Genomic DNA, 72,089 nt, shown 5'->3' with positions numbered 1-72,089 from the left:
TGGCAAACAGCAAAGGACACGCTCTACTTGCCCACTCAAAGAAGGAGGACTTTGTAGTGGCTGGCCCAACTCAACCAACACACTATCCAGGCTCTGTACTGCATAAACCGGACGTTCTGGACACAGTCGTCATGAAGAATCTCTCCCAGTCTATGGAGCTGGAAACCTTAACTGCACTGACGTCCGACCACAACCCAGTGTTGATCACAGTTGGCGACGTGCTTGAAGACCAGCAACAGGGCACCAGACACAACTACAAGAAGGCAGACTGGAGCCTATAAAAGAGAAGCCTGGAGGAGACACTGGCCCCTGGCCCCCTACGCTGCATTGAAGACATTGACCAGGCGGTTCACCACTTCACAGCTGCAGTCCACACTGCCATCGAGCGCAGCGTTCTCGAGCAGAAACTCCAACGCTGCTCTATCTACGACCTCCCGAAGGGCATCAAGCAGTCGATTGCTGACAAGAACAGAGCCCGGAGAGAGTGGCAAAGGAATCGCACCCCCGACCTGCTGAAGAAATACGAGCTGACAAGACAGCTGAAGATGAAAATAAGCCAGCACAGAGGTGAAAAGTGGGAAGCAGCTACGGCTAACTTAAAGGACTTGGACAACTCTCTCTGGAGAATGAACCGACGCTTGACTGGGAAGAAGGAACCAAACCCACCGATACAAGGGAAGACTCACCTGGCATGCAGCAACAGGGACAAGGCTGAGGTCTTTGCTGACACGTTGGAGGCATCCTTCAGGCCTAACCAGGCTAGCAAACTGGCAGCAGAAGTTGAGCAAGAGGTCGCTAAGCACCACCGGGAGCACCCACCAGAAACCGAAGCTGCAAACATTGAGGAATGCTCCACAGGCGAGTTATCGGTCCTGGTAAAGACACTAAAAAACGGCAAGGCACCAGGAAAGGACAGAATAGTCAACCAAGCCATCAAGATGCTCCCAGATGCCGCAGTGGATCACCTTGCTGAGATATTCAACACCTGTATGCAGCACCAGTATTTCCCTAATGCCTGGAAAGAAGCAAGAGTCATCGTATTCCCCAAGGCTGGGAAACCACTATGAGATCCTGCAAATTACCGCCCTATAAGTCTGCTATCTGGCCTATCAAAGCTCTTCGAAACAGTTATCCTTGCCCGTCTTGTGGACTTTGCGACAAGCGAAAACCTCCTCGCCAAAGAACAGTTTGGGTTCCGGAAAGACCACTCGACCAATCACCAACTCCTCAGAGTTGTGGACATCATCAGCCATGGATTCAACATCAACAAGTCCACTGGAGTAGTCTTTCTGGATGTAGCCAAAGCATTCAACCGAGTATGGCATGAGGGGCTGCTTTGCAAACTTATCAAGCTCAAGTTTCCAAGCTACCTGATTAAACTGCTGTCTAGCTACTTGTCGAAACGGACCTTCCATGTGGCAGTACGAGACGAATGCTCAACGCCACGCCCAATCCTTGCTGGAGTGCTACAGGGATCAATCCTAGGACCATTCCTCTTTAACATATTCACAAACAACATCCCCACGGGCCTAAAGAAGACTGATCTGGCTCTTTACGCCGACGATGCTGCAGTCATCTCCCAATCCTTCAGTGGCTAAGAACCTTGAGTCATCACTCAGCAGACTCTCTGAGTGGTACAGCGACTGGCAGATCACCCTGAACACTAGCAAAACCACAGAAACACTATTCACCAGGAAGCTGAACAGAAAACACCCAGCGATCCTCCTCAACGGGGACGAGATCAAATGGGAAAACAGCAGCTCCTACCTGGGGGTGACTCTGGACTCTAAACTCACATGGAGAAACCACATAGAGAAGACCTGCCAGAAAGCAGCAACAAAACTGTCTGCATTATACCCACTCCTGAAGACCAAGTCGATGCCCTTGCAGAGCAAGGTGCGAGTAATCACCGCAATAATTCGACCAACCATGACGTACGCTTCACCAGTTTGGAGTGGCTGCCGCCCGCAGCATCGGAAAGACCTGCAGAGACTACAGAGCAGGGCCTTACGGATTGCAGCAGGTGCTCCAATCTTCACAAGAACAGCAGACCTCCACAGAGACCTAGGCGTTGAGATGTTGGACGACCATCTCCGCACACTCAACAGGACATTCTACAAAGGACTGGATCAAAAAGATAACCCACTGATCAGGAAATTTGCAGACATTTCTACAAACCCATTTGACCGCTACCCGAGGCCCATCAAAGCGCTAAACTTGTGAAACTGAAACAGCAACACAGCATCCCAAAACTCATCACGGCCTGAGGGCAAATCGCCCCGGCAGGTACCCAAAACTCATCACTGTCAGAAGGCAACCGCCGCGGCAGCCATCAAAATCTCATCACCACCAGAAGACACTTGGCAGACGAATACAAGACTCTGCGATTAAAACGTGCTGACATTTCCGCAAACCAAATTGACCGCAACCCGCGGCCTATCACAGCGCTGACCTTGTGATCCAACCTCAACTGTGACAAAGCGTCACACATCAATAAGACAACCAAAACAGCGACTAAAAATACTCAAAATGAATGTGGAGTAATGAGGCTATCGCCTCGGTATCCGAAAACTCACCACTGTCAGATGGTATCTGACAGGCGAAAACAAGACACACGGAACCTCTGTGCACTCAGAGGAGCCGACGCCTGGTGGGGGCAGTAAGCGCTATATAAACCCCCCTAAGCCACCTCTCTGCACTGCCAGTGCCTGTGCACAGAGAGGAGTCAGCGCCTGGTGGGGGCAGTAAGCGCTATATAAACGCCCATAACCCACTCCTCTGCACTGTCAGTGCCTGTGTACTGAGAGGACTTAGTGCCTGGTGGGGCAGTAAGCGCTATATAAACCCCCCCATAACCCACCTCTGTGCACTCGATTTGTGATTCTGCGATGACCATGATCGGACGTTCCTTGTTGTGCTGCGTGAGACGATGACCCGACGTTCCTGGGAGGCCATTTTGATTCAGTGCCAGCGCCGAGATGACCAGACCTTACTGCATCGGCGGATCGGATCTTCCTGCATCGGAGGTGCCTCCGGTGGTGATCCCTGCATCAGCGACGCTCGTGGTTTCTTCCCAGCAGCAGAGAAGGCCTGAGGACTGACCCCAATGATCCCTGCCAAGCAGCCAGCCAGCAAGTCGACCTGGTAAGCGCCATTTTCTATCCTTTGTGATAGATGGGCCCTGCTTCCCTGCTTTACTTACCTTTTATGCCGATTTTTGCGTGATTGCTAGCTTAAACTTGCTCTGTTTCATTTTATAATCTGATTACAATGTATTATTGATGCGCTCTGCCTGATTGACTTTACATTCAGATTGCATTTTATCATTTATGCGCTCTGCTTGATTGATTTTACATCCAGATTGCAATTTATCATTTATGCGCTCTGCTTGATTGATTTTACATCCAGATTGCAATTTATCATCTATGCGCTCTGCTTGATTGATTTTTATTCAGAGTGTATTTTATCATTTATGCGCTCTGTTTGACTAATTAATTTTGCACTGAGATTCATCATTTACGCGCCCTGCTTGATTGCTTGATTCTTTTGCGCTCTGATTTTCGGGGGGAGACTCGCGCTTCGCTACGCCCTCTCTCCCACTCCTCTAAGGTGCTGGGCCTGCACCTCCCTGGCTTGACCGGGGCCAGGCTGCGCACCGCAGTGGAGAGGGACTGAGAGTCTATACCCTGTGCGGCTGAACCCCAAAGCTCGGCCTTCGCCCTCTGGCTCGCCCGGCCACCCAAGGCGCTCCACTGCACCCCCACCAAGCAGCACCAACCATGGAGTCAGACGTCACGGCTCAATCCGTCAACACCAAAGAAGACGACATGGAATGGAAGACCACGGCAAAGAGAGGACGTGAGTCGTGCCCGAACTCACCAGAAAAAGCAGCAAAGCTTCCCCGCGCACCCCCCGCAAACAACGTGATTCCAACCTCAAACCGCTACCTGGTTCTCCAAAGCACCCAGGACAATGACACCCACCCCCAGGACAACACGGCATCTGAACCCGGGACCTCTTCAGGTCCCACAAAGCGACTACGGATCCCTCCCATCATCCTGAAGAACTTAGCCACCCACAAGGACCTCGTGGAGCTACTGGAGGAACACTGCACCGCCCCCTTCACAATCAAGCCCTGGCAGGACCACGCCAAGATCATGCTCACCACACCGGAGGACTACAGGAGCGTGACCACCATGCTCACAGAACAGAAAATGGAGTACCACACCTTTTTACTGATCGCTGCAAAAGCTCAGCGCTTTGTAATATGCGGGCTACCAGCAAACGCATCCCTTGGGCACATCACTCAGGTCTTATCGGAACTTGGACTTCCAGTCAAAAATATAACGCAGATCGTCTCTCCAGGGGACAAGAACAAGAAGTTTCCCCTCTTTGTGGTAACCCTGTCGGCAAGCCAGGATGGGAAGCCAGCAGACCTCTCAGCAGTCACACGGCTCTGCAGTTGCACCGTCACCACAGAAGCACCTAGAGGAAAACGAGGACCGGTCATGTGCTACAACTGCCAGCGCTTGGGGCACACCTCTGCTTTCTGCCACCAGAAGCCAAAGTGCGTATGCTGTGGAGGCGAGCACACCTCTAACCAATGCACTAGGAACCGTGAAACCGAACCAGCAATATGTGCTAACTGCACAGGACCCCACCCAGCAAGCTATCGCGGCTGTCCCTACCTGCAGAAGGCAAAGAAGGATGGACCGCGCAAACCACCCCAACCACAAAAGACTTCCCCACACTCAACTGCAACAGACCAGGGACAAAGGATGAATTACAAACCCGCGTTGGCACACAGGATCCCAACTGGCAATTCTACCAACAGCCAAAGCGACGCACGTGTGGATGGAAGAACATATGCAGAAGTAAGAGGACCCAAACAGGACAGCCCACCACCACCACCAACAACACCACCACCAACTGCCCCAGCACCATCCTGTGAAATAGGCTCAGCCATCAACTGGCAGGAACTCATCACGAAGATTGCGAAAACAGTCGCAGACCTAACCATCCACCCTTTGGTGACAATGGTGGCGAATATCATCGTCGGACTTTCCCACGGTGAAGAAAACACCCGCAATGGCATCACAATCTAAAGGAAACTCCCTCTTCTTGATGTGGAATGCGAATAGCATTCAGAAGAAAACTGCAGAACTCCTGCACCTGATGGAAACCATGGATGAGAGTATAGCGCTTATCTCCGAGACCCAGCTCCAAGGAAGCCAGAAGCTCAACTTAGCAAACCACAGGGTGTACCGCACAGACCGCACCACCGGAGCCAAGGGCGGAGGAACAGCGGTGATTGTCAGCACAAAAGTGAAGCACCACGAGATCTCACTACCACCAGTGGGGAGTATTGAAGCAACTGGCATACAGATCCAGACATCTGCAGGCCCCCTACGGCTGATTGCCGCCTACTCACCCCCAGGCAAGCTAAGCCCAAAGGACTTGGATGCTTTATTGGACCCCCGCATCCCAACATTAATTGGCGGAGACCTAAATGCCAAGCACCAGTGCTGGAACTCTCGCATGGCAAACAGCAAAGGACACGCTCTACTTGCCCACTCAAAGAAGGAGGACTTTGTAGTGGCTGGCCCAACTCAACCAACACACTATCCAGGCTCTGTACTGCATAAACCGGACGTTCTGGACACAGTCGTCATGAAGAATCTCTCCCAGTCTATGGAGCTGGAAACCTTAACTGCACTGACGTCCGACCACAACCCAGTGTTGATCACAGTTGGCGACGTGCTTGAAGACCAGCAACAGGGCACCAGACACAACTACAAGAAGGCAGACTGGAGCCTATAAAAGAGAAGCCTGGAGGAGACACTGGCCCCAGGCCCCCTACGCTGCATTGAAGACATTGACCAGGCGGTTCACCACTTCACAGCTGCAGTCCACACTGCCATCGAGCGCAGCGTACTCGAGCAGAAACTCCAACGCTGCTCTATCTACGACCTCCCGAAGGGCATCAAGCAGTCGATTGCTGACAAGAACAGAGCCCGGAGAGAGTGGCAAAGGAATCGCACCCCCGACCTGCTGAAGAAATACGAGCTGACAAGACAGCTGAAGATGCAAATAAGCCAGCACAGAGGTGAAAAGTGGGAAGCAGCTACAGCTAACTTAAAGGACTTGGACAACTCTCTCTGGAGAATGAACCGACGCTTGACTGGGAAGAAGGAACCAAACCCACCGATACAAGGGAAGACTCACCTGGCATGCAGCAACAGGGACAAGGCTGAGGTCTTTGCTGACACGTTGGAGGCATCCTTCAGGCCTAACCAGGCTAGCAAACTGGCAGCAGAAGTTGAGCAAGAGGTCGCTAAGCACCACCGGGAGCACCCACCAGAAACCGAGCTCCAAACATTGAGGAATGCTCCACAGGCGAGTTATCGGTCCTGGTAAAGACACTAAAAAACGGCAAGGCACCAGGAAAGGACAGAATAGTCAACCAAGCCATCAAGATGCTCCCAGATGCCGCAGTGGATCACCTTGCTGAGATATTCAACACCTGTATGCAGCACCAGTATTTCCCTAATGCCTGGAAAGAAGCAAGAGTCATCGTATTCCCCAAGGCTGGGAAACCACTACGAGATCCTGCAAATTACCGCCCTATAAGTCTGCTATCTGGCCTATCAAAGCCCTTCGAAACAGTTATCCTTGCCCGTCTTGTGGACTTTGCGACAAGCGAAAACCTCCTCGCCAAAGAACAGTTTGGGTTCCGGAAAGACCACTCGACCAATCACCAACTCCTCAGAGTTGTGGACATCATCAGCCATGGATTCAACATCAACAAGTCCACTGGAGTAGTCTTTCTGGATGTAGCCAAAGCATTCAACCGAGTATGGCATGAGGGGCTGCTTTGCAAACTTATCAAGCTCAAGTTTCCAAGCTATCTGATTAAACTGCTGTCTAGCTACTTGTCGAAACGGACCTTCCATGTGGCAGTACGAGACGAATGCTCAACGCCACTCCCAATCCTTGCTGGAGTGCTACAGGGATCAATCCTAGGACCATTCCTCTTTAACATATTCACAAACAACATCCCCACGGGCCTAAAGAAGACTGATCTGGCTCTTTACGCCGACGATGCTGCAGTCATCTCCCAATCCTTCAGTGAACAGGAAGTGGCTAAGAACCTTGAGTCATCACTCAGCAGACTCTCTGAGTGGTACAGCGACTGGCAGATCACCCTGAACACTAGCAAAACCACAGAAACATTATTCACCAGGAAGCTGAACAGAAAACACCCAGCGATCCTCCTCAACGGGGACGAGATCAAATGGGAAAACAGCAGCTCCTACCTGGGGGTGACTCTGGACTCTAAACTCACATGGAGAAACCACATAGAGAAGACCTGCCAGAAAGCAGCAACAAAACTGTCTGCATTATACCCACTCCTGAAGACCAAGTCGATGCCCTTGCAGAGCAAGGTGCGAGTAATCACCGCAATAATTCGACCAACCATGACGTACGCTTCACCAGTTTGGAGTGGCTGCCGCCCGCAGCATCTGAAAGACCTGCAGAGACTACAGAGCAGGGCCTTACGGATTGCAGCAGGTGCTCCAATCTTCACAAGAACAGCAGACCTCCAGAGACCTAGGCGTTGAGATGTTGGACGACCATCTCCGCACACTCAACAGGACATTCTACAAAGGACTGGATCAAAAAGATAACCCACTGATCAGGAAACTTGCAGACATTTCTACAAACCCATTTGACCGCTACCCGAGGCCCATCGAAGCGCTAAACTTGTGAAACTGAAACAGCAACACAGCATCCCAAAACTCATCACGGCCTGAGGGCAAATCGCCCCGGCAGGTACCCAAAACTCATCACTGTCAGAAGGCAACCGCCGCGGCAGCCATCAAAATCTCATCACCACCAGAAGACACTTGGCAGACGAATACAAGACTCTGCGATTAAAACGTGCTGACATTTCCGCAAACCAAATTGACCGCAACCCGCGGCCTATCACAGCGCTGACCTTGTGATCCAACCTCAACTGTGACAAAGCGTCACACATCAATAAGACAACCAAAACAGCGACTAAAAATACTCAAAATGAATGTGGAGTAATGAGGCTATCGCCTCGGTATCCGAAAACTCACCACTGTCAGATGGTATCTGACAGGCGAAAACAAGACACACGGAACCTCTGTGCACTCAGAGGAGCCGACGCCTGGTGGGGGCAGTAAGCGCTATATAAACCCCCCTAAGCCACCTCTCTGCACTGCCAGTGCCTGTGCACAGAGAGGAGTCAGCGCCTGGTGGGGGCAGTAAGCGCTATATAAACGCCCATAACCCACTCCTCTGCACTGTCAGTGCCTGTGTACTGAGAGGACTTAGTGCCTGGTGGGGCAGTAAGCGCTATATAAACCCCCCCATAACCCACCTCTGTGCACTCGATTTGTGATTCTGCGATGACCATGATCGGACGTTCCTTGTTGTGCTGCGTGAGACGATGACCCGACGTTCCTGGGAGGCCATTTTGATTCAGTGCCAGCGCCGAGATGACCAGACCTTACTGCATCGGCGGATCGGATCTTCCTGCATCGGAGGTGCCTCCGGTGGTGATCCCTGCATCAGCGACGCTCGTGGTTTCTTCCCAGCAGCAGAGAAGGCCTGAGGACTGACCCCAATGATCCCTGCCAAGCAGCCAGCCAGCAAGTCGACCTGGTAAGCGCCATTTTCTATCCTTTGTGATAGATGGGCCCTGCTTCCCTGCTTTACTTACCTTTTATGCCGATTTTTGCGTGATTGCTAGCTTAAACTTGCTCTGTTTCATTTTATAATCTGATTACAATGTATTATTGATGCGCTCTGCCTGATTGACTTTACATTCAGATTGCATTTTATCATTTATGCGCTCTGCTTGATTGATTTTACATCCAGATTGCAATTTATCATTTATGCGCTCTGCTTGATTGATTTTACATCCAGATTGCAATTTATCATCTATGCGCTCTGCTTGATTGATTTTTATTCAGAGTGTATTTTATCATTTATGCGCTCTGTTTGACTAATTAATTTTGCACTGAGATTCATCATTTACGCGCCCTGCTTGATTGCTTGATTCTTTTGCGCTCTGATTTTCGGGGGGAGACTCGCGCTTCGCTACGCCCTCTCTCCCACTCCTCTAAGGTGCTGGGCCTGCACCTCCCTGGCTTGACCGGGGCCAGGCTGCGCACCGCAGTGGAGAGGGACTGAGAGTCCATACCCTGTGCGGCTGAACCCCAAAGCTCGGCCTTCGCCCTCTGGCTCGCCCGGCCACCCAAGGCGCTCCACTGCACCCCCACCAAGCAGCACCAACCATGGAGTCAGACGTCACGGCTCAATCCGTCAACACCAAAGAAGACGACATGGAATGGAAGACCACGGCAAAGAGAGGACGTGAGTCGTGCCCGAACTCACCAGAAAAAGCAGCAAAGCTTCCCCGCGCACCCCCCGCAAACAACGTGATTCCAACCTCAAACCGCTACCTGGTTCTCCAAAGCACCCAGGACAATGACACCCACCCCCAGGACAACACGGCATCTGAACCCGGGACCTCTTCAGGTCCCACAAAGCGACTACGGATCCCTCCCATCATCCTGAAGAACTTAGCCACCCACAAGGACCTCGTGGAGCTACTGGAGGAACACTGCACCGCCCCCTTCACAATCAAGCCCTGGCAGGACCACGCCAAGATCATGCTCACCACACCGGAGGACTACAGGAGCGTGACCACCATGCTCACAGAACAGAAAATGGAGTACCACACCTTTTCACTGATCGCTGCAAAAGCTCAGCGCTTTGTAATATGCGGGCTACCAGCAAACGCATCCCTTGGGCACATCACTCAGGTCTTATCGGAACTTGGACTTCCAGTCAAAAATATAACGCAGATCGTCTCTCCAGGGGACAAGAACAAGAAGTTTCCCCTCTTTGTGGTAACCCTGTCGGCAAGCCAGGATGGGAAGCCAGCAGACCTCTCAGCAGTCACACGGCTCTGCAGTTGCACCGTCACCACAGAAGCACCTAGAGGAAAACGAGGACCGGTCATGTGCTACAACTGCCAGCGCTTGGGGCACACCTCTGCTTTCTGCCACCAGAAGCCAAAGTGCGTATGCTGTGGAGGCGAGCACACCTCTAACCAATGCACTAGGAACCGTGAAACCGAACCAGCAATATGTGCTAACTGCACAGGACCCCACCCAGCAAGCTATCGCGGCTGTCCCTACCTGCAGAAGGCAAAGAAGGATGGACCGCGCAAACCACCCCAACCACAAAAGACTTCCCCACACTCAACTGCAACAGACCAGGGACAAAGGATGAATTACAAACCCGCGTTGGCACACAGGATCCCAACTGGCAATTCTACCAACAGCCAAAGCGACGCACGTGTGGATGGAAGAACATATGCAGAAGTAAGAGGACCCAAACAGGACAGCCCACCACCACCACCAACAACACCACCACCAACTGCCCCAGCACCATCCTGTGAAATAGGCTCAGCCATCAACTGGCAGGAACTCATCACGAAGATTGCGAAAACAGTCGCAGACCTAACCATCCACCCTTTGGTGACAATGGTGGCGAATATCATCGCCGGACTTTCCCACGGTGAAGAAAACACCCGCAATGGCATCACAATCTAAAGGAAACTCCCTCTTCTTGATGTGGAATGCGAATAGCATTCAGAAGAAAACTGCAGAACTCCTGCACCTGATGGAAACCATGGATGAGAGTATAGCGCTTATCTCCGAGACCCATCTCCAAGGAAGCCAGAAGCTCAACTTAGCAAACCACAGGGTGTACCGCACAGACCGCACCACCGGAGCCAAGGGCGGAGGAACAGCGGTGATTGTCAGCACAAAAGTGAAGCACCACGAGATCTCACTACCACCAGTGGGGAGTATTGAAGCAACTGGCATACAGATCCAGACATCTGCAGGCCCCCTACGGCTGATTGCCGCCTACTCACCCCCAGGCAAGCTAAGCCCAAAGGACTTGGATGCTTTATTGGACCCCCGCATCCCAACATTAATTGGCGGAGACCTAAATGCCAAGCACCAGTGCTGGAACTCTCGCGTGGCAAACAGCAAAGGACACGCTCTACTTGCCCACTCAAAGAAGGAGGACTTTGTAGTGGCTGGCCCAACTCAACCAACACACTATCCAGGCTCTGTACTGCATAAACCGGACGTTCTGGACACAGTCGTCATGAAGAATCTCTCCCAGTCCATGGAGCTGGAAACCTTAACTGCACTGACGTCCGACCACAACCCAGTGTTGATCACAGTTGGCGACGTGCTTGAAGACCAGCAACAGGGCACCAGACACAACTACAAGAAGGCAGACTGGAGCCTATAAAAGAGAAGCCTGGAGGAGACACTGGCCCCTGGCCCCCTACGCTGCATTGAAGACATTGACCAGGCGGTCCACCACTTCACAGCTGCAGTCCACACTGCCATCGAGCGCAGCGTTCTTGAGCAGAAACTCCAACGCTGCTCTTTCTACGACCTCCCGAAGGGCATCAAGCAGTCGATTGCTGACAAGAACAGAGCCCGGAGAGAGTGGCAAAGAAATCGCACCCCCGACCTGCTGAAGAAATACGAGCTGACAAGACAGCTGAAGTGGTGAAAAGTGGGAAGCAGCTACGGCTAACTTAAAGGACTTGGACAACTCTCTCTGGAGAATGAACCGACGCTTGACTGGGAAGAAGGAACCAAACCCACCGATACAAGGGAAGACTCACCTGGCATGCAGCAACAGGGACAAGGCTGAGGTCTTTGCTGACACGTTGGAGGCATCCTTCAGGCCTAACCAGGCTAGCAAACTGGCAGCAGAAGTTGAGCAAGAGGTCGCTAAGCACCACCGGGAGCACCCACCAGAAACCGAAGCTGCAAACATTGAGGAATGCTCCACAGGCGAGTTATCGGTCCTGGTAAAGACACTAAAAAACGGCAAGGCACCAGGAAAGGACAGAATAGTCAACCAAGCCATCAAGATGCTCCCAGATGCCGCAGTGGATCACCTTGCTGAGATATTCAACACCTGTATGCAGCACCAGTATTTCCCTAATGCCTGGAAAGAAGCAAGAGTCATCGTATTCCCCAAGGCTGGGAAACCACTACGAGATCCTGCAAATTACCGCCCTATAAGTCTGCTATCTGGCCTATCAAAGCCCTTCGAAACAGTTATCCTTGCCCGTCTTGTGGACTTTGCGACAAGCGAAAACCTCCTCGCCAAAGAACAGTTTGGGTTCCGGAAAGACCACTCGACCAATCACCAACTCCTCAGAGTTGTGGACATCATCAGCCATGGATTCAACATCAACAAGTCCACTGGAGTAGTCTTTCTGGATGTAGCCAAAGCATTCGACCGAGTATGGCATGAGGGACTGCTTTGCAAACTTATCAAGCTCAAGTTTCCAAGCTACCTGATTAAACTGCTGTCTAGCTACTTGTCGAAACGGACCTTCCACGTGGCAGTACGAGACGAATGCTCAACGCCACACCCAATCCTTGCTGGAGGGCCTCAGGGATCAATTCTAGGACCATTCCTCTTTAACATATTCACAAACGACATCCCCAAGGACCTAAAGAAGACTGATCTGGCTCTTTACGCAGATGATTCTGCAGACATCTCCCAATCCTTCAGCGAACAGGAAGTGGCTAAGAACCTTGAGTCATCACTCAGCAGACTCTCTGAATGGTACAGCGACTGGCAGATCACCCTCAACACTAGCAAAACCACAGCAACATTATTCACCAGGAAGCTGAACAGAAAACACCCAACGGGGACGAGATCAAATGGGAAGAAAACACCCGCAATGGCAGCACAATCTAAAGGAAACTCCCTCTTCTTGATGTGGAATGCGAATAGCATTCAGAAGAAAACTGCAGAACTCCTGCACCTGATGGAAACCATGGATGAGAGTATAGCGCTTATCTCCGAGACCCATCTCCAAGGAAGCCAGAAGCTCAACTTAGCAAACCACAGGGTGTACCGCACAGACCGCACCACCGGAGCCAAAGGCGGAGGAACAGCGGTGATTGTCAGCACAAAAGTGAAGCACCACGAGATCTCACTACCACCAGTGGGGAGTATTGAAGCAACTGGCATACAGATCCAGACATCTGCAGGCCCCCTACGGCTGATTGCCGCCTACTCACCCCCAGGCAAGCTAAGCCCAAAGGACTTGGATGCTTTATTGGACCCCCGCATCCCAACATTAATTGGCGGAGACCTAAATGCCAAGCACCAGTGCTGGAACTCTCGCGTGGCAAACAGCAAAGGACACGCTCTACTTGCCCACTCAAAGAAGGAGGACTTTGTAGTGGCTGGCCCAACTCAACCAACACACTATCCAGGCTCTGTACTGCATAAACCGGACGTTCTGGACACAGTCGTCATGAAGAATCTCTCCCAGTCCATGGAGCTGGAAACCTTAACTGCACTGACGTCCGACCACAACCCAGTGTTGATCACAGTTGGCGACGTGCTTGAAGACCAGCAACAGGGCACCAGACACAACTACAAGAAGGCAGACTGGAGCCTATAAAAGAGAAGCCTGGAGGAGACACTGGCCCCTGGCCCCCTACGCTGCATTGAAGACATTGACCAGGCGGTTCACCACTTCACAGCTGCAGTCCACACTGCCATCGAGCGCAGCGTTCTTGAGCAGAAACTCCAACGCTGCTCTTTCTACGACCTCCCGAAGGGCATCAAGCAGTCGATTGCTGACAAGAACAGAGCCCGGAGAGAGTGGCAAAGGAATCGCACCCCCGACCTGCTGAAGAAATACGAGCTGACAAGACAGCTGAAGTGGTGAAAAGTGGGAAGCAGCTACGGCTAACTTAAAGGACTTGGACAACTCTCTCTGGAGAATGAACCGACGCTTGACTGGGAAGAAGGAACCAAACCCACCGATACAAGGGAAGACTCACCTGGCATGCAGCAACAGGGACAAGGCTGAGGTCTTTGCTGACACGTTGGAGGCATCCTTCAGGCCTAACCAGGCTAGCAAACTGGCAGCAGAAGTTGAGCAAGAGGTCGCTAAGCACCACCGGGAGCACCCACCAGAAACCGAAGCTGCAAACATTGAGGAATGCTCCACAGGCGAGTTATCGGTCCTGGTAAAGACACTAAAAAACGGCAAGGCACCAGGAAAGGACAGAATAGTCAACCAAGCCATCAAGATGCTCCCAGATGCCGCAGTGGATCACCTTGCTGAGATATTCAACACCTGTATGCAGCACCAGTATTTCCCTAATGCCTGGAAAGAAGCAAGAGTCATCGTATTCCCCAAGGCTGGGAAACCACTACGAGATCCTGCAAATTACCGCCCTATAAGTCTGCTATCTGGCCTATCAAAGCCCTTCGAAACAGTTATCCTTGCCCGTCTTGTGGACTTTGCGACAAGCGAAAACCTCCTCGCCAAAGAACAGTTTGGGTTCCGGAAAGACCACTCGACCAATCACCAACTCCTCAGAGTTGTGGACATCATCAGCCATGGATTCAACATCAACAAGTCCACTGGAGTAGTCTTTCTGGATGTAGCCAAAGCATTCGACCGAGTATGGCATGAGGGACTGCTTTGCAAACTTATCAAGCTCAAGTTTCCAAGCTACCTGATTAAACTGCTGTCTAGCTACTTGTCGAAACGGACCTTCCACGTGGCAGTACGAGACGAATGCTCAACGCCACACCCAATCCTTGCTGGAGGGCCTCAGGGATCAATTCTAGGACCATTCCTCTTTAACATATTCACAAACGACATCCCCAAGGACCTAAAGAAGACTGATCTGGCTCTTTACGCAGATGATTCTGCAGACATCTCCCAATCCTTCAGCGAACAGGAAGTGGCTAAGAACCTTGAGTCATCACTCAGCAGACTCTCTGAATGGTACAGCGACTGGCAGATCACCCTCAACACTAGCAAAACCACAGCAACATTATTCACCAGGAAGCTGAACAGAAAACACCCAACGGGGACGAGATCAAATGGGAAAACAGCAGCTCCTACCTGGGGGTGACTCTGGACTCTAAACTCACATGGAGAAACCACATAGAGAAGACCTGCCAGAAAGCAGCAACAAAACTGTCTGCATTATACCCACTCCTGAAGACCAAGTCGATGCCCTTGCAGAGCAAGGTGCGAGTAATCACCGCAATAATTTGACCAACCATGACGTACGCTTCACCAGTTTGGAGTGGCTGCCGCCCGCAGCATCGGAAAGACCTGCAGAGACTACAGAGCAGGGCCTTACGGATTGCAGCAGGTGCTCCAATCTTCACAAGAACAGCAGACCTCCACAGAGACCTAGGCGTTGAGATGTTGGACGACCATCTCCGCAAACTCAACAGGACATTCTACAAAGGACGGGATCAAAAAGATAACCCACTGATCAGGAAACTTGCAGACATTTCTACAAACCCATTTGACCGCTAACCGAGGCCCATCGAAGCGCTAAACTTGTGAAACTGAAACAGCAACACAGCATCCCAAAACTCATCACTGCCTGAGGGCAAATCGCCCCGGCAGGTACCCAAAACTCATCACTGTCAGAAGGCAACCGCCGCGGCAGCCATCAAAATCTCATCACCACCAGAAGACACTTGGCAGACGAATACAAGACTCTGCGATTAAAACTTGCTGACATTTCCGCAAACCAAATTGACCGCAACCCGCGGCCTATCACAGCGCTGACCTTGTGATCCAACCTCAACTGTGACAAAGCGTCCCACATCAATAAGACAACCAAAACAGCGACTAAAAATACTCAAAATGAATGTGGAGTAATGAGGATATCGCCTCGGTATCTAAAAACTCACCACTGTCAGATGGTATCTGACAGGCGAAAACAAGACACACGGAACCTCTGTGCACTCAGAGGAGCCGACGCCTGGTGGGGGCAGTAAGCGCTATATAAACCCCCCTAACCCACCTTTCTGCACTGCCAGTGCCTGTGCACAGAGAGGAGTCAGCGCCTGGTGGGGGCAGTAAGCGCTATATAAACCCCCATAACCCATCTCTCTGCGGTGCCAGTGCCTGGGCACAGAGAGGAGTCAGTGCCTGGTGGGGACAGTAAGCGCTATGTAAACCCCATAACCCACCTCTCTGCGCTGCCAGTGCCTGTGCACAGAGAGGAGTCAGTGCCTGGTGGGGGCAGTAAGCGATATATAAACTCCCATAACCCACCTCTCTGCAGCTGCTCCTCTCCCAGCTTCAGGTATTTCTTCAGGTACTCTATGCACCTCCCCTCCAGGTAGTCCTTATCTCGCTGGGCGTTGATCCGCTCCGAGTTTCACCGGTGCTGTGTGATCCTGGCCGCATCCATGGCTGCCATATAGGTCTGTCTGTCCTTGTCGAAGCTGAGGAAGTCGTGTCCATCGAAGGCAAATTGTAGGAACCCCCTGACGGACCCGTCCACCCGGAGCTCACAGCAGTACATGGACTGGACCATGTTGAGACCCGAGGGAGGGGGAGAGGAGAGTGAGGGACTGAGGAGAGGTCTGACACCTGTAGGCAGAGGCTGAAGGAAGACACAGCCCCCCCTCACGCGCACCCTCAGAACCCCCGCCCCTTCCCACAGCCTATCATCCACTGGAACATGTGGAGACCTGAGAGGGAGGAGCAGGAGGGGCTGAGGGAGGAGCAGACACCTCCAGGCACAGACAGTGAGAGGAGCCCCCTCTGGAGGGTGGGGGGGCAGACAGACTGTGCCTGAGGGGGAGCAGCAGAGAGTGAAGTTAAGGTCCGGAGACCAGAAGCAAATGAAATGAGAGCGGGGGGGGGAGGCAGAGAGACGGTCCGATGTCTCCAGGTAGAGGGGGGGGGGGGAGCCATAACCCCCTCCGCTTCACCCGGAGCAGCCAAACACCACTGGGGCCTGAGGGGGAGGGGCAGTGTGAAGGGGACGAGGGTGTGGCAACTCAAGCCAGAGAGTGAGGGGAGCCCCCACATCCCATTCAACCATCCATAGAGGGGTGAGGGGCTGAGGAGGGGGGCAGTGTGAGGGGGCGAGGATGTGGCACCTCAAGCCAGAGATTCAGGGGACCCCGCACCCTCCGTTGAACCATCCATAGAGGGGTGAGGGGCTGGGGGGGAGGCAGTGTGAGGGGGCGAGGGTGTGGCACCTCAATCCAGAGTCAGGGGAGACGCCGCACCCTCCGTTGAACCATCCATAGAGGGGTGGGGGGCTGAGGGGCAGTGTGAGGGGGCGAGGGTGTGGCACCTCAAGTCAGAGAGTGAGAGAAGCCCCCGCGCCCCCATTGAACCATCCATAGAGGGGTGAGGGGTTGGGGGGCAGTGTGAGGGGGCGAGGGTGAGGCACCTCAAGCCAGAGAGTCAGGGGAGCCCCCGCCCGCACCCTCCATTGAACCATCCATAGAGGGGTGGGGGGGCTGAGAAGGGGAGGGGTGAGGGGCTGAGGGGGGGTCAGTGTGAGGGGGCGAGGGTGAGGCACCTCAAGCCAGAGAGTCAGGGGAGCCCCCCCGCCCCCTCCATCAAACCACCCATAGAGGGGGGAGGGGCTGAGGAGGGGGGAGGGGCGAGGAGGGGCATGGGTTCCAGGCAGACGGTGACTGTAGACAAGAATCCCCCCCACCAATGAGGCTGGGGCGGCGGGGGGCACGGGCAAAGTGAGATCTGAAGGAGGCAACACAGATTCTGTCAGAGTAGGAGCGAGGAACAGTGAGGTCCTTGGATGCCTCCCACCCCCAGTAGGAGCGAGGAACAGTGAGGCCCTTGGATGCCGATGCCCCCCCACATAAAAACCAACCACAGCTTCTGTGCTTGAAAATGTCTACAGGACGGCGCCTGTCACCCCCTTCCTGGTCACTCACCCCCAAACACTGCCCCCCCCCCCTCTGACCTCTCACCCCCTCTTCCTAGGTCTCCACCTCCCAAACACTTCCCCCCCTCTGACCTCTCACCCCCTCTTCCTGGATCGCCACCCCTTCAAGTAAAGCTCAATGCAGAGCCATACATCACGTGCAGGTCAGCCCCCCTCCCCTGTATCCTTCCTCCAACCCCCCCTGAACTCCCACATGTTCGTCACCATCCCGCCGCCACCCCCAGTAGTTACCCTCCCCCAGTGTCACTCACCTGTCTGGTTGACTCGGTCCATCACGTTCCTCACACTGGTTCTTTAACAACTGCTCGTTCCCTTGGGTTCTCTCCGTCTCCCTCTCCCAGTACTGGGGGTCCTCGGCGGTGATCCTCTCCATTCTGGGGGCCCGGGGCTCCTCTCTGTGGCTCTCACTGGTGTAACCCACGATGGGGACGTCATCCATGTACCCGACCTCGGAGAACTGGGGGACCCCGGGGAGGGGCCACGAGAGGGAGGAGAAGAAGTACCGGAGGGAGTGCGAGCCTGGTGGGGGAGAGAGGGACAGGGGTCTGAGAAGAGAGTGCGCCCCCCCACATGAAATACCTTCCCTCTGCCCCCCCACACAACACTAACGCCCCCACACTCCGCCCCCCTCTACAGTGCATGTGACTCTTACAAATAAACTGGGGGGGCCGAGGGGGAGGAGAAGTAACACAGGAGAGAGCCTGAAGGGGGCGAGAGTGGGTCTGGCAAGGGGGGGGGGTCTACGACGCAGCAACAAAAGATTAGCCCCCCCTTCATTCGTGATCCCAGAAACACTGAGTCTCTGGTGGGGAGGGGGGGAGAAAACACTCACTGAGCTGCATTGGATAGCGCCCCCCCCCCCATCGTGTCTCTGCCCTGCCCCCCTCGCCTTCTTTAACGGGGGGGGGGGGTGTTAGCTCTCGACGATTGGACAGTTTGAGGCGGTGATGACACTGTGGGGTATATATTTACATAACCACGCCCCTTCAACCACATAACAACGCCCCTTCAATGATAGAACCACACCCCTTCAACAATAGAACCACACCCCTTCAACGATACAACCATGCCCATTCAATGATAGAACCGCGCCCCTTCAATGATAGGACCACGCCCATTCAATTATAACCACACCCCTTCAACCATACAACCACGCCCCTTCAACGGGGATGGTGGGGGCCATGGATGTATCATACAATGCCCCACCCCCATCTGCTCGAGCAGGGGAAGGGGCAGAAACACTAAGAGAGCATCATACGAAAACCACTCTGTTATTGACCCTGCAAGAATTAAAGGCTGAGTGTGCCCTGCAGTGCTTTTACCCCAATGACTGCAGGTGAAACAGCTCAACGCACAGAGCTGCGATCAGAAAATAATATTCCGGGACCCCATAACAAAGGATCCCGGTGTGTAGGGGGGCAAGGGGCGGAATCATGAGTGGTGGAGTCATGAAAAACAGTCTGGCAATCAACAGTTATGTTTTTAAAACTCAGCCACAAAAAAGGTAACCAGGGTAAATATGACACTAGATCTGCTCTTGTTTACTAAACTGATCACAAAGAGGCTGCGTTTTAAAATATCTCCTGGGGTTCGAGCACCTGCTGCAGAGATGTGTGTGCCCAACAACTTTTAGGGCATAATAGTACAAGCAAGATAACTAGGGCGGTTAATGCACTTGCTGCAGAGATCTGTGTGTACCCAGCAACTTGTAGGGGATAATAATAAAGACAAGATAACTCTTGCGGTTAATGCACCTGCTGCAGAGATCTGTGGATAACCAGCAATCTTTAGGGCATAATAGTACTAGCAAGATAACTCTGGTGGTTATTGCACTTGCTGCAGAGATCTGTGTACCCAGCAACTTGTAGGGGATAATAATAAAGACAAGATAACTCTTGTGGTTAATGCACCTGCTGCAGAGATCTGTGGATAACCAGCAATCTTTAGGGCATAATAGTACTAGCAAGATAACTCTGGCGGTTAATGCACTTGCCGCAAAGATCTGTGGATACCCAGCAACGTTTAGGGCGTTAATAGTACTAGCAAGATAACTCTGGGGGTCAATGCACTTGCTTCAGAGATCTGTGTGCCTAGCAACGTTTAGGGGATAATAATAAAGGCAAGATTACTCTTGCGGTTAATGCACTTGCTGCAGAGATCTGTGGATAACCGGGCAAGATGGCGGCTGGTCAGCCGGCCGAGTGAGCTGGGGTCGGAGCACTTTCCTGGACGACTCCTCCCGTCTCTTATGTTTTGCTGAGGCCCACCGGAACCCTGACGGAATGATCTGGCGTTTGTTGCTGCTGCTTCAGAAGGACTTTCAACAGTCATATCGTGTGACCCGGGCAGGTCTTCTTAGTGTTGCGGTGCTTTTCGAGCATCCCCCTCGCATCAGTTCTGGAATGGCGCTGAAGACGCCAGGACTCGCGAACCCCTGGGAGGCATTAGCGGTCCTACAAGGGATGGCAAAGATGTTTCACCAGCGGACGGTGGGCAGAGCGGCTCGATGCCTGAAACAGCGCTGAATCGAGGGAAGCAGACGGTTCATTCCCTTTTCAAAGCACAGACATTGAAAAGCAGGAAAACGGGGAATATGCAGTCTGAAGAGGCCGAGCCTGACAGAAAGGAAAATGTATCTGTCTCTTCCACCAGGGGCCCAGATACCGTAATGGCTGTTCCCAGTTCAGGTAGGAGTCTCTTGTGCGAGCGGTGATGCGATGTTGAACGATGGAACTGAGCAATTGACTGCTTCTGTGTGCATTGACAAAAATCTTGGCACTACCGGAGTAACAACTCCAGGAAAGGAAAGTGAAGTTAGCGAGTCTAATGAGTAAGCTAACGCACCTGGTAGGTGCATTATGGGAATCGCAGTCCCCTCGATGGCCAGACAGGGGGATGGAAAAAAGGATGGTAACAGTAACCCTCGCAGTGAGACTGGTACTAATGGATGTAATCTACAAGGGGCTTATCAAGCTGAGAGCATTTCAGAACCTGGCAAAGAATATGAAGTGGGCGATAAGTTTTATTCCATGTCTGATCCATCCTCCTCATCTGAAGATGGAAGCCTGAGCAAAGACTAGGTTGACGAAGACAGTGATAATGCAGGCTGGCATGATGAGGGGGGGTAACCTGGAAGATAAGTCCTCTTCTAGGACAGGAACTGTGCGGAAAATTAAAGATCAGTGGAACCCTGATGAACCTTTGCGAAGTAAGGTACAGGATCCCATAGGTGCAATGGCATGGGATTATTCTTTTACGGACCAAATCGGTAATGATTTACCGACTGAGAATAGTGATGCCGCAGCTATTTCGAGCTCAAGTCAGGATATCCCAAAAGAGGTCACTCTGGATGCTATCGACCAGATTATTATGGTCCACCAGGCAGAAACCAGGGCGGAAAGCTCTCGTACCCAAGGGGCCTGTCGCCAGCTGCAAAATTCTATCAGAAGGGTAGCTAAGGCCTGCTCAGATATAGCAGCTAGGACAGGAGAGGCTGAGGAGAGAATCTCTAAGCTTGAAGATGACTTAGCTGTGCAAAAGGGTATTACGGAAACAATTAGAGGGCAGAAGGACGACATAGCCTGGAAACTTTCTGATTTAGAAAACCGGATGAGAAGGAACAATCTCCGAATTCTTGGCATACCAGAGGGCTCAGAAGGCGCGGACACCAGTCAGTTCATCATAGAACTATTTACAGAGGCGTTTCCTGAACTAAAACACTGGGAGTGGAAGGTTGAAATACAGCGAGCCCACCATTTTCCTTTTAGGTAGCGCCAGCAATCAAGACAGGCTAGTGTGCAACCTTGTGCTATCTTGATTTCACTCAATAATTTTTTAGCCCGAGAAGCAGTGTTCGATTTGGCCAGACCCAACAGGAAAAGAATTTGGAAGGGTTGCGAATTTTTCGTAAAACCAGATTTTTGCCAGGCTACGGTTGAGCGAAGGTGGCAGCTACGCTTGCTGATGCCTCTGTTCCAGGCAAAAGGGGCACAAGTGTTTCTGCTCAACCCAGCTAAGTTAAAAGTACTGCATCAGGGGCAGATGACATTTTTTGTAACCGAGATTCAGGCAAAATAATTCCTGCACTCAATTCAGGAGGCTAAATAGGGAGTGATACATCTCTCCTGAGTGATGCAATAATTTCTGAGTTTACTGTCTTTGTGCTGGTCTTGAGTTTAGCCGTATTTTTGACCTTGGTTGATCACAATAATATATTATGATTGTCTTTCTTTTTTTGGTGTTTAAGGGAGGGTAAGTCCCAGGGGGGCTCCCAGCTCCTCATCACTAGGGACCTATGGTCCTTTTGCCGTGTGTAGTGGGTGGAGGGAGGGGGAGGGTGGGGTTCCTGGGAGTAGAGATGGAGAGGGGGGAAGGGGTTCGGGGAGGGAGCGGATTGGAGGGGTAGGGGGGTGGGGGGTGAGTGATGATTTTTTGGTGTCAGAGATGAGAACAAACTACAGTTGAAGGAAGCCATGTTTTTTAATTTAACTGTTTTTTTATATGATTTATAAGAATGTCGAAATTGTCAGAATTTGTATTGAGGGCTCTTTTGGAGAACTGATAAGTAATATATGTCATGGTGTCCAACAGCTTTTTATAAAGGTACTGGGTCTTCTTGAAGGGATTTTTGTAAAGAATAATGGCTAGCATTTGCATAGCTACTATAAATATTTGTGGTCTCAATGATGGAAGCAAAAGAAGAAGGGTGCAAGAAGACCTCAAATTTCTACGAGCAAACTTGGTCTGTCTGCAAGAGACGCATATAGCCTGCAAAGACTTTAAAATACTTGATACCATAGGGCTTAAAGTGATTGCACATACGACTCAGGATTGTAGGACCAAGGGAGTTGCCGTGTGGCGTAGCGATGAAATTATTACCTGTGAGAAAAAGATTGTTGATAAGCTTGGAAGGTGGATAATCATGGAAATTAAGCATGGGACTGGGATATTTACTCTATGTTCAGTATATGCCCTTGTTTTAGATGATCCTTCAACTTTGGCCTATTTATCTACGGAGCTCCCCTCTTGGCCCTCTCCCTATTTGGTGTGTGGGGATCTAAATGTGAATGGGTCTAGGGCATAGGTCTTCAACCTATGGGGCGCGACCCCCAGGTGGGGCGTGGAGTCATTGGCAGGGGGACGCGCATTCAAATGCCTCACTGCTGCCTCGAATCCAAAACGTTTTCGTTTTGTTTTGGATTCGAAATAATTACATCCCAGGAGCCTCTCTGATTGGAGGACAGGGCAAAATAAGCCAATCATAATGTGGCTACGTCATCAATGCCTGTCCTCCAATCAGAGAGACTGCAGATGAACACCAGGAAATGCCCGCGAACTTTGTCCAGCACCTTCGTAATGCAGGCTGTATTTCCACGGAGTTCTGCGCCGTCACTGCTGCCTTTCACTGGATCCAGTTATCTTCCTTGTCCGTTGCTGCTTTCACCTCGTGTTCCAACTCATCTTCGTGGCTCATTGCTGCCTCTGCATTAGGATCTCCTTCCCGGCTGGTTTCCATGGCAACCGAAGCTTCCAGGAATAATTAGGTAAGCCCCCTCCTCATACCCCATGCCCTGGCTTTTCAGCTGCAGACATACACTGAAACTATCTTACATGCAAGGAAAGACACACACACAGATTCTTATCTGTTTCCTTGATTGAGGTGGGTGGATGGGACAGGAAAAAGGCTCCGTTCATTTTTATGACTGTGGAATGGTGTTTATTTTTGGTGTACTTTCTGTTTTTGTAGCAGCAGTTACATATTCATATTGTTGACATTTAAATGTTTATTTTCCGTGTTCTTTCCGCTTTTATTCTTGTAGCAGCAGATTAATATGATGCCTCTGGTAAACTACAGTTGCCACACTTTCCCAAAACAAGCTATGGTTATTTGTTCATGTGTAAAGCATCCATGATTGCAACTTACTTGATGTAGTGATTTTTGTAGTACAAAAAACGTTATCACGTGGTGGAATCATTTAAAACGGGTCTGGGAGAGTTCATCTGAGGACATCCCTTTTTGTCAAAAAGTTCTAAATAGTAAATATTCACAAAATCGCAATATATGAGACTGGTGGCCACAATAGCGTCTCATGTCTTTTTATTACATGTAGCAGTGTTTTTTAAGTATGCAAAATAACGTATATTAAATTCTATAGGAGGTGCAATGAAATATTAGTGCAAATGTTGCAGTGACAAGAGAATTCTTAAGGCACAGGAAAAGGAAGCAGTCCTTGAAATTAACTCCGCAATTTGGAACGAACCTTGTGATAACACTCTTAAAACAGTGCGTGATGCAAATTGCAGAAACCTGCGGCCAATGGCTGATCTATAATATCCTTGCATATCTTCATAAATGTAAACAAGAGATCACAAATGCATGTCCCTGATGTCAAGGCTATGTAGACTGGATTCACATTCAATGTACGTTCCCAGTTCTAATCTATTAGCAGCAGGTTCTTATATATACAGGACCAACTGCCTACGTTTCGATCTAACACCTGATGCAGTCACAATATTCATAGGCTTTTCCACCCACTTATAGATTCCACCTAAAGGAGGGCATTGGCTGTGGTTTATAACTACGCTAATCACTAGATTGGTGAATATGGGCTCATGGAAACCTAAATAGCCGTCTGAATTTCAGCTGTGGTTAGAAACAGATCATTATGTCCTGCAAAGAAATGTATTTTAAAGATATTGGTGCTATACACATTAGAAAAATTATAACATTTGTAATTACAAAATTATGTTTTTATCATGTGTTTTGCAAAGGAACAAGATTCCAAAATATGGAGTAATTAAATTGTGCAGTTCAAATGTATTAAAGATTAAATAAATGACAAGCAATGGAAGTAATATTTGCGGTAATACAGCAAAACATAAGAATATGCCAGAACATTTAGTCAACCATGTAGATACAACTACAGTTTCAATGCATAAGTATCTTCTCATGAGTAAAATCAAAGCATTAGTCAGCAAACGTGGCCAAGCACTAACTCTCAAAATGTCCATTTAGTTAATTTTTAACTTTTTCATACCTCTTCTGCTATTCTGATCCCTCCCCCCCAAACAAGCCTTTCTAAACCCTTCCCTCTGACTCTTCCCCCTACATCTCCCTTTTACTCATCCCAAGCCTCCTACTACTGCTATGAGCTCCAAAACATCTCTCCACTATCCTTCTCAATCCAAATAACATAATACCATATCCACCACTCCAAATTACTTTCCTTCTTCACTATACTAATTCACCACTAATCCTTTATGAGTTCTGGAGAAGCGTGCTACTTACTGAAAAAGCGCTTTGACGCTTCTTCAGGGGTAATTAGCGCTATATAAATGCAATTACAATACAATACCTTTGACACACTGCAGCAGTGAATGTTTTGTGGGTCTTCAGTTCATATAGAACACAGCCTGTCATTTTGTTTGCAATGAGATTTTGTGTCCTAAACTAAGCACATGTGACTCAACGCTGAATGGTTACTCCGCATATATGCTGTTGTCATTGTGGTATTGAATACCAATGTGTGCCAAAACTGTTCTCTCGTGGCATCATTTTCCATGACTGGTCTATAAGTTTGTCAGCAATAAAACGTCATAAATCACCCAGGTACCGGGGAGGGGGGAAGGAGGAGACAATGGCATGCGATAAACAGCTGTCTGTCTCATGTCAAGGCCAGGCTCTCACAGAATCGCCGTGTGTGCTAATTTGGAGGCTACTCAGCTCCTCGCCGACTGCCTGTGTGATCTTGAATGATCTAGTTTACCTGTCTGTTAGATTGCCGGCCTCTGGGTACAATGAACTTCACCCACAAAAAAGAAACCACGTGTGTCTTTTGTCTTCCATCTCTAGACGAGTGTGTTTTGCGACCTTTCACAACCTCTCTTCTGACCCTCACCCTGCGAAGGCCTTTCCAAGACGAGGGCTCAGATGAGCTAGTCTGACCGTGCAACATGTTGTCCTCCACCTGCACCAAATGCATGGGAACACGTGTTCACAATGGGTGCCATTCTCCTTCCAGACACTAAGGCTCACCATTGTACTGAATGTCTGGCCTGCATAGAAGGGCACTTCTAGGGGCACGGACATGAACAAACCTTTGATTTGCTAAACACTGTTTAATACTATTTCCCCACCGTAAAATGATTGCTGTGGTAATTGGGGGCGCTTTTGGTTGTCGATGATGAGGAGTACCAAGTTCTAGAATTTTTTGTCGGAGGGGGTCCTTACGCCTAACATTTTTGGACAGGGGGGTCTCGGCATCAAAAAGTTTGAAGACCTCTGGTCTAGGGGGACGGATAGGGTAGCAAGTACAAACCGTAAGCCGCGAGTGTGCAAGACATTCAAAGATTTATTAAGAGATGTAGGCCTGGTTGATGCATGGCCTAATCTGAGGGCCACCAATCCGGGGTTTACCTATTACTCAGCTCCCCATCAAAAACTGGCCAGGCTGGATTATTTTTTGGTCTCACCGTCCCTTCTAAAGGAAGCTAGAATAGAAATATATCCTAGGATAATGTCTGACAACAACCCGGTAGTATATGAATTTTCTTCAGTTGAGAGGGTGTTTCTTGTTGACCAAGAGTATGTAAACCATATGAGAGGGTGGATATGAGAATCTTATAGATTTAATAAAGACAGTGCATCCCCAGGAACGGTATGGGATGCGTTTAAAGCCTCAGTGAGAGGGGAGACCTTGAGGTTTAGTATTAATAAACAAAAGAAAAGTACTTATCAAATTAAAGGCTACTATCAGAAATTAGCTTGTTTAGAGACTGAATTAATCTCCGGTGTGAATAATGGCAGTGACCCATCTATAATTTCAGATTCAATTATGGTGACTAAAGCTGCCCTAAATGATTTTTATGTAGGCAAACTGGCTGGCAAGTATCTTGTTAAAAAGCAACAGTGCTATGAATATAGCGAGGCAGTAGGTCGACTGCTGGCAGTTAGGTCCAGACAATAGATTTCGGCTGGCTATATTAAACAAATTAAGAATATGCAGGGTGACATATTGTCTGATGATGGTGAGATTAGAGAAGCCTTTAAAGCAGTGGCGGCTGGTGACCTTTGAAAGTGGTGGGGCGTAAAAGTTAGTGATGAGTGGGATTCTCCCCCTGAGAAAAGAATGGGTAAATTATGCATTTTCACGCATATTTGAGAAAGCAAGAAGGTTAATTAAGCAATTATGAAAGTGTGGTGAAGCACAGGGAAGCATTGGAGAGGAAGGGTGCATTGAATAAATACCACCAAGAGGCACGGGTATGGCTCTGAGTATCTTATATAATAGATACCAGGCTGCATCAAACATCACACTTGCTTGTGACGTGTTTCATGACAAGCTACAGCTCTGCCTGTGGCCTCATCCTATGCATTGTCAGAATCATTCTCTGGCGCTCCTTGCAGACAGACATGCATCCTACAGTTCCAGGGACATTAATATGTGTCGTAATCACACTCACAGAGCCGAAGTGGGACAGCCACAGAAGGGAATCCTAAGCATGGGAGCTACAGTTCGTATCATTTTCAGAGTGTAACACAGTAATAGCATTACCAATGGCCTGTGTTCTCAGGCATTAATTATTAATCAACACATAATTAGCCTTAATGACGTCCATGCTGAGTTCATGTGCTTGGAGGTGGCATTATATAATCTGTACGGATGGGATTTGTTTGCGCACTTTACCGGCCTTTGACGTGTGAAGCACGGCAGGACTTCACCAGGCACCTGCACAACGCATAGATTGAAAAAAGGCCGTTCGACCGTAGTACAGTTTACCAGTTTGTGAAATTTTTTTGGAAGCAGTGTTACAGATAATTTAACAAAAGTAGGCACTAATTTGAATGAATGCAAAACGTTTGTTCAATTTTCTCAGTTGCACACAACTTCATGAAAAGCTGATTATTTCATTAAAAAAATTTAATGTGTACATTTGAGCTATTGGGAAGGTGGGCATGTGACCAAACAGATGGTCCGGAGTCAACGTAGTACACAGGAACTGCCAGTTGTGTGTGCCTGGAAGACAGGAGGAACGGGAACTGTGTTCGTTTACAGGGGGTGGGTAGCAGAGTAGTGTGAAGGAACAGGGGACTATGTAGGTGTTGTTGTGCAGCTTCGGCTTATAGCACAGTAGGTGAGAGCACAGATATGTGTGAGGCCGCATGTCACTTTCTGACAGCTAACAAAGGCCATTTGTGCATTCTTAGCTGTGTGTTCCAGGAAGGTTGAAAGTGCTCTGCAGGAGAACAGGTAAGTGTGTGGGGGTGTTTGTTGAGTGAGCAGCAGGGATTGTAATGTAGGGACCGGGAGCAGGGAAGGACAATGTGGAAGAAACACTAAGGGAAAACATGGCGAGAACTGGCACTGAAAGGGCAATTTTTTCATGTAATTCCACGAAAACATGGAAAACCCGGTAACCCCCCAGGGAACACTGAGGCCTCCTCTGTCAGTAATTCCTGGTCGACTTACCAGGTGACCTTTTGTGCCACTCCTGAGAGAGTGTTTTTGAAAATACAAATAATAGTTTTGCTGCCTTTCCAACATCACTGGGTGTAAGTGGTTTCAATAATTGCTGGTCATCGTGTTTCATTGACTTGTTGCAGGTGTGCCAAACAGCTACTCAGAAATAGTACCTAGTAATCCCTTTGCTTGTAGAAGGTGTGCCAACATTGCAGCCGATGCAACAGCAGGATAAATTATTCACACAGCTTGCTAAGTATGACAAAGCATTTATTTTACAAACCGCCGCATCCATTATGACAAAGCATCTTTCTGTGCATTAGGAAGTATAAAGAGTTCATGTAATGTTCATGAAATGTTTCTCCAGACTGTAAACAATATCGTTTTGTTTATGACATGATTATGAACATTACTAAATTGGCTTTCTTGATTTTTTTTATGATTACAAGACGGTTTCGAACTACTAGCAGGTATAAATGTCTACATAACTGATGTTGGAACAAAAAAAAACGAAAAAATGTATACAAACATAATAAAAACAATTCATAATCTTTTCTTATGACAAAAATAATTATTTTAAACATTTTATATTTGACTGCGTGCCTAAAAAAGACAACAGTTATTAATAATACAATACCGATGTGGTATTTAAGGGCTTGTATAGTACGACACATGCACGTTGAAAAACCAGTGTTTAACGTGCACTCGTCTGAAATGTACTCTGGTTGAAAAGACTAACGGTAGAGCAGACAAGATTTTCAGCACCCGATTTACAGGTAGGTAACCCGTGGCGCTAGTAACTCAAAGGTCACCCTTCTAATGGAGTTTGTCCAGGCACGGCCGGCATGTCTGGAGAGGGTAGGGGGGGGAAAGTTAATCAATAATAAAAAGAACTTACCAGCCATCTTCTCCGGTCCCGCGTCACATCACGTCTGCTGCTCTGACTGCAACGTGGAAGTAACTTCTCCCCGCTCTTTTCTTTTGCCAATGAGGAGACTGGGGGGCCGGGCGGTGGGCTGAACCTTTACTTTCCTGTTATTTGATAGGGCATGGGGCGACTTTGTGCAAAACGCGTCACCGCCCGAGTAGGAGCCTACCTTCAAACTCCTGCTCTACACAGGGCATGCGCAGCAAACCTAATGGATTGTGAATGTGAGTGAGGGGCTTTGCTCCTCTGTCACATGCGCAGACCATCTTTTTAACTCCTGCTCGTCTCTGCCTGCGTGCGCTGTGCGTGACATGCGCACAGCGCACTTTCACCAGTAATGAAGCGCACAGGCGGCCCGGAAATGTAAACTGACGAATTGTAAGCTGTCAATTCGTCTGGTTTACATTCCATCCTGTTCACTGGCTGATTCTTATGTGGGGCGCTGCCCCAACGCCCCTAATGGACCAGCCGCCACTGCTTTAAAGAATATTATGGGGTACTTTACACTGCAGCAGCTCCATCTGTCGTAAAGGAGATTACTTATGATCCTGACTTTTTACCTAAGGTGAAGCTATCACAAGAGGAGGCCCATTTTTTGGGTAGTGAAATATCTCAGAAAGAGCTTCAGAAGGCATTGTATGATCTCCCGTCGGCCAAAGCCACAGGTACGGATGCTATACCGCTGGAGTTTTATAAAACCTTCTTTAACGAGATTGCTCGAGAGATCCTGGCTCTGTTAAAAGTAGTTAAGGGGGGGCTATTCCTCCGACTTCATGGGGGACGGCAAACATTATCATTTTTTTAAAGAAAGGGAAGGATCCTTTGAATATGGGGTCTTATAGACCAATAACATTACTAAATAGCGATGCTAAATTATATTCAAAGATCCTTGCTTCACATTTAAATAAGGTTATGCAGCATTTAGTATCAGAATGGCAGCATGGATTTATCCAGGGCAGGGGGACTGAAGATCATATTAGGCGGCTCATTTCTTTATTCGATGCTGGAGACGTATTAAGATTACCCATGGCGGTGGCCTTTTTAGATGCCGAAAAGGCGTTTGACGGTGTGTCTTGGAGCTATCTGTGGAGATGTCTGGAAGCTAATAATTTAGGTGTGGGGTTCATCAAGGCGATACAGGCTCTGTATTATAAACCTACAGCACAGGTTCAGATTATGGGTGGCATATCACAGCCCTTTGTGATTACAAGAGGCACAAGACAGGGGTGTCCATCTTCCCCCTTGCTGTATGTGTTATATATGAACCCCTTTCTAGGTGTCTCAAAGCCTCAATGAACATCTCCCCTTTTAGTTTATATGGTAGAGACACAAAACTATTGGCATATGCCGATGATATGGCTGTTATTACCTCTGACTTAGGGAATACTCTGATTGAGGTTGAGACACTGGCTAAGCAATTTGGGTAGTTTTCTGGTTATCGGCTTAATACAGAAAAGACTCAGATATTGGTCAATAAGCATGTGTCTTCTATTGATAGTAGGATTGTGGAAGAGGCTGTATATCTGGGCATACGAGTAAGAGTTAAGATTGAGGATGTTGTGGAGGCAAATCTTACTCCTATAATAGGACAAATTAAGAGGGATATGGGCCACTGGGACAATCTAAAGTTATCTATAATTGGCAGATGCAACTTGATCAAAATGGTGATCCTGCCCAAACTGTTATATATTTTCCGTACAATACCTTTGGAAATACATAATGCATGGTTTGGGCAGATTGAAAGGGAGATAGTCAGATTCATATGGTCTTATAAACGGACACACCGATCAAATATTTTTCTAACTCTTGCTAGGGAAAGGGGCAGCCTCAGCCTACCTAATCTCAGCTTGTATCATCTAGCAGCATCTCTAAAATATTATCGGCCGCTGTTTGGTATTATGGAAAATAGGGCTACTAACTCTAATTACGTGCCCTCTATATTCGAGAATTTGATAGGCCCATGTGCCAATGGCTCTTTGCTAAAGATATTTGAGCCTAATTATTTTAAAAAGACTTGTTTTAAGACCCTTATTGCAGCCTATCGAAATTGGGCCCGGATTAGAAAGAAAATAGGACTCGGCAGGTTTAGCAGGTATACTCCCCGGTAACTTTGGCAGATGAATACTTACACAGGTGGGGGAGAGCAGATGTTTTTAGGATAGGGGATCTAATGGCTGGGGAATACATGGCTTCCTTTGATATAATTATGGCCAGATTTAATATTAATCGTAGGGACTTTTTTAAGTTTCTACAGATAAGGGACTTTCTCCTTAAGAAAACTGGTGGGACATCAAGTTTTTCAGTGATCCCATTGTTGGAAGCTCTTACGAGTATATGTCCCCCCTCAATTTCATCGGTGTATAGCATACTTCTTGAGGGGGTAGAGGATGACATTGAAAAGTACTCTATAAAATGGCAGGATAGGCTGGGTGTCGCAGTGTCGTGCTTTATTTATTTATTTATTTTATAATTTTATAAGGGGTATCTCTGCGCTTGCAACAGACCTACAGCCTCGGCAAACTCATTAAAAAAGATACGTTTTCAGGAGTTTTCTAAACTGAAAGAGGGTCATATCAGCACGGAGATATTGTGGAAGATTGTTCCAGAAGATCGGGGCCAGGTAAGAAAAGGCTTTGCCACCGGTACGCGACTTCTTGATTCTGGGAATAGAAAGTAGACTTTTAGATCCAGATCTAAGAGAGCGTAGAGGAGTATAGATATTAAATTTCCTAGCAAGATAGGATGGACTAAGCCTATTTAAGGCCTTAAAGACCATGCATCCTATCTTGAATTCCACTCTTTTTCTCACTGGAAGCCAGTGAAGCTTCGTTAACAGAGAGGCATGGAAGGAGTCCTGGGCGGTAATCCCATCACTAGATGGGCCGCCGTATTCTGTATAACCTGCAGTTTGCCTAGGGAGACTTCATGAGTCGAGAGAAGCAAAGCATTGCAATAATCGATTCTGCTCATAATCAGGGCCTGTATCAAAGTTTTCCTGGTCACAGTGGGAAGCAAGGGAAAATCTGCCTGACGCCACCCCCTACCCCCTTTCGCTGGAGAAGTGAGGACGGCATGGAAGCACCTGTGCACCATCACCAGGTGAGGGACCCACAGCAGGATCATCTGAAACACCGCCACCGGGAGACAAACTAAATTCTTCCCTGGCCCTCCCCCAGGAGGAGCCGTAGGGAACCTATGGTAACTTCAGGAGCACGCCCCCGATTGAGGGACTGCACCTGTGTACCAAATGCAGCAGACCCACCTGACTTTAGCCAGACCCACAGCTGCAACCGCTCAGGTGGACGAAGCACACTCAGAACTCCAAAAGCTCCACTCCTGCTGGTGCGGGTAAGACTGATTTTGGGCTATTGGCTCTGGGGAACTTGCTGCTGCTGTGAAGCTGGAACACCCTTGACTGTAATTTAGAGTCAATGTGAACTCTTGAGACTCAGACTACTAGCAGGACATATCCGGGATGTTGCAGTTGGGAATGAGTAATGACCACTTCCCCAGAGCGAGGAGGAAGTGGGACAGGGAACGCCAAAGGAACACTAGAGACCCGACCTCAGGAGGGGCTGTGTAGTTGTTTTTTTTCTTTGTGTTGATAAGGGTAGAAATAAAAACTTTTTCATAAAAGTGAGCATTTGGTTGGGCAATAATTTACTGCTGCTGTGCGCTTGTTTTGAGTGTGGGGAATAGGGACACATCAAGAGGTTTTGTAAAAAGAAGAAAGAGAACCTGAAGGAAGTACCCATAGATATCAGTTACATACCCCAGTCTGTTCTGTGTGCCCAAAAGACAGAACCTATATATTATGTGAGTTTAAGACTCAATGGTAAATTGGTAAAAACACAGGGTGTAGACAGTCGGTGGTTAAAAGTGAATTAGTCTACCCTTTCTAAAGGTGATTTTTTTTAAACGACAAGAGGCTGTTGGCCTTTTCAACACCAATTGTAGTGTTGGATATGGGGCAGGTCCTTTCTTCTTATTTAACCTTACTTTATCTTCAAGGAATAAGCACTAACAGAATGTTAAATGAGACATAGTGTTTTTGAGATGTGTCCTTACTGGCAGGGGTCTTCGAAAATCTCATGATTGTCCCGCCAGACTCTAGACTTATTGGATGGACCCCACTGTCTTTGAGAAGTAATACTATTCTCCATACGACATTTAATGAATGGACCTAAATATTCCTTCTTTCATATGAGGTATACTTCATATCCTCCTTGTGCCCTGAAGAAGTCCATATGTATGTGGAGGAAACAGGTTGGCTGATTTTTTTGATAAGCAATAATGATGCAACAATAAAGAGAAGAAGCTCAACTATTAACGTAATACTGTGGATATATTTGGAATCTGAATTGTATTTAATTGTATTTGTACAAGTGGTGCACTGCTGCTTGCTTTGTTTATCTTCCTAAATCATGCCCAATAAAAGTGTGGGGGTACGCTGTGTGCATGAAGACACTAAAGTATACCCCGTTGCACACTTAACTCTTACCAATGATACAGGACAAGAAAGTACAGTTGAGGCTGGGATCCTCCCTTGTCTTCCCGAGGAACTCATGCTAGGTACAGACAATCCTTATTTCCTTGACTTACTCTTTAGAAATCTCAGAAACAGGAAACATGCTCAGGCCCCAAGTACAAAGGAAATTATACCTGTACATAACACTCTCACTCCCCAAACACTGGGCACTAGACAAATGTTTCAGACTGGCTCAATTGAAAGATAAAACACTTCAAAATGAGTGACAAAGCACCAAAAATTCACAGAATTCCTCCAACTCTGTCTATCCTAGCTTCATAATACAGAGTGGGCAAGTAAGGCAATATTCCTCACTTGTTAGTTCCTTTTGATTTTAGATAACAGGTTTTGTTCTTTGCTCACTCACACCTTGTAGAAAGGACTAGCCAATCCAATCTACAGAACTTCTTTTAGCCTGGCATATATGCTCGAACCAAGCAGTATTGCCAAGAATGTGCCAATTGGAAACGTAAAAATCCATATCAGCCTCGTAAAGCACATCTACAACCCTTACCTATCATAGGGAATCCCTTTGAGAGCGTAGGGATCGATCTAATAGGACACTTACCCCGCTGCACAAAAGGGTTTCAATACGTATTAGTCATAGTTAACCATGCTACACGTTATCCTGAGACCATCCCCTTAAAGGTCCCTACAAAGGTCTTTGCACAACACCTCATCGAAATGTTCGCACGCATGAGATTTCCACAAGAAATCCTAACAAACCAAGGCACTCCTTTTGTATCCAAAATGAAGAAACAAGTATGTAAACGACTAGATATAACAAGCATTGGCATGGCCAATAGGTCACGCTTTTGGTATCTTATTAAGTATTTAGTTTTGCAGCACAATATCCTTGGTGCCACACCATCAACTGTTTCATGGCTAAGCACTTCTAAGGTCCCAAAGGCGAGGGCTATTGGCTATGCCAATGTTTGTTGCTGAGTGATACAGGGTTTTTGCTCGTTATTGTGTGTAGAAAGGGGTAGAGGGGTAGAAGAGGGCTAGAAGAGGCATAGATGTGCAGAAGATGGGAAGAAGAGGGTTAGCGGGATAGAAGAGGGGTATCAGAGGGGTAGAAGGTGTTTGAAGAGGGATCGAGGTGTATAATAGGGCTACAGGGGTAGTAGAGGTGTAGAGGCATACTAGAGGGGTACTAGAGGGCTACAGTGGTATAATGTTTGAATAGGTCTAGAGGGCTACAAGAGGGGATAGAAGAGGGTTAGAGGGGTAGAAGAGTGGTAGAATGGTAGAAGAGTGTGCGAGGGTTAGAAGAGTAGAGTGTTACTAGAGGTGTAGAAAATGGATAGAAGAGGGCAAATAAAGTGCTAGAGGGGTTAGAAGAGGGCTAAAGGATGTACAAGTGTAGAAGAGGTGTATAAGGTTAGAATAGGGATAGAGGGTTTGAGGGTTAGAGTTGTCAAAGAGTGGTAGAGGGTGAGAAGAGGTTTAGAAGGGGTTATAAACGGAGTTAGAGTGGTAAAAGGGTACTAGATGTGTAGAATAGTTGTAACTGATGTTTTGAAGAGGGCTAGTAGAGGTGTAGAAGAGTGTTTGGAGAGGTCTAGAGGTGTAAAAGAGGGTAGAGGCTTTGAATATGTGCAGCTGTGTTTTGAAGGGTGTAGAAGCGTTGAAGAGTAGTCAAGTGGTAGAAATGTGTTTGAGGTGTAGATTAGTGTTGTGTTAGAAGCGGTGTAGAAGGTTAGAAGAGGGTATTAGGGGTAGACGAGTAGAATGTTAGAAGATGGATAGATCTTGGCTAGAAGTTGATAAGATAGATAAAGGTGTCTAGGATTAGAAGACTTAGAGAGGTGTTGAAGGGGGAGCAAATTGTGCCATAGAGGGGTAGAATGGTAGTAGATGTTTAGAAGAGGGGTTGTAGGCTAGAATAGGGGTAGAAGATGTCTAAAAGTGTAGAACACTGGTAGTAGTGTAGTAAAGGGGTAGTAACGGTGCTAAAGAGTGTCAGCGGGGTAGTAGAGTGGTAGAAGAGTAGAGTGTTAGTACATGTTTTTGGCAGTAGAACGTTAGAAGAGGAATCTAAGTGTCGAAGAGGGTTAGATGGATTGAAAAAGAGTCAGTGTGAATGAGTTAATTAGCGCTAGAGTGAGTCCGTCTGACAGAGCCAGTTAGCAAGTGTGTGAGTCATTGAGAGTGAGCCAATGTGTGAGGCAGTGCGAGTGAGTCAAGTAGTGCTAGTTTGAGGCAGTGAGAGTAAGTCAAATAGCGATAGAGTGACTCAGTGAGAGTGAGCCAATTAGGTAAGTCCGTGTGAGTTAGTCAATGAGAATGAGCCAGTGCAAGTGTGTCAATTAGTGAGGCAGCGAGTGAGTGAGAGTGAGTCAATTAGTGTGAGAGTGTGTCTGTGAGTGAGTCCTTCAGTGAGAGGGTGCGGGTCCTTGCGGGAGTTAGCCTGTGGGAAGGAGCCTGTGTAACGAACCTGTTGGGAGGTAGCCTATGCGATGGCGCCTGTGCGAGGGACCCTGTGAGCGATTTATAGGCAAAGCGGCTAGTGGTCGAACTACAATAGTCTGCCTAGCGAGAAGTGGTGGTAAAATGTGTACCTAAACCAAAGTGTGTATCGACAAAGGAAAGCGTCAAATGCAGATAGTGTTTTACATGTGTAATACACGAACCACATGTTGATAAGTGTAGAGCGTGTTACCGAGAGAGTAACCAAATCAAAGCAAGTGAATTCCTCTCCGTGCATTAAAACTCGTCCTCGTGCTCGTGTGTTCGAAATCCCCCTGTCCAAAGAGTACACAAAAGGATAGATTTGTAAGTGCTGTGAGATGTCGAGCGGAAAACGAGAATGTCCGAGGAAATAAGGTAGTGTAGTGTGCTATGTGTAAAGTCTGCGCCGCTATAGTTTTCAAAAACAGCACCCAAATCCCTTTTAGATTGTGCAGCAGTAATAATGTTCATATCTGTCGTTGCCATTTTTTTTTGGGGCTAAAAGCCATAATGTTTGGGCAAGAATGTGAAATGCTGAAATAGGCGTCCCAGTCTGAGGCTTAAATGTGAGTCCGCTAACAATACTGTCCAACCTTGCCCCCTCGAAAAAGTCCATACTTGTTAAGGTTCTGAATGTTTGGAGTTAAATGTAAACTCACTCTGCTCAGACGGCAAACCTCAATTAAGGAGGAATCTGATGTTGTGGGTTGTGCTCTCCTGGCGCCTGTGGCCTGTTTCTCGGTAACACGTTGAAACGCAAACCCATTGATCATGTCGGATGTCTCTGTTTGCCTTGTGCCCCACTGGCACCTCTTGTCTGGTCCCTCTGTAACGCTAGAGAATCTTGCATTGTCCAAAAAGGGCTCCTAGTCCCTAAGCAATCTGTTTAATGTAACATTTTGTGTTTTAGTCTAAATGTACTCAGTCCACATGGCCCATATTTCCCCTTTGTTATGTAACTCGAGCCTTTCTTTATTTGTAACCGTTAGAATGGTAAAGAGCGGAGTGTAAGCCAAGCACAGCACCAGGCACACCACTGTGCTCGCTTGTAGCAAGACATACAGACAGTTGTGCCACTTCAGTAGGACACAGGCTGGTCATGCTGCTCAGTCACACGTACATATTCACAACAATCTGAGCATTCTTCACTGATTGCATGGTAGCTCATGATGAACAGCCGAGTAAGGCAATGAAATCGCTGCGTAGTGAGTGGTGCGGACTCGGCTACTCTTGAACCAGCCGTGTTTGCACTGCTAATTTGGCCACGCGTTGTTCGCGAAGTAAAAGCAGCATCAACCCTTCCGCCCGCCAATTATTTCCCCAAATCTAAGTTAATCAGTACGCAAGCGGCACTTTGCTGCAGGTAAGGATGCATTACAATTTTAAATTATGCTCCCTAAGCTATGGGACGATGTTCCGGGGATGTCTAAATTTCCATGGGACATAAATGTCACATTTGGATTTGCGAGGACTATAGTTTTTTGGGGCGTTTCCCCATGGTAAGATTTTATTGACATAACTTTTGAGGTTCCTTGAAATAAAACCAGAAACACCGCTTCAAAGGAATGGCGCCTGGCCCCGCACTGCTTCCGAATGTGGGGTGAATGAACATCCCCTGGAGACACGCTGGAAATGGAGACACGCTGGAAAAAGCACATTCTTAACAATGTTCCTTTCACTCTGCATCTCTGTAATGGTGTATGTGTGGCAGTAAATAATTTTGTATATGTTTTTAGTAATTGTTCAATTGGCTATAAGCCGTAATGTAAGGCCACCTCTGTGAAAGCTTGAAATAAGCACACCTGACTGTGGATTAAATGTGAGCCCGATAACAATACTGGCCAAGGTGGTAACCTTTCAAAAGTACATACTTGGCATGGTCCGAAATGTTTGTATAAATGTAAAAACCCTTCGTTCAGACTGGACATATCATTTTAGGAGGATGTGTGGGTGTGGGGCCTTTTGCCCGAACAAACGTTGAAATGCAAATGCATTAATCATGCAGGATGGCTCTGTCTGCCTTCACCCCCAGTGGTGCCTCTTGTCTGGTTCCTCGAACCGCTTGCAAATGTTACATTGTCAAAAAAAAAAGGGCTAAGGTGCGTTTAGGGGTGGTGGATGTACAAGCAGAGGAGCCCCAAGGAAGCTGACGAAAAGGGAGGGGGTAGTGTATATGTTTTTAGTAATTGTTCAATTGGCTATAAGCCGTAATGTAAGGCCACCTCTATGAAGGTTTGAAATAAGCGCACCTGACTGTGGATGAAATGTGAGTCCGATAACAATACTGGTCAAGGTGGTAACCTTTCAAAAGTACATACTTGGCATGGTCCGTAATGTTTGTATCTAAATGTAAAAACCCTTCGATCAGACTGGAAATATCATTTTAGGAGGATGTGGGGGTGTGCGGCCTTTTGCCCGAACAAACGTTGAAATCAGGCAGGATGGCTCTGTCTGCCTTCTCCCCCAGTGGCGCCTCTTGTCTTGTTCCTCCGTAATGCTCGCAAATGCCCCAAGGAAGCTGATGAAAAGGGAGGGGTTAGTGCAATCCGAGATGACGCGGGGAGAGAAGGGAGGGGGAAGTGCAATCAGAGGAGCCTCAAGGAAGCTGACTAGAAGGGAGGCGGTAGTGCAAAAAGAGCGGGGAGAGAAGGGAGGGGGTAATACAAACAAAGGAGCCTCAATCTATAAAGCTAATGAGAAGGGAGGGGGGAGTGGGAGCAGAGGAGCCATTAGATGCCAGCTGTGCACATGCACGCGATCGTGCACTCAAGCTTTAGGCCAGCAAAACACTGTTGGTAGCACTTTGAAAATCCCACATACAAAATGTCTCTCAGCAGAGCAGCGCAAGGGCTGGCTCAGGCGAGACCTAAACAAACATGACCACATCTGTTTATCATCCACGGACAGATGGACTTGTGGAGAGCTACAACTGAAGCCCTGAGCTAACTCTAAAAATAAATGCTGTCTGGGGATGGGAAAACATGGGACCAGTTTTGCCTCTGCTTCTTTTCGTTTTACGAACCAAGTACAGAGTAGTCTAGGGGTTTCTCCTTTCAAACTGCTTTTTGGTTGTAGACCTCATATACTCCTAGAAATCTCTAAGGAGGCATGGGAAAAAGATACAGAAAATGAGACCAATTCCTTTTTAGACTACGCCAATCAACTAAAATCAAGGATCGGTAAACTGAGAATGTTGGCTCATAAGAACAAAAACTGAAATTTTTTTATGACAAAGGGAAACAATGGAGATAATTGGCTGTTGGAGACTGGGCACTATTCTGTTTACCTACCTCAAATACAAAAAAGGAAAAAGAATGGCAAGGTCCCTATGAAGTTGGAAAGAAAATATGACGAGTTACGTATCAACTACGACTTTGTTCTGAAAAGGAACAGATCTATCATATCGACCTCTCAAAAAATGGTGGAGGGCACCTCCGAAGAATGTACAGGCAGTAATCCCTTGTATACAATCAAGACATACTATAGATAAAACAAACATCAATAATGCCCTTACAGAAGATGAAAGAAAGGAACTTCTTCATGTCCTAACTTCCTTCTCGAAATCTTTTCAGACTTACCTGGTAGAAACTACTTAGCTATACATTCAATATCTACCCAAGAGCAAATTGTTATTGAACAATTACCTTACTGCATCTCAGAACCCTGTAGAGTAACACTTCAGGCCGAAGTGAAACAAATGCTCGAGATGGAAGTTATTGTTCCCTCCAAGAATGAGTGGTGTTCTCCCATGGTACTGGTTTCATAGACGGATGGTAGTATACGGTTTTGACTTTAGGGGTGTAAATTGGGTCTCTAAATGAGATGGTATCCCTTACCTAGAGTTGATGAATGAACCGAAAGACTTGTTATGAGGCACACTGCATAAGTACCATCAATTTAACCAAAGGTTATGGGCTGGTCCCCTTAAGCCTGGCAGATCAAGAAAAGACTGCCTTCGTCACCCCTGATGGTCTACATAATTTCACTGTTCTACCATTCGGTTCACGCAGTGCCCTTGCCACCTTCCAGAGGCTCATGAATACCCTACTCACAAACCATTAGGGGTATTCATCCTCCTATCTGGATGACATAGTTGTGTACAGTAAAACTTGGCCAGAACATTTACAACAGCTTTACACTCTCATATCAGAACTTCAAATAGCTCAACTCCACATTAATGGAAAAAAAAATCTAGGAGTGTCCATCAATAATTCACATATCTGGGTTATCTCCTACGGGAGGGTGTTAGAGGACCCCAGACGGAGAAGAGAAAAGCCATAACAGAAACTCCCTTCCCCTAAACAAAGAGGGAGTTAAGAGCCTTTCTAGGACTCTTAGGGTATAATAGAAGGTTCACACCCCATTTTTCTGAATTGGCTGCTCCCCTTACAAATTATCTGAAGAAACTAGCGTCTGACTCAGTTTTCAAAAACCCATCTACCACAGCCCTTGAAGCCTGCCATGGATTTTAAACAGTACTTACCACAGCTCCTGTCTTACTTTCACCTGACTTTGATAAACCATTTATTTTTAAAACAGACGCTTCTGATGTAGGAATTGGAGTTGTCTTGTCTCAAATAGACTCTGAAGGGCAGGAGAGGCCTCTTCTTTGTATTAGTCGAAAGCTGTTCTCGAGAGAACGTGCCAACCCTTGAATAGGAATATCTTGCTCTTAAATGGGCAATTGAAAAACTATGCTACTACTTGGATGATAGACCATTTGTCCTATACAGTGAACATGCACCCCTCACTTGGCTATTTCGGAATAAAGGGAATAATGACAGGATGATTCTGCCTGTAGTTCTTAACATTACAACCCTTCCAGTTTGAAATATGTTATAGGAAGGGCAAATAACAGGGCAATGCTGTCTTTTCTGATTTCCCTTTTTCCCCGATCTGGAAAGTACTAGGGAGGGGGTGTGGGATGGGACGGAGGATATAGATACTTCGGTCCTTTGGCCCTTCTCCGTCGCTTCAACATCACAAGACGCACTCTTCCTTGTACCGCAGGCTCCTTGGGATAAAAGTTCCTTTAGAAAAAAGTCAGCCCGGTCGGAAGCGACCAGTCGTGACCTGGGAATACAGGTGCTGCTGAGAGCCAATCACGAGAGGAGACGGCACTCAAGAACCCGGAAAATAAATCACCACACTCGGACCCGGCGGTGTTTGAGTCGCGGCGGATGCATATCGAGATTAGACTCACAAGAGACGCGGGAACTGTGATTGCGAGGTTGCCAGGACACGTCGGAGACAGCGGTAGCCCTATCGAAGGCAGAGAGAAGTCAGGAGGCCACTGAATATACATAGAGCCCCGCCACGTTCCTGGAAGAGCAAGGCTTGCCCAGGGGCATCTTTCTTCACGGTAGTCCCTGTGCTCTCGGTCCTGGCCTAGGAAGAGAGAGAGAAGAATCAATTGGGGGAATTGTAAGCGCGCTACTCACCCGTGAGGGTCTCAAGGTGCTGAGAACTGTCTCACTGACTGATCAAAATTGGGGAATAAAGAGCATCATCTTAAACAAACTGCATCAATTTTCTTAGGCTTAGGTAGATTCAGTATAACTCATGGGGATGTGTGTGTGTGTAGGAAGATCTGTAATAGAGGAAGAGTGATATCTGCAGTGTAAAACATTGACGGGTCTGAGGTGTATCAGTGAAAGCTCTGGAAGAAGGGTGTGTGCACAGGGTCAGTATCACCTAGGGAGGGTCTCTGTGTGCACATGGGTGTTCAGTGTTACACTCCGAGATCAATGTGTGCCGAGGATCTGTCAGACTGAGAGGGAGTGTGCAGGGATTTATTAGCACAGTGGAGTGGTATGTGCGAGGTGGTCAGTGTATTAAGAGGTGGGCAGGTTGAGGTTTGATGCACTTGTATGAGATGAAGTGGTGCACTGCTGCTTGCTTTGTTTATCTTCCTAAATCATGCTCAATAAAAGTGTGGGGGTACGCTGTGTGCATGAAGACACTAAAGTATACCCCGTTGCACACTTAACTCTTACCAATGATACAGGACAAGAAAGTACAGTTGAGGCTGGGATCCTCCCTTGTCTTCCCGAGGAACTCATGCTAGGTACAGACAATCCTTATTTCCTTGACTTACTCTTTAGAAATCTCAGAAACAGGAAACATGCTCAGGCCCCAAGTACAAAGGAAATTATACCTGTACATAACACTCTCACTCCCCAAACACTGGGCACTAGACAAATGTTTCAGACTGGCTCAATTGAAAGATAAAACACTTCAAAATGAGTGACAAAGCACCAAAAATTCACAGAATTCCTCCAACTCCGTCTATCCTAGCTTCATAATACAGAGTGGGCAAGTAAGGCAATATTCCTCACTTGTTAGTTCCTTTTGATTTTAGATAACAGGTTTTGTTCTTTGCTCACTCACACCTTGTAGAAAGGACTAGCCAATCCAATCTACAGAACTTCTTTTAGCCTGGCATATATGCTCGAACCAAGCAGTATTGCCAAGAATGTGCCATTTGGAGAAAAAAATCCATATCAGCCTCGTAAAGCACATCTACAACCATTACCTATCATAGGGAATCCCTTTGAGAGCATAGGGATCGATCTAATAGGACACTTACCCCGCTGCACAAAAGGGTTTCAATACGTATTAGTCATAGTTAACCATGCTACACGTTATCTTGAGACCATCCCCTTAAAGGTCCCTACAAAGGTCTTTGCACAACACCTCATCGAAATGTTCGCACGCATGAGATTTCCACAAGAAATCCTAACACACCAAGGCACTCCTTTTGTATCCAAAATGAAGAAACAAGTATGTAAACGACTAGATATAACAAGCATTGGCATGGGCAATAGGTCACGCTTTTGGTACCTTATAAGTATTTAGTTTTGCAGCACAATATCCTTGGTGCCACACCATCAACTGTTTCATGGCTAAGCACTTCTAAGGTCCCAAAGGCGAGGGCTATTGGCTATGCCAATGTTTGTTGCTGAGTGATACAGGGTTTTTGCTCGTTATTGTGTGTAGAAAGGGGTAGAGGGGTAGAAGAGGGCTAGAAGAGGCATAGATGTGCAGAAGATGGGAAGAAGAGGGTTAGCGGGATAGAAGAGGGGTATCAGAGGGGTAGAAGGTGTTTGAAGAGGGATCGAGGTGTATAATAGGGCTACAGGGGTAGTAGAGGTGTAGAGGCATACTAGAGGGGTACTAGAGGGCTACAGTGGTATAATGTTTGAATAGGTCTAGAGGGCTACAAGAGGGGATAGAAGAGGGTTAGAGGGGTAGAAGAGTGGTAGAGTGGTAGAAGAGTGTGCGAGGGTTAGAAGAGTAGAGTGTTACTAGAGGTGTAGAAAATGGATAGAAGAGGGCAAATAAAGTGCTAGAGGGGTTAGAAGAGGGCTAAAGGATGTACAAGTGTAGAAGAGGTGTATAAGGTTAGAATAGGGATAGAGGGTTTGAGGGTTAGAGTTGTCAAAGAGTGGTAGAGGGTGAGAAGAGATTTAGAAGGGGTTATAAACGGGGTTAGAGTGGTAAAAGGGTACTAGATGTGTAGAATAGTTGTAACTGAGGTTTTGAAGAGGGCTAGTAGAGGTGTAGAAGAGTGTTTGAAGAGGTCTAGAGGTGTAAAAGAGGGTAGAGGCTTTGAATATGTGCAGCTGTGTTTTGAAGGGTGTAGAAGCATTGAAGAGTAGTCAAGTGGTAGAAGTGTGTTTGAGGTGTAGATTAGTGTTGTGTTAGAAGCGGTGTAGAAGGTTAGAAGAGGGTATTAGGGGTAGACGAGTAGAATGTTAGAAGATGGATAGATCTTGGCTAGAAGTTGATAAGATAGATAAAGGTGTCTAGGATTAGAAGACTTAGAGAGGTGTTGAAGGGGGAGCAAATTGTGCCATAGAGGGGTAGAATGGTAGTAGATGTTTAGAAGAGGGGTTGTAGGCTAGAATAGGGGTAGAAGATGTCTAAAAGTGTAGAACACTGGTAGTAGTGTAGTAAAGGGGTAGTAACGGTGCTAAAGAGTGTCAGCGGGGTAGTAGAGTGGTAGAAGAGTAGAGTGTTAGTACATGTTTTTGGCAGTAGAACGTTAGAAGAGGGATCTAAGTGTCGAAGAGGGTTAGATGGATTGAAAAAGAGTCAGTGTGAATGAGTTAATTAGCGCTAGAGTGAGTCCGTCTGACAGAGCCAGTTAGCAAGTGTGTGAGTCATTGAGAGTGAGCCAATGTGTGAGGCAGTGCGAGTGAGTCAAGTAGTGCTAGTTTGAGGCAGTGAGAGTAAGTCAAATAGCGATAGAGTGACTCAGTGAAAGTGAGCCAATTAGGTAAGTCCGTGTGAGTTAGTCAATGAGAATGAGCCAGTGCAAGTGTGTCAATTAGTGAGACAGCGAGTGAGTGAGAGTGAGTCAATTAGTGTGAGAGTGTGTCTGTGAGTGAGTCCTTCAGTGAGAGGGTGCGGGTCCTTGCGGGAGTTAGCCTGTGGGAAGGAGCCTGTGTAACGAACCTGTTGGGAAGTAGCCTATGCGATGGCGCCTGTGCGAGGGACCCTGTGAGCGATTTATAGGCAAAGCAGCTAGTGGTCGAACTACAATAGTCTGCCTAGCGAGAAGTGGTGGTAAAATGTGTACCTAAACCAAAGTGTGTATCGACAAAGGAAAGCGTCAAATGCAGATAGTGTTTTACATGTGTAATACACGAACCACATGTTGATAAGTGTAGAGCGTGTTACCGAGAGAGTAACCAAATCAAAGCAAGTGAATTCCTCTCCGTGCATTAAAACTCGTCCTCGTGCTCGTGTGTTCGAAATCCCCCTGTCCAAAGAGTACACAAAAGGATAGATTTGTAAGTGCTGTGAGATGTCGAGCGGAAAACGAGAATGTCCGAGGAAATAAGGTAGTGTAGTGTGCTATGTGTAAAGTCTGCGCCGCTATAGTTTTCAAAAACAGCACCCAAATCCCTTTTAGATTGTGCAGCAGTAATAATGTTCATATCTGTCGTTGCCATTTTTTTGGGGGGCTAAAAGCCATAATGTTTGGGCAAGAATTTGAAATGCTGAAATAAGCGTCCCAGTCTGAGGCTTAAATGTGAGTCCGCTAACAATACTGTCCAACCTTGCCCCCTCGAAAAAGTCCATACTTGTTACGGTTCTGAATGTTTGGAGTTAAATGTAAACTCACTCTGCTCAGACGGCAAACCTCAATTAAGAAGGAATCTGATGTTGTGGGTTGTGGTCTCCTGGCGCCTGTGGCCTGTTTCTCGGTAACACGTTGAAACGCAAACCCATTGATCATGTCGGATGTCTCTGTTTGCTTTGTGCCCCACTGGCACCTCTTGTCTGGTCCCTCTGTAACGCTAGAGAATCTTGCATTGTCCAAAAAGGGCTCCTAGTCCCTAAGCAATCTGTTTAATGTAACATTTTGTGTTTTAGTCTAAATGTACTCAGTCCACATGGCCCATATTTCCCCTTTGTTATGTAACTCAAGCCTTTCTTTATTTGTAACCGTTAGAATGGTAAAGAGCGGAGTGTAAGCCAAGCACAGCACCAGGCACACCACTGTGCTCGCTTGTAGCAAGACATACAGACAGTTGGGCCACTTCAGTAGGACACAGGCTGGTCATGCTGCTCAGTCACACGTACATATTCACAACAATCTGAGCATTCTTCACTGATTGCATAGTAGCTCATGATGAACAGCCGAGTAAGGCAATGAAATCGCTGCGTAGTGAGTGGTGCGGACTCGGCTACTCTTGAACCAGCGGTGTTTGCACTGCTAATTTGGCCACGCGTTGTTCGCGAAGTAAAAGCAGCATCAACCCTTCCGCCCGCAAATTATTTCCCCAAATCTGAGTTAATCAGTACGCAAGCGGCACTTTGCTGCAGGTAAGGATGCATTACAATTTTAAATTATGCTCCCTAAGCTATGGGACGATGTTCCGGGGATGTCTAAATTTCCATGGGACATAAATGTCACATTTGGATTTGCGTGGACTATAGTTTTTGGGGCGTTTCCCCATGGTAAGATTTTATTGACATAACTTTTGAGGTTCCTTGAAATAAAACCAGAAACACCGCTTCAAAGGAATGGCGCCTGGCCCCGCACTGCTTCCGAATGTGGGGTGAATGAACATCCCCTGGAGACACGCTGGAAATGGAGACACGCTGGAAAAAGCACATTCTTAACAATGTTCCTTTCACTCTGCATCTCTGTAATGGTGTGTGTGTGGCAGTAAATAATTTTGTATATGTTTTTAGTAATTGTTCAATTGGCTATAAGCCGTAATGTAAGGCCACCTCTGTGAAAGCTTGAAATAAGCACACCTGACTGTGGATTAAATGTGAGCCCGATAACAATACTGGCCAAGGTGGTAACCTTTCAGAAGTACATACTTGGCATGGTCCGAAATGTTTGTATAAATGTAAAAACCCTTCGTTCAGACTGGACATATCATTTTAGGAGGATGTGTGGGTGTGGGGCCTTTTGCCCGAACAAACGTTGAAATGCAAATGCATTAATCATGCAGGATGGCTCTGTCTGCCTTCACCCCCAGTGGTGCCTCTTGTCTGGGTCCTCGAACCGCTTGCAAATGTTACATTGTCAAAAAAAAAAGGGCTAAGGTGCGTTTAGGGGTGGTGGATGTACAAGCAGAGGAGCCCCAAGGAAGCTGACGAAAAGGGAGGGGGTAGTGTATATGTTTTTAGTAATTGTTCAATTGGCTATAAGCCGTAATGTAAGGCCACCTCTATGAAGGTTTGAAATAAGCGCACCTGACTGTGGATGAAAGGTGAGTCCGATAACAATACTGGTCAAGGTGGTAACCTTTCAAAAGTACATACTTGGCATGGTCCGTAATGTTTGTATCTAAATGTAAAAACCCTTCGATCAGACTGGAAATATCATTTTAGGAGGATGTGGGGGTGTGCGGCCTTTTGCCCGAACAAACGTTGAAATCAGGCAGGATGGCTCTGTCTGCCTTCTCCCCCAGTGGCGCCTCTTGTCTTGTTCCTCCGTAATGCTCGCAAATGCCCCAAGGAAGCTGATGAAAAGGGAGGGGTTAGTGCAATCCGAGATGACGCGGGGAGAGAAGGGAGGGGGAAGTGCAATCAGAGGAGCCTCAAGGAAGCTGACTAGAAGGGAGGCGGTAGTGCAAAAAGAGCGGGGAGAGAAGGGAGGGGGTAATACAAACAAAGGAGCCTCAATCTATAAAGCTAATGAGGAGGGAGGGGGGAGTGGGAGCATAGGTGCCAGCTGTGCACATGCACGCGATCGTGCACTCAAGCTTTAGGCCAGCAAAACACTGTTGGTAGCACTTTGAAAATCCCACATACAAAATGTCTCGCAGCAGAGCAGCGCAAGGGCTGGCTCAGGCGAGACCTAAACAAACATGACCACATCTGTTTATCATCCACGGACAGATGGACTTGTGGAGAGCTACAACTGAAGCCCTAAGCTAACTCTAAAAATAAATGCTGTCTGGGGATGGGAAAACATGGGACCAGTTTTGCCTCTGCTTCTTTTCGTTTTACGAACCAAGTACAGAGTAGTCTAGGGGTTTCTCCTTTCAAACTGCTTTTTGGTTGTAGACCTCATATACTCCTAGAAATCTCTAAGGAGGCATGGGAAAAAGATACAGAAAATGAGACCAATTCCTTTTTAGACTACGCCAATCAACTAAAATCAAGGATCGGTAAACTGAGAATGTTGGCTCATAAGAACATTAAAAAAAAGTCAACAAAAACTGAATTTTTTTTATGACAAAGGGAAACAATGGAGATAATTGGCTGTTGGAGACTGGGCACTATTCTGTTTACCTACCTCAAATACAAAAAAGGAAAAAGAATGGCAAGGTCTCTATGAAGTTGGAAAGAAAATATGACGAGTTACGTATCAACTACGACTTTGTTCTGAAAAGGAACAGATCTATCATATCGACCTCTCAAAAAATGGTGGAGGGCACCTCCGAAGAATGTACAGGCAGTAATCCCTTGTATACAATCAAGACATACTATAGATAAAACAAACATCAATAATGCCCTTACAGAAGATGAAAGAAAGGAACTTCTTCATGTCCTAACTTCCTTCTCAAAATCTTTTCAGACTTACCTGGTAGAAACTACTTAGCTATACATTCAATATCTACCCAAGAGCAAATTGTTATTGAACAATTACCTTACTGCATCTCAGAACCCTGTAGAGTAACACTTCAGGCCGAAGTGAAACAAATGCTCGAGATGGAAGTTATTGTTCCCTCCAAGAATGAGTGGTGTTCTCCCATGGTACTGGTTTCATAGACGGATGGTAGTATACGTTTTTGACTTTAGGGGTGTAAATTGGGTCTCTAAATGAGATGGTATCCCTTACCTAGAGTTGATGAATGAACCGAAAGACTTGTTATGAGGCACACTGCATAAGTACCATCAATTTAACCAAAGGTTATTGGCCGGTCCCCTTAAGCCTGGCAGATCAAGAAAAGACTGCCTTCGTCACCCCTGATGGTCTACATAATTTCACTGTTCTACCATTCGGTTCACGCAGTGCCCTTGCCACCTTCCAGAGGCTCATGAATACCCTACTCACAAACCATTAGGGGTATTCATCCTCCTATCTGGATGACATAGTTGTGTACAGTAAAACTTGGCCAGAACATTTACAACAGCTTTACACTCTCATTTCAGAACTTCAAATAGCTCAACTCCACATTAATGGAAAAAAAAAATCTAGGAGTGTCCATCAATAATTCACATATCTGGGTTATCTCCTACGGGAGGGTGTTAGAGGACCCCAGACGGAGAAGAGAAAAGCCATAACAGAAACTCCCTTCCCCTAAACAAAGAGGGAGTTAAGAGCCTTTCTAGGACTCTTAGGGTATAATAGAAGGTTCACACCCCATTTTTCTGAATTGGCTGCTCCCCTTACAAATTATCTGAAGAAACTAGCGTCTGACTCAGTTTTCAAAAACCCATCTACCACAGCCCTTGAAGCCTGCCATGGATTTTAAACAGTACTTACCACAGCTCCTGTCTTACTTTCACCTGACTTTGATAAACCATTCATTTTTAAAACAGACGCTTCTGATGTAGGAATTGGAGTTGTCTTGTCTCAAATAGACTCTGAAGGGCAGGAGAGGCCTCTTCTTTGTATTAGTCGAAAGCTGTTCTCGAGAGAACGTGCCAACCCTTGAATAGGAATGTCTTGCTCTTAAATGGGCAATTGAAAAACTATGCTACTACTTGGATGATAGACCATTTGTCCTATACAGTGAACATGCACCCCTCACTTGGCTATTTCGGAATAAAGGGAATAATGACAGGATGATTCTGCCTGTAGTTCTTAACATTACAACCCTTCCAGTTTGAAATATGTTATAGGAAGGGCAAATAACAGGGCAATGCTGTCTTTTCTGATTTCCCTTTTTCCCCGATCTGGAAAGTACTAGGGAGGGGGTGTGGGATGGGACGGAGGATATAGATACTTCGGTCCTTTGGCCCTTCTCCGCCGCTTCAACATCACAAGACGCACTCTTCCTTGTACCGCAGGCTCCTTGGGATAAAAGTTCCTTTAGAAAAAAGTCAGCCCGGTCGGAAGCGACCAGTCGTGACCTGGGAATACAGGTGCTGCTGAGAGCCAATCACGAGAGGAGACGGCACTCAAGAACCCGGAAAATAAATCACCACACTCGGACCCGGCGATGTTTGAGTCGCGGCGGATGCATATCGAGATTAGACTCACAAGAGACGCGGGAACTGTGATTGCGAGGTTGCCAGGACACGTCGGAGACAGCGGTAGCCCTATCGAAGGCAGAGAGAAGTCAGGAGGCCACTGAATATACATAGAGCACGTTCCTGGAGAAGCAAGGCTTGCCCAGGGGCATCTTTCTTCACGGTAGTCTCTGTGCTCTCGGTCCTGGCCTAGGAAGAGAGAGAGAAGAATCAATTGGGGGAATTGTAAGCGCGCTACTCACCCGTGAGGGTCTCAAGGTGCTGAGAACTGTCTCACTGACTGATCAAAATTGGGGAATAAAGAGCATCATCTTAAACAAACTGCATCAATTTTCTTAGGCTTAGGTAGATTCAGTATAACTCATGGGGATGTGTGTGTGTGTAGGAAGATCTGTAATAGAGGAAGAGTGATATCTGTAGTGTAAAACATTGACGGGTCTGAGGTGTATCAGTGAAAGCTCTGGAAGAAGGGTGTGTGCACAGGGTCAGTATCACCTAGGGAGGGTCTCTGTGTGCACATGGGTGTTCAGTGTTACACTCCGAGATCAATGTGTGCCGAGGATCTGTCAGACTGAGAGGGAGTGTGCAGGGATTTATTAGCACAGTGGAGTGCTATGTGCGAGGTGGTCAGTGTATTAAGAGGTGGGCAGGTTGAGGTTTGATGCACTTGTATGAGATGTGATGCTCTCGTAGGAGGTAGGTCTCTAATCCTCTGTCCATCTGTCCTCTCTAAACAGCCCGCCAGGCTTGCACTCCCTCTGATATTTTTCCTTCTTCTCGTAGTCTCCCAGAGTCCCACCATACTTCAAGGTCAGTCACGTGAATGATGTCCCCATCACTGGTTATCCCTGTGAGAGTCGCAGGTCAGATAGAGAAGATCACTCCAAGGAATCCTTAGTACTGGGACAGGAGATGAACCTAGGAGTGGAGCTGGTGTCCAAGGCAGATGAGCGGATCGTGATGGACAGATTTAATGAGATCGGGCGTGAGTGAAACCAGGGGAGGGGCAACCAGACCAGGGGGGAGCGACATTAGGGGAGGGGCAACCAGACTGGAGGTGATTGACATGGGGGAGCGGGCCATCCTGACCAGAAGTGAGTGACACTGGAAGAGGGCCAACCAGACCAGAAGTGAGTGACATCCGCGTAGGGGGCAACCTGTCTTGGGGGTAAGTGACACTGGGGGAGGGGCAACTAGACCGAGGTCAGTGACACCGGGTGAGGGGGGTGAGCATGGGTGATGGTTGCACTTAATCATGTAGAGGTTGCTACGATTAGCAATCCGGAGTGAAGAAATGACACCTGGTATTTACAATACCTTGAAATGGAAAGACTATACTTAAAAGAAGTATATGAACTCGTTACAGTGTGCAGAAATGCTTTTACAGAGCTAGTGAATAAAAGGACCTTAGAAGATGTCACCTTGTGCACAGAGTGGGAGGTGTCTATAGAGATATCATTCCAAGTAGGCTGGGCACTTACAGAAGGGGTCTATTGAATTTAAGTGTGTATTTCTGAGACATTTATTGACAATAAATAAGACTAACTGATTATTTTTTATAACAAATAAACTGAAAATCCAATTATGAAGCAAATGCTGGTCACTGCATGCAGAAAACCCCATGTGCTCAAAGCGCAGAGGAAGCATTTGTGTAACTGACAGGAAGAGGATATGGATGTGTGTAAGGGAGAAAACATAATGCACAGGCAGAGGGATGTGTGCAAGAGAACCATTGTAACCCACTGGGACAGGGTGTATGGAAAAAGCGCTGATACTTGTATGAGGTGGGATCAGTGTAAGATCGAGAAGAATGGTGTGAGTAGAGGGTCGGAAAAACCTGAGTTGGGCCTCGGGTGAGGAGTTCAGTGTTAGACAACAGAGAGAAGTGTTTGCAGAGGATAGGTCAGACGGTGACAGTGTACAGGGATTCATAAACACAGACTTAGAGGTGTGTGGTGTGGTTGGTTTAACAAGAGTGGGTGGTACGGAGTTTGCTGCCCACATATATGAGGGTATTTTGTATTTCACACTTTTGTTTCATTTGCATCATCAGAGCCTTTTCAGAGAGTTGCATTGGGAAGATGCAAAAACTCAAAACACTGCATAACTAATAATGAAAGATATAATATAAGATATACGTATCATGAAGCAAATTTACGCAAAATCCTTCAGAGGGAGATACATTTGAAATCATTTTCATATTGAGCGACTCTTGTAGAAGGGGTGGGAGGCCAGTCTTGGAGTAGGGGTAGGAGGCCAGTCTTGGAGTAGGGGTAGGAGGCCAGCAGATGCCTGTCTTGGTCCGCCTACTGCCATATAGTCTATAATGTCCTGCACCCCTTAAATACAGTTGCAGCACAAATTCTGAATAGATGATTAGAAACTCAACTAAACAAGCATTTGCAATGCAATAGGTCTCGCATTTGCGAGAGTTCTAACCTATTGGCATTGTTAAATGCCTTTTATTTACGTTTTAAAAATCAACACATAAATAAAAGGCATTGTCATTTACAATGCCAATAGCTCAAAGTCTCGTAAATGCTAAACCTATTGCATTGCAAATGCTTGTTTCTATCCGTCTCCAGGCGGCACTTTGGAATTCAAAAATGTCATAAAAAGACAACATTTCCAACAAGCGTTTTTCTTTTTTGGGTCCATTTCAGAGGGGAACGAATGGAGAGAATATTTAGGGTAAGAGTCAGTGGTTTTCACTAAGTAAGGAGCGAGACAGAATTATGGGGAGGGATGGACAGCGGCAGGAGTGGAGACTGTCCTTGTCTGATCTGGGAAAAAGGAAGAGACAGTCCTTTTTCTTCTCAGCCCTCCCCGCCCGTCCTCGAACGGCCAGCGACGGCTGAGTCTTATCAATAGGCCTTACCAATTTCTGCCTTTCTGGGTAGCATTAAAAAAAAAGAAAAAAAAAAAGGAGGGGACGAAAGAGTGATAGGTCCATTTGAATGGAGGGTTTAAGGATTAGCCCTGTAGTATCGAGGGGGGATGGCAGACTGGACCGGGTGGGCAAGGGGGGCAGTGGGGAGGACACCAATATCACCAGTTGGCACGGGGCAGTGTTTGGCAAGAGGTACGTAAGGTCTGTGAATAAAAAGACCCTGCAGCCGAGCGTAGCTGGGATTAAACAGTACACCTGGGTACTGTGATCACTAGGGTGACCCACGCACCAACATCCTTGCAGACAGTACAATGGCGACATGCAGGGGCCGACGAGCTCCTCTCCCCGGCGCAGTTAGCCATCTACCTCACCTGCCTTCCCCTCAGCTTACCGCCTCCTGCTTCCCCACAGCAGCAACCACGCTGTGCACACGCTGTGCACTGAGGAGGCCCACCGAGGGAGTAAGAGACGCCTTCCACGGAGGTGCCCACGATCTGCACACCCCACCAAGGCACTAAGAGATGCCTTCTACTGAGGTGGCCATGATCGTCACACCGCTGTGAAGAAGCTACCCGAACATGGCACTCCCACGCCCTCAGCGCACCGGTCTGCTCTCTGGGCCGATGCGAGTGCTTCCTCACACTCGAAGGGGCTTGCGAGCTACTGACTTCCTGCCCAGCCCCAGAGGCCTGCCCACAAGCAGGTGGTAAGCGCAGTGACATGAATTAAGTAACAGGATAGCTGTAGTGTTGCACATTCAATTTAATGGAAAAGAAAATAGGGGCACGACGTGCACTGCCGATCCGACCACTTAGGACAACTGGCACTAAGGCTCTTCATGACCACAGGTAACCCTGCCACGGGGAGGTTCAAAATAAACAAATATCATAGCGCGCAGTACCTGTAACAGCCTCTCGAGTCCTCGGGCTGGGCTTCTCATGGGTTAAACGCCCGGGCCTGTTCCGTGTAGCATGATAATTCTCCACAATCACTGGTAGTTGTGAGGTAACGCTGCCACCGGAGCTTCGAATGGAATGACAAACTATGCAGTGCGCATGCGCACAATGACACGCATGCGCTCTAAAAAGGCAGAAGTGCAGGGCTCCCATGCCTAAGGAGAGAGCCCCGCGTCATGCTGCCAGAAGTATAAAGGAGCTGGAGTGCTTCGGAAGCACGCCGCAGCCTGAGTGGGGGATTCTCCATTTGTCCAGTGGTTGTGTATTTATTTCCTGAGCGGACCCGCCGTTGCGGGCCGCTCCAACGATGGGGCGAGGTTTAAAAAAAGTGAAAGTGAAAGTGCATGCTGGCTTGCGTGGACAGAAGCAGGACAGGAGATGTGCACGCCGCGTGGCTGTAAGCACGTACAAAGGCTCCAATCCGCCAAAAGCCTGCGCGTGCCCATCTCCTGTCCCACTTCCGCGGCAAGTCAGCAACAATAGTTTTCGCTGGTGACAGCGCTTTGCGCTGCGTTCGCCAGGCGAGACCTAAAAACCGAAAGAGTATTATGATGTGGATCATATATAACTGTCTTTGAACGACTGTGACCAAATGTGACATGCTTATTGTTTTGTATTGGTTGAAAATGCAAATAAAAAAGTTTTAAAAAAACAAAACAGAAAGAGTAGGGTATTGAAGGCATGGGCCATTCAGGAAGGTGATCAACCAAAGCATACATTATGGACAAAAACCAGACACAGACCGGGTGAAGCATCAGGTATAGTTGGGGCCGGGTTTGGTGAGCATCAAGTTACGAAAGAGGAAAGCAGCAGTACAGAGCTAGAACAGATTGTGGGAAACTAGTGGCAGACAGTATATCATTTCATGGGAAGAAAGGTGCATTGTTAATTGGAAATAAACTATACTTTGTTGATAAAAAAGGAATAAGTTGCATTCTCTGGCATCGGAGGGTCATTTTGGGGCACATCTTGCAGTAGGTCTTTTATGTTCATTGGTCCTCCTGGACTGGTCTCAAACAACCACAACACGGAGGCAGAGGGGCCTTAAAACCAACTAGAGACCCTGTTACTGACACTACCATCCAAGGAAGAAGGGACCTAGATGGACTAGATTGAAGGGTCTTATCAGCCTTCACTGCTGGAGTCCTTTCTGAGTTCTGTGGATGTGTGGATTTGTAAGACTCAATTCCAGTGACGTGCTTCCCCAAGTTTGTTAAGTAGATGTGTGATTGGGTAGTAAGACCATGACGTCAACGGCAGGTGCTAGGGACGAAGAGAAATGAAAGAACTTCCCAGACTGAGGTACTGTCTCCCCCTCACCCATCCCTTTCCTCTTCATGGCTGATCCTCATGGAATGGGCACTCAGCCACCTCCTCCTCAGTAACATGTGACCTGCCTCCCAAGGTACAAGTCGTAGACAAAAGGGAGAATATTGGAATAACGCTGGCATCATATGTGCACATTTCTAGATTTCTTACAGGAAGGACTTAAAATGTACAATAGTGGAAGGACCTGTAAATAGGCTTTCATTATTTGACTAGCTGGGCCTCAGGTAAGCTAAGGGGCACCGTGAGTTTAGGGGGCAGCAGGTGACTGCAAGTTTCTACTATCACTGTCCCTGCCTTCATAAAACCTATAACCCTGCTGTGGGTTTAAAGTAGAAATCTTCCCTCTGCTATGGTCATAAGGATCGGGTTCTCCAGGCAACCTATTTGGAATCTCAGTGATGTGCAGCTTCAGCATCACAACTTTTCAACCACAAACCAGACGTCTGGGGATTACTCAAGTCACACCATTCAGAGCCACTACCAGGCCACCCGCCACACTTTATGGGGCATATGAGAAACATGAAAGGTTTGAATCTTGGGGTCCTAGTGAGCATATAACAGGGGCAAGTGATGGAGGCAGTGCGTGTCAGCAGATCAGGTTGAGTCACAGGAGGATGGGTGGTTGGGAAGTGACGAATATACACAGATGTTCCTCTTACTCTTTTCTGTTCACTCCTCAGGTCTGAACGTTCTCCAAGAAGACTTCTCCATACTGGGGATTTTTCCTTACGTTGTTAACGTAAAGCACTTCTTCAGCTTTAATAAAGACCGGCTGACATTCATCACAGGCATGGACCCAGACATAATCAGTCAGAACTAGTAAAACTGTGGGAAGACTGAAGTCCAGCGATGGAAGAAGGCCTATTTGTAGCGGGTGGGCCAGAACCACCCAAACATGAGCCTGGCCCACCCAAACATGTGCCTTGGCCCTCCCAGTGATGGCATGAAGGTCAATGGAAAATGCCACCCGAACGTTGTTTTTTCTTCTGTTCCAGGATTTGTATAATTGAGCCAGGGTTCTATCTCGCAGGAACCCCCAATCACGCATCTCCTTTTAAAGAAGGTGGGCTGTGGCACCGCCCACTACTGCAGGTACAATACAGGCATGGCTGGAGAACAAATTCTTTTGGTTGACACAGGAGTAACGTTTCCTGCCGTTCTGCAGTGTGGATTTTGCCTTTTATTCAGCGCTGGAAAAAACAAGTTTATCTTGCCGCAACTTCACCTTTCATGACCCCTGCAGCTGCTGCTTCGTCAGATAGCGCTTTGAGGCACAGTTCGACATTAAGAGGGTAGGAAAATGTTACTGGAGTGTGTGGCTATTTGTTCTTGTTTTTTAGAATCAGTGAAGGCCCAGCAAGATACAGGGAATATGTACTAGCTGCAGTTTCATTTATGGTTTCCTTTTTCTGAATCCACCATCCCTTGGGAACCCATTAGAGCTACCCCACTGTTACCTATGCTAGGGTAAAATGTTCCTTGATCTGAGCTTCGAAACGCAGACTTCAATTCCTCACGTTCCCCAAATATGCATCCATGATAGAAGTTGAGGTCGCTGCTCACAAACCCCCTGGTTGGCGCCCAGCTGAAAACTGTAGCCACGCCCTTGCACTGGTGTGGAGGAGAACGACAGGCCAGACCCAAGGCAAATAGGCAGAACTGAGGGAGGAATTTGGGTTGTAGAGCTGCCGCTTCAAACTGCTCCCTAGAATTCAGGGTAGAATCATCAACTCTTGAGTGAGTCATGGCTCTAGGTCAAAGGCATTCTGGGGGGAGTTGTACTGGCAGCTCTGCTGGAATGGTCTAAGTCAGGTGTGCCAGCTCCAAAGGGGGCATGACTGTAGGCTCTAAAAGCAGTGAAAGAAGGAACCAAGACCAAAACACTGACTGCAAAGTAAGGAGTAGAGTGCCTGAAGATATGACCATCACAAGGGCCAGAATCATGCATAGACAAACGTAAAGAGAACCGCTGAGGCTCTCCTTACATACTGCTACTACTAATAGTAAAGACACTGAAAATATGAAACTTTGGATGGTCTACAAACTCCAAGCATGGAGAGACCTTTATTAATGTATCCAATGTAGTTGTTCTATGCAGTGGTGTGAAATACCCAAGCATTACCATCATTTAAGGTAAATGCATTGTACACAAGTGAGGCAGGCAGGAATAATGGACAGATTTTCAGCAGTCCTGGCAAAAGAGCATTGTTTATTCTGGAATGCAACCCATACACTTATAAAAACTACTTTCCAGATTTTCAGTAAGGATTTGACAACACCACTGGGGGCAGTGCTGAGTCGCCTGCATTTCCTCGCCTTATTGAAGCAATAGTTGTTGACAGAAGGCGCAGTGGGACTGGGGCCTGGCTTGGGATTAAAGGCAGGTGGTGAGGCAGACTTTGCATTAGTCTTGCCTGATATACTGGTGCAATTAAGCAATCAATGCTTGAATGTATTTTTTAGGTGTTCTCTTTTTAACCACTGAGTTCTGCTGATGTAGATCTCTGCTGCCACACTGTTGCATTCAACAGAAAACTTACTTGCATGTACATACGTCTTATACTAAATGGACTACCTCCTTTATGCGGTGCATCTGTTATATTCTAGAATTCATCTTCGGCTTTGATTTGACCTTAAATTAAGGCCACAAAGCCTTAGAAGGATCTTTTCCCACTGGTCCTACAGAATGTATTTTTTGTTTCACATTTATTATCCCTGTGCCTTATTATGAGGGCCTCAGGAATCAAGCCATCAATCCTTAAACAGAGAAGCAACACGTTATGGGTTCTTCTTGAGGACACTGCTGGTTTGAGAAAACTATTTGCCCTGTTAACCTGAATTTATGTGACTACTGAAGCAAAGCTCTATGCATTGTTTGAATTACATTTTAGTAGCTTATATTTTTTCCTGCTCCAGGCAAAAAGCCTATCCCTCGCCCATTGAAAGCTGATGTTTACTTACTATCGTCAACTTTTTAAATGGCTAATTACAGCAGTCACCAGCTGAGCTGTGGCTTTTTTTCCTAAGAGTCAAGCGTGATATACAAACCGTTTAACAAATTTGCTAGCTTTTTATCCATTTAGCTTGGGGAAAAAACTTTCTTAATCTGGAAATTAGGCACCACTTGGTGGACTTTTTTGAAAAACATGACATTTTAAAAGTGCATACTAATTATATTTACTGTTATATTCAATGTTTTAAGTTTGAAGGTGATTATACTCATGTTTTATACCGGGAATAATGTAAGTGGAGGCGGATGGTGGTTGATATGGAGCTGTGGTCAAAGGTCAGATGTGAGATAAGGCACACAGGAGAAGGATGGTAATAATGTGCACTGCTGAGTCCAGGGTCAGGTGGCGGTAGTGATGAAGAGACAAAGAGGCAAAGAAGGAGCCCGAGTAGTGTCACTTGCCTGATACTCCCACCTCAGAAACCTCCTCTTCCAATGAAGGGGACATTACATGGGAAAACACTTTTTGAGAGTGTTAACCTTTAGAAAAAGACTTGGAAAATACTGTGTTTTACTGGGCCTTATAAGATTAACGAGAGATAAAGGAGGGCCCTGAAGTAGGCCTAGCTAAATATATGGGCCCATCTTTAGGGGTGGTGAGACAACAAATTAACAGGAAAAGCCGAGACAGTTAAGCCAAATGTTTGGCTTGGTTCAAAGACCCAGGCAACAAGCAGAGCCCTGTAAATATTTGCATTGTAAAATGTACAACATACCGCATGTGAAATCTCTTCAACTTTACAAAACGGCTTTTCCCATTAACATGCAGGAGTGATTAACCATGGTACATCAGATTATACCCCTGCATTGAAAGGCATTTATTATCAGATTTTAAGTCACTTGGTTCCCTGGGATTTTAAGCCAGAAGACAATTTAAGTTAGTGCTACGATGGAGGATCGGTGACGAGTGGATGCAATGGGGGTGTTCAGGCTATGATACAGAGAAGATTAAATAAGTATATTCCTTACATACGCTATTACAATCATCAGCTTCATCTAGTTGACATATATGCTATCCAGAGTGAATCAAGAGCAAAGCGATCTTTGTAATATGCTGTACAATTTCTTTCATCGTCATTATGTGAGTCAACAATATAAAGGACCAACTCTCAAACGTCTTCTTGAAATTCGATGGACCAGCCATTATGAGGTTACAAAATGGGTGGTTGAAAACATTGACACCATTTCTGAGCTTATATCAGCCACACGTCATGATGACAATGCTATATCTGAGGTGAAGGCAGCGGCTTGTGGTTTATTGTCCCATATTCAAAAGGAAAATGTTCATGCTATCGAGAAATGTTTACATGATCTACTTTTAGCTTTAAAACCTGCAAATGCGGTGTTCAGACACAGCAATTAAATGTGTCTCTTGTAGTGTAAGTTGTACAGTCTACACTTACGGACATATTTAAAGCCCCTACCACCACAGGAATGTCACTTTTTGCCATGTTCCTGTGGCAATAGGGGCTTTGCCTTATTCACAAGGCGGCATTAAGCCACTTAAAGTGGAAGTGGCTTAATGCCGCCTTGTAAATAAGGCCCCCTTTCACGCTATACTTAGCATGAAAGGGGAGGGCAATGGGTCTTGCGGTGGGCGTTCCGCCACAACACCCATTGATTTTGATGCTGCCCCATATTTACAAGGGTGGCGTAAATCAGAGGCAGTGCCCAAATTAAGACTAGGGAAAACCTGGTTTTAACATGGCAAAGTGAGAAGAAATGCTTTATTTCTCCTCATTTTTGCTGTTTCTATGTGCTCTGCATTCTGCAGCACACACAGAAACAGCAAATTGCCATGAATGATTGTTTATGTGCAGGAAGGTGTCCCTTCGTGCACATAAAGAATCATTAAAAAAATTATGATTTTCAACTTCTGTGTGCTGCACAATGCAGCACACATAGAAGTTACAAATCGCCATTCTGGATTGTTTATGTGTCGGAAGGGGCACCTTCCTGCATATAAACAATAATTCCCTCAATGCAAGCATCCTTGTACTATGGTGCAGGGGTGCCTGTTTGGTGCTTAGTGCCCTGAAAGCCATGTGTGCAGAGCCAATGTTTTCTACCAAGTTCTGTGCTTCCGTTGATGTATCAGACAAAACCACATGTGTTAATCATGGGCCAAAAAGGAGGAGGACTCAACTGCCGTGCTTTCAACAGCTGGACAATCTGCAGATGACTCTTCCTTTTCTGAGCAGCAAATGCTCTGGCAGCCGCTCATGAACATTCTGGACTGGAGACCAGATTCTCCCAGAAGAACATAGAACTTTTCTAAGCCGTTTCTATCTAGGTTTCCTCATGGCCTCATTTTCTTGACAAAAAAGTCCCAGATGGGGCAGATGTTGCCACCATTGGTGAACTGGCGCATGATCATGCTGAAGCTTTCCCAGCGCTTCATGAAATGGATGTATCTGCGCTGGTTATAGGGGTTTCAACCCTGTCCCGTGTCCTCACACCTTTCCAACGCACAATGGTAAATGATCGAAAATAGAATTTGACTATTTTAGCACCTAAGAAGGAGCTCACCCCAAACCTAAGAATGGATGAGTGTGTAAGTGAGTTTTCAAAGAGCAACAGAAGGTTACCTCTATGACTGCAATTACTAGTTTTGCAATTGTCAGGCGTGAAAACTGCTGGCAGTTTTAAAAAATATTCCTTTCTGGATTTTGAAATGTTACTTTTTTTTCAAAAACGTGTATCTATGAAAGTATGTCGCAAAAGAATGACAAGAAAATAAAAATTATAAAGTTCATAATGTGCAGAGAAATAAGTGTTGGACAAATCGCAACGAGTAAATAGCCAGCGTTTCTAGTGCAATGATGTCAACGCTTTCATGCGGTAATACGGACCTCCTTAATCTTGAACTCCTATTACAAGTCTGGCTTGCTGGAATTTGAGGGTTTGCACTTAGGTACAGACATTGATATAACTTTCAAATAACTCTCCACATGCTCTGTATATACTCAGAATCGATCTGTTGCTTCATGGTGATTGTTTGCATGTAGATATAATGTAATCTATGGCTTGTAGGCTACCTCAAGAAGTAACAAATTGGGGAAATAGTGGCCCACCCAAATGCCCCCTTGGCCTCCCCAAGTAATAAGTGCTGGTGTCGGGCCTGGATGGAAGGTCTACGTGGAGGAGACATGCATCGAGTATCCACAAATATACTTGCAGTGTGGAAAGGAGAATCAGAAGAGGAGCGGAGAGAGTTGTGGAACTGCAGGAGACCAGAGTCGAGAGGTGCACAAGTACAAGGCAGCAGAGGTGTGTAATGACTTGGTAATAACATGTCCATATTCATTTCCTGTACTTAAATCTGTATGTCACAGATATACAGCTTAAGGAGCTGAGCAAATACTCATCTAAGGCGCCACTTGGTGCGTGTGACACGTGCAGTGTATTCTCATGCCACCTCCGCTTCATCTCTGTAAAGTGAGAAGACCACCGGAATTCCATGCATTAAGTTTGATATCAGCGTTTTGGAAGTAGCGTCTTTTATCAGGAGGAGAAGCAGGGCAGTTTAACATACATGTGCAATGGCGTCGTGGAGGGATTACGCATACTGCTGCGTGTGGTACTAATTTTCAGTGTATCCAGAGCAAGAAAGAAAGGACTCAGCCTCACAAGGAGTGAGGAATAGAGAAATAAATAATTTAAAGAGTGTGACACTTCAGGACAAGTGGACTTCTGTACGACTGTGTATGTAAAAGTAGCCAGGCCTGGTGTAGTTTTTTTAAAGAGAAGCATCAAAATATAGCTGTGATATTGTAGTGCATTGTTCCCTGTTTCTTACAAGTGTTAGGGAGCCTGCTGTACCTCCCCATGTTTTCCTGCAGTGTCCGGGTGAACCAGCAATGCAACTAGAGGATTGGAGATAGGATTTCAAGAAGTATGAGAATGCTGTGATGAGAAAAGCATGTGTGCCCAAACACACATTAACCATGTAAAAACATAACTTAGGTTTCGAGAGGAGAAGAATTATTGAACACTTTACTAGCGCCTAGATGAGGGGAGGAAAATGAGAACCACAATGAAGATCTAGATGTAGACCGTTAGATCTTAAGAAAGATCAAATGAAAGAACAATGAGAGCTCTTGAGGAGAAAGAAAAAACTTATTTTCAAAATGAAAAGAATGGGAGAAAGTATGAAACATGAATAGGTGGTAATACATATGCTTGCTGACGTTTGTAAATGTAAAGAGATCCATGAGGAAATAATTAGGGACCAGTTAATTAATTGCATCAACACATTCAAAATTCAGAAGAAATTGCTGAGTGTGAAGGAACCATCCATTTCGAAGACCTTTAGCATAGCAAAGAGGCTAAAAATACAGTAAGAGGGTGGTGGCAAGCTCAAAGGGAAGGAAAGCTGACTAAATGGTGTATCGATGAACTTGAGGGGTAGTAAGAAGCTGGCTGTTGCAGAGGCTAAAGGTAAAGCAAAAGGACATGGAGAGGAAAACTGCATTGTTACTACTTCAGTAGTATGAGGTATGTGGCTGTGTCTTCCAAATGCTCCGTTATAAAGTAAAATGTTATAAATGGAATACGGTGCAACACTTTACAAATGTGCAAAAATTAAATGGGAGGGGGGCGTGGCTTGCAGCCAAGCAAGATGGCCGCAGCCTAGTTGGGCTCCGGGGAAGAGATCGACTCCCCTTTCATCCGTAACTCATCCGAGCAGCGATCCGATCCCTAAGGTCCAGAAACGTGCAGCGGACACACAGCGTCGCACCCCGATCCGGCTCCTGGGTCCCTCGGACGCCTGTGACGAAATCGGCGGGACCCGGAACTCTGCGGCCTGCCTCGGCGAGTGCGACCGGGACCTCGAGTGACGGGGTGACCCCGGGCGAGGCGTGCCCGGACCGGTCTGCCCTGAGGCGGTAGCGGAGGTTGGGCGCCTACGGCGAACACTGACGACGGCGCAGCCTGAGGAGGCCGGGGCAGGAGTGTGGCGGGTGCCGGACGACCCCCATCGGCCCGCAACGAGGAACCTGCAAGGGGCGCCAGGGCTGCGGCGCGAGCTCCGATGTCTATCCGGTAGGCCTGACCCGCGCTTCTGAGAGCTGCTGCCTGACACCGATGGGGCTCCCCCGGGCCTGCGCTGCACCGGAGACTGCGATCCGGACCTGTGCCGGGCCCCGCTGAGACGTGCGGCCGCCCCTGCTGATCCGTGCCGGCCCCCCTCGGGGACGACCTGAGACGGGGACCGTTCCCCGGGCTGCCTGGAGGGTTCGGGCTCGGCCTAGAGGGCCCTGGTGCATCGATTCCCCGTTGATCTGCGGGAGTGACATTTGGGAGGCATCATTAGCGCCATGAGCGGGTAGGGAACCAAGGGGCATCACCAAGGCAAGCTTGATAAGTTCGCCTACACCAAGGACTCCGAGGTGTCAGACCGCGGCGGCCCCGCAGGGAAGATGGCGGCGACCACCGACACGCCGAAGGTGACACTGGAGGACATTATGACGGCCTTAACACAGGTACAATCTACGGTGGGGTCGATTTCTACGGACGTATCCCTGCTCCGCGCAGACTTCCAGAAGATGTCCGCCAGGGTAGCGGAGGTGGAGCAGGCAACGGAGACTCTGGCGAAGGACTCAAAAGGCCTTTTACAGAGAGTGTCGCAGTTGGAGTCGGAGAACAAACGCATGGCGGCCCGGCTGGATGACCAAGAAGGGCGCTCTCGCCGCAATAACGTGCGCATTATTGGGATCCCCGAAAGTGAGGGGCACCCGGCCATGGACCTCTATGTTGAAGAACTGATTAAATCCAAGTTGCAACCCCGGGGCCTCTCAGCATTCTTCTCGGTGGAGCGAGCACATAGGGTACCGGGAGGGCGTCCGAAGGTGGGGGCGCCTCCGAGGCCTGTCCTGGCCCGCCTGTTTAATTTCCGAGACAGGGATGCCATTCTGCAGGCGGCGCGGGTGGCACCACCGATCCGGCTTCAGAACTCCACGGTGTCCTTCTTCCCTGACTATACGACTGCGGTGGCGGCGCAGCGGCGGAGCTTTGTGGAGGTCAAGAAGAAACTAAGGGCCCGAGAACTTCCATATGCAATGCTCTTCCCGGCGCGTCTACGGGTGGCGGCGGAGGGCAAGACTTTCTTCTTCGACACACCGGAGGAGGCTCATGACTGGTTGGAGGGGTGGCGCCGGGCTGGTGGCGCAAGACGCTCGAGCCGGGGGACAAGGCGTCCCGGGAGTGAGGACGATCCTACTGGACATGAACAGCGCCTTGAAGAGGTTGAGGAGGAACCCACGGGTTGACGTGGTGGCTCGCATCCTTCCCGAAATATAGTTTAGGACTGCCCTCTGGGGACCGCTGCTGATGTAGTGTCCGCATACTGGCTGTTTTGGGACATGAACGATGGGACCTGGGGACAGGGGATGTCCTGGTCCCCCTCGGACTCCACGCTCCCTAAAAAGCGCAAGTACTGTTTGGGGTTCAAGGGATTGAGCACTCTGCTGAGTTGGGGTGGCGGGCAGTTCTGAGTCCGTGTGGCTGGGAGGGGGGTGGGGGGATGGGGTACGTTCTTTGGTTTTGTTTCTTTGTTTTGGTTATGTAGGACACGGCCTTCAGACTTGCACCACGCACATGTTCTGCACACGACCTGGGTCACACTATGCTCTATCCGACTACTGCTTTATCTCCTCTCCCACCCGCCGTGAAGTCGGACTTGTTTACTTCAGTAGCCCCTGACACTGATTTGACCCCGGTGCAACCCCTCTCTTTACTGACCTGGAATGTACGGGGTTTAGGAGATAAAATCAAACGAGGCCTGGTCCTGCATAGTATTAAACGTGTGCCCCGGCGCTGGTCTTGCTTCAGGAGACCCATCTCACCGGCACTGCTACTAAAGCGCTGGACAGATGGGGATATAAGATGGTGGTCCACTCTGAGTTTACCTCTGGGTCCCGGGGGGTTGGCATCTTGCTGCGCAAACAGTCCAGCTTAATCGTGCTTGATGTACAAACGGACGGAGCCGGGCGCTTCGCCGCGGCTCATGTACAATGGGAAGGACATCTCTATAACGTAGTGTCGGTCTATATCCCTCCTGGGTTGCATGCCGCGGCGCTCCCGGCGCTAAGTGAATTTCTCCTCACCCTACCGGAGGGGGAGGTGTTACTTGGGGGTGACTTTAATGCAGTGATGAATGATCACATTGACCGGTCCCCGCCTCGGGCGCAGGGCAGCGGCGCAACGCGACTTGCAAGCTTCGCGGCGGCGCTAGGGTTCACAGATCTTTGGCGCTGGTACCACCCGGAGACGCGCTCCTATACGTTCCACTCCGGGGTGCACAACAGTCTAACCCGTATTGATCACTTTCTGGGCTCCCCCGGATGCCTTCACAACGTTGAAAGTATTGACATTAGACCCAGGGGCATCTCTGATCATTCCCCGATCCTCCTGCATTACAATAGTTCCCACCTGATGCGCCGCCGCATTTACCCGATACGCCCAAGCTACCTGCGTCTCCCGAAGATTAGTAAATCCATCACACAGGCGTCAAAACTCTACTTTCACGAAAACGCCGCTTCGGTCGACTCCCCCACAATTCTTTGGGAGGCGTACAAAACGGTGCTGCGGGGCCAGGCAATGGCTGCCATCACAGGTTATAAGCGCATGCAGGTGTCTGAGTTGCAGTCGCTGGAGCTTGAGCTCCGGGCTGCGGAGGCTCGTCAGGCCGAAACCCCCTCCCGTGAAACCTCCCATGACCTGCGAGTGGCTCAGGTGAAGCACAGGGAGCACCTGGCAGACCGTGTCAAACAACGACTTGAGGCCTCACGGCACACGGTCTACGATGTAGGCTGTGGAAATATGGATTTTTCTGGTCAGTTATGTCCCCTATCTTGGACCCCAACGGTTCCATGTGCATGTTACAAGTACATGTATGTTCCCTCCAGTTCCAGTTATGAAGACGCAAACACATGTGCGTCCACCATCAACATGTCCTCTGTCAGATCCGCCATGAATAGGCCGGATATTCCATTCTTAAGTATGAAAGGCCACCGGCTTTATATGGTTCACTTATGACATTTTACAGTCCAGGCAAGTAGGCCCTGATTCTGTCATCGAACTCTTCTTGCCTTCTGCCTCTGAAAGCTCCAGTCTGAGCCTGCATCCGTGACCATGAACTTTGTCTCATTCTCTGCGCGGCTCACGAAGCCTGACATCAGCCTATTCTCTGCCAAGAACTGTATTTCACCTTCGAGTTATCTGCTTCGCCCCTCAGCCGATGCATTCCTGTCTAGTAGTTTAAGTAAACATTCCTTCCAGCTACCGAGCAATGGCTCGGCTTCTCTGTCTTTATGCAAGTAATTCATAGTCCTGTTACCATGGAATATTCCTACCCCCTCGCATTTAGTGTAGACACTTAGACGCTTGTACACGCACGCACAGTCAGTATAGAATAGATTCTGTCCGAGAGTCCTTCTTTTGTGGATAACATAGTTCTTTAAACATAGGATGTTAGATATGATTTGGGATTAGGTTGACTTGACCCCCCAGACTTTTCGTCTCCACATGTAGAGCTAAACGTCAAGTCCCCTTCACCCCCTAGTTGCACGTCAATCACACGTCATGCTGCTGCGCGCGCATCTATGCCAAGTATTATCTTATAGATCCACCTATATATGACATCATAACCAATTATGTTCCTTTTTACTCCTTATTACACCCATTTTCGGTTACGCATATGAATCGTCATTTTCCTTATCAATTGTTACGCCTACTGCATTCGTTTCATTTTAATGTATGTTCTATAAAAATCACTTCGTGTCAATAAAGTATGTACTTCACTTCCTGAACCTTCGTGGTGACGGAACTTGGAGCAACCGATTATAATCGATCATTGGAATAAAGCCCATTCCGAACCTCTAATACCACGGATTCTGCCTCTTATTTACTGAGCTGTTTTATTATGTTTCTGTACCAAATTAAGTCCCGGTAATTAAATTATTTACCACATGAATGGCGCCCGAACAGGGACACTTTCTCATCTCACGCGCCGGCGGTGAGTTGCAGGCCCGGTCTCCTGCCACAGCTGGACGGACAATAACGCGTACCAGCAGGATTTCCTGTATCTCCCTCCGGTCAAGCGGGGGCGACTGAGGCTGCGATCAACACCCAGACGAGGCGGTGAGAAGTGCGAAGTATCCCGACCAGAGCCTAGCTGAGAGAGCAAGATCCGAGGTATACAGAGGCCCACCAGTTTCCGAAGTCCCAAGTCGAGTCCAGTCTCCGTAGTGTTCGAGTCGAGTCCAGTCCGGTTCAAGTTCAGTCCAGTTTCCGAGGCCTTCCGTTTCCGAGCTACCCGGTGAGTACCATTACTGGGGAGGCTTTCTGACGTGCACATAGTTTGTGCCGGTCAAGACGGGTTTGGGTACACAAATCCGGTCTGCACTGTTTCAGCAGTGTATCTGTACTGTTTAGCAGTATATCAAGTATATAATTCAGTTAATGTCGAGTATTATGTTTAGTGATTTAAGTTTTCCTTAGATCATCATCAGTATTGATTGTTCAGGTAAATGTTAAATGTTAAATGTTTTCAGTACGTTCTGCATATTGTGGTATGAATGACTGTTCATTATCGTGGTTACTGTATTAAGTTTTGTTTTAAATCAAGTATCAGGTTAGTTCTCAAATATGCCGCTCTTTTCAAAATTAAGACAGATCACAACAAGAAAAGGGGTACTCGAAGAAGCCGTTCCTATTCCTCCTAGGGACACTCCAGGGTACTTCATGTATCATAAACATGGCTTAGACGCTATATTATTTCTTGATTTATGGGTAGACTACACCAAGGAATTACCAGAAAGTCAGAGGTGGCCCGCAGCGGGGACCTGGGATGCAGAGTGCATCATGAAAGTCGAGGAAGAGTTATGGAAAAGGAAAGTCAGACAGTCACAGAAAGATGCTGTTGAGTTATGGCGTAAAGAATCTCATAGACGTACAGAAAAAGCACTCCGACAGGAAGAGAAGAATAAAGAGAGTTCAAATAAAGTTCGAGAAAATCTATTAATTGAGGAAGGTGCAATACATTCTTTTTGTATGTTCAGAACATGTTTCACTACCCATTAAGGAAAGAACCACGTATTACATGGACAGACAGAATCCTCTACGAGAAGTACACCCAATAAAGGGCGAGGACAATGAGTTTAAACGCGTATTTGTATACACGCCCATATCAAAAATAGAATTGTTAGAAATGAAGAAAGTGGTACCCAGTCATGACAAAGATCCAGCGGGTTTTCACCGAGAAATTAAAGACATGTTACTCATGGGAGAGTATACCTATCCCGACATTATGACAATATTAAAGGTATTAATGCCTGCTGGCATTTATGAGAAACTCAGGGAAAAAGAGTGGGAGGTAGGAGACCAAAAGATAGAATGGTCAGTATTAGAAGCAGAAGAAAAGGCCCGAACTGCAGGAGCAGGACTTGGGGATAAAACTAAAGCACTACCAGGTTTATTAGTACAGGTACTGCCACGTTTATTAACTACGAAAAAGGAAGATTGGGGTACAATTTCAGCCTGTAAACAGAAGCAAGATGAAGACACTAGTGATTACTATGCCCGATTTGAAAAATGTTTTGGTATAAATAGTGGCATAAAAGCGAGTAGCGAATCATACCCACATCTGTTTGTAACAAAATTAGTAGAAAATGCCCTGCCCCAAGTAAAGAATAGAGTATTAAAATTCGAGAGTACCTGGCAAGGTAACACTCCAACACAAATGTTACAAATGTTACAGTACCATCACAATAGAATTAGAGAGGAACAAGAACATGAACACAGACGCATGAAAGACACAAAAATGAAAATGCTAGTTTCTCAGACAGTTCCAGCTGAAGGACATAAAAAGGGTATGACACATTCCGGTGATTCAGCAGGACCTGTAAAAGGGACATGCAATTATTGTAAAAAGCCAGGTCATTACGTACACGATTGTCCAGTTTTGAAACATAATATCGCCATAGGTAATACAAAAGAAAGACCACGGCCACCTAGACAGGATCAGAATGAACAAGGAGCTCCGCAGCACGCACAGTCCATGCCAGCTCCACCACAGTCTGTACAGTTTGTGCCAGCTGCACCAGCGCTGCCCGTTGCTGCCACACAAACCACGACACGACAACTGTACCAGACCGCACAGTACGACTATCCTGATTATCAACGATACGCATGAACCAGCCTAGAGAGGGAAGTTGACTTACCCCTTATCGAGATCCCTGTAGATCAAGAAGGACCTTATGTACATAGTGAATTGTTAGGCCAAGACAGAAAATTTTTACTCGATACAGGGGCAAGTCGAACGACCATAAAACGTAGTGAAGTTCCAGGGGCACCCCTCTCAGGCTCTCAGAATATTTCCCTTGGTTTTTCAGGAAAACCTATTGTTAATGAAGTGTCACAACCTCTTCCACTTACGATAGGACCTTTGACCCGAACTACCGATTTATTGCTTACTAAATCATGTCCAGAAAATCTGTTAGGAATAAAAACACTGAAAGCTCTAGGAGCCATAATATGTTGTTCTCCGGAAGGAGTAAGATTGTTTTTACGTGATTTTAAAGGTCACTATGTATCTAGAGACATGGATCCCCGACTGCAGACTTTACCTACACATCTATGGGCACAAGGCCCTACTGATGTTGGTTGCATGAATATTACACCATATCGAGTCACATTAAAGGCAGGAGTGGTACTACCACGAATGCGACAATACAAGTTACCACCAGATGCTGTAGTGGCTTTGCTGCAAATCATTGACGAGCTCATTGCCCAAGGAGTGGTTGTGGAAACAGACTCCAATGTATGTAATTCACCAATAATTCCGATTCTTAAACGAACAGATCCAAAGGCCCTGCCAGTATATCGATTGGTTATTGATCTGCGCGAATTAAACAAGTGTATTGTGCCACAATTCCCTGTGGTCCCTGATATCTCGTCATTATTGACAGCTATTGATTCCGAAGCAACATTCTTTACTGTAATTGATCTCAAGAATGCCTTTTTCAGCGTCCCAATAGATCCGGAAAGCCAATATTTGTTCGGATTTAGTTTAAATGGGCGTAGCTTTAAATTCTCACGCGCACCTCAAGGATTTACAGAAAGCCCCAGCATCTATAGCCAAGCACTGAAACGAGAACTCGACAGCATCCACATGCCAGTTAACACTGCCTTGCTTCAATATGTCGATGATCTGTTGATCACCGCTAGAAGCGAACCCGAATGTGAGAAAGCATCACTGACAGTTTTACAATTTCTAGCTGAAAAGGGACACAAGGTGTCCCCTTCTAAGCTGCAATTCTGTGTCCAGCGAGTTGTTTATCTTGGACACTCGCTGTCCAAGGAGGGAAGGCAGCTTACACCCGACCGCATTCAGTTAATAGCTAACATGCCAATACCTAAGACACAAAAGGAAGTACGGGCTTTCATAGGCCTCACTTCATACTGTAGACAGTGGATCCCTCAATATGCATTTCTAGCAAAATCGCTCATTCAGTTGACAACACAGGAGGCAGCCACATCGACTGTTCTCCCTTGGACTCAGGAACATACACAAGCTTTTGAAAGCCTAAAGAAAGCTTTATGTCAAGCACCTGTTTTAGCAACGCCATGTTACAGAAAACAGTTTACACTTTTTGTTACAGAACGCGAAGGTACTGCCTTGTCAGTACTCACACAGGAACAAGCAGGAGCACACAAACCATGTGCTTACTTTTCTAGTACATTAGATCTCGTAGCTCAGGCTTTGCCTGCGTGCCTGAAATCAGTGGCAGCGACAGCTTTAGCAATCAGACAAAGCGATGCCATAGTGTTAGGACATCCATTGACAGTTCAAGTACCACACGCAGTAGAGGTTCTTGTAAATAGAACGCAAACACAACACTTGACTATAGCGCGACTTACAGGGTACGAGCTTACATTGTTTCAGCCACATATAGAAATCAGACGCTGTAACACATTGAATCCTGCCACACTTTTGCCAGTAATCGGAACAGACCCACTAGCCCATGACTGTATTGAAGTTATTACTATAACGACGAAACCCAGACAAGACTTAACCGATGTCCCATTGTCAGATCCAGACCTGACATTGTATGTAGATGGTTCATGTATGAGAACAAATACAGGAGAGTTAGTGGCTGCTTACGCAGTCACAACAGATACTGAAGTCATTGAAACAAATCATATAAATACTTTGTCAGCTCAAGCCGCAGAGCTCATCGCTCTGACACAAGCCTGTATTCAAGCCACAAGTAAAAAAAGTCAACATATACACTGATTCACGTTATGCATTCGGAGTTGTACATGACTTCGGCGTGCTGTGGCGAGAGAGAGGTTATTTAACTTCCCACGGTGCCCACATTCAGCACGGACCCCTCATTCATGCCTTATTAGATGCAATACATCTACCCACTGCAATATCAATTATGAAATGTAAGGCTCATACGAAGATTACTGATGTCATTTCTCAAGGCAATGATCTAGCCGATAGAACAGCTAAACAGACTGCTCAAGCTCAAACCTCCGACATGACAAAGACAATAGTCCCGATGCCGACACATTGTATGACAGTTAAAGATCCTACTTTTGACGTAATTGACATCCAGACACATGCTACACCAGATGAAATAAAGAAATGGACCGAATTAGGAGGGATCCAAACGGATCAAGGATGGATTATGAAGGAAAAGTCTGTGTGGTTCCTTCCTGATTCAATGGTCCAAGTTATAATTAACACTATACATAGTCCAGCACATCTAGGAGAAAAAGCTATGCTAGATAGCATTCAACACATTTGGTTCAATAAACATTTACGAGCAGCAGCCAAACAAAAGGTCCGTACCTGTATGATCTGTTGCCAGTTCAACCCAGGAAAAAGCGTTCCCGTAGAACAGGGTGGATTTCATCCTCCTGATCACCCTTTTGAAGTCCTCCAGATGGATTATATCCAGATGGAACGATGTCGAGGATTCAAATACGT

At 47.3% G+C, this 72,089-nt stretch overlaps 1 long non-coding RNA gene and 1 pseudogene across 1 annotated transcript; one reads left to right on the top strand and one right to left on the bottom strand.

Annotated features, from left to right (window-relative positions):
• Window positions 1–14,055: 14,055 nt before the first annotated feature.
• LOC146869758 (H-2 class I histocompatibility antigen, Q9 alpha chain-like) lies at window positions 14,056–20,715 on the bottom strand (annotated as a pseudogene).
• A 2,475-nt stretch (window positions 20,716–23,190) lies between these two features.
• On the top strand, window positions 23,191–59,205 carry LOC146869757 (uncharacterized). Its single transcript, XR_014965477.1, has 2 exons — window positions 23,191–23,401; window positions 55,758–59,205. It is a non-coding gene; the product is annotated as an uncharacterized LOC146869757 (long non-coding RNA).
• Window positions 59,206–72,089: the final 12,884 nt, after the last annotated feature.

The sequence above is a fragment of the Triturus cristatus genome, chromosome 1_1, assembly GCF_964204655.1.
Source record: "Triturus cristatus chromosome 1_1, aTriCri1.1, whole genome shotgun sequence".
Lineage (NCBI taxonomy): Eukaryota > Metazoa > Chordata > Amphibia > Caudata > Salamandridae > Triturus > Triturus cristatus.
Note: the sequence above shows the minus strand (reverse complement) of the source record. Positions and strands in the feature narration are given on the sequence as shown.